Consider the following 72,089-nt stretch of genomic DNA (forward strand, 5'->3'; position numbering starts at 1 on the left):
GGGATGGTCATGAAAGAAGTCCCTCTCTACGGTGGGACTGATCTTCGCACGCCACGTCCGCAGCGATGGTATGGATACGTAAAACACATTTTCACAAAATTTATGATTTCTGCCTAAGATTAAATGCTGTATTGTAAATGGATTAGTTAATACATTTGAAATATCTGTTCGCTATATTTCCCCGAATTCATTTGTCTTGGTAGTGGTATGTTTACAGATAGTAACATTTGGTTCTAAAATTGTTAGGAGGCTTGAAATTCATGTATCATCCACACATTGATGTTGCATTTCACTCGACACTTCACGAGAGATACGCGTATGACTTATAGCACAGGTCATGGGGTGTTCTGACTCCAAACACATTTTCGCCAGATTCAGGTAATCAGAATCACTCATGCTTGCAGTATGTGGAGGCAACAGTTTAGCTGACTGTGCCGATTACCATGCTGCATTCTGCTGGTCATATCGATATGCTGCGTTATTTTGGCGCATTTCATACTGAGTTTGTTGCACTACTTTGAGTAGCATGACACTCATATAGTTCTGCGAATTATCACGAAGGAATATGAGTTTATTAGTCAAGATCAGTTCTTATGTTCCATTTCGTATGGACATCACATTTAAAATTTCCATAGGTATGTTTTTCAGCTTACACAGTTGAAAAAGTCTGCCACTCCGAAGCAAAGTTCTTTGAGCTAAAATAAAAACTATTCTTTCTACTTAATCACAACCCGAGTCGATTAAATAAGCCAAGTAAATGGTCCTTAGAAGGATTCGAAGGGAGTGCGAAGCGCTACACTTCAGTCAACGTAAATAGTTCGCGTGGACCATCTCATGAGTCTCTACACGAGATAACCACTAACAACTAATATGTTTAAACTGTTCTTCTTGTGGAGCGTTGACATTAATCAAAATCCATGATTGATAGTATCTTACTAGCGCATGTATTGAATCTAAAGAAAAACAGTTCACCTGATTGAGCCTACAAATTCTCCAGCTAATTTCCAGAGAGAATCGTTAGTTTACTACGAGAACGTACCATTAACCCTAATTAAGAGACTATTACAAATAAAATCCCTGTAACAAAAAATGTTACCTCCTTACATACGTAAAACACAATCTGGGAAAAAATTTCATGAGGACATGCCACAATATGTGAATCTATTCTATAAGCTGACATACAAAACTGACTTATCTGACATATCTCAATTTCTTTGTTCTTACAACTAAACATTTTATAACTATATACAAACGTATCTTGTTGAAACAAATGATCTTAATTCCTACACATAAAATGCACTACCATCAGTTATTAATACAACAAAATAAAATCACATTAGAACCTGTAAAGTTAAAGTCTTTGTCCATCATTTCACGAATAATACGAGGGCTATCCACAAAGTACATTACGTTTTGGAATTAAAAATAAATATGTATTGGAATTTTTTTAAATTATATACAGATGAAAGCCACACTTAAATACTACTTTTCTACATAGTTGCCATTTAAATTAAGGCACTTATCGTAGCGATGGACGAGCTTGGAAATTCCTTCGTCGTAAAATTCGGCCGCCTGTGCCTTCAACCACGTGGTTACCTCTTCTTGAAAATGTGCGTCGTCATCAAAACGCTGCATAGCCAACCACTTCTTCATTGCTGGAAATAAGTGGAAGTCGCTCGGTGCCAGGTCGGGACTGTACGGCGGATGAGGAAACAACTCCCACTTAAAAGATTCGAGAACTTCACGAGTGGCATTTGCCGTGTGGGCCCGGGCGTTGTCGTGAATCAGTAAGATCTTTGATCCCATCTTTCCCCTGCGCTTGTTTTGTATTGCTCTTCTGAGGTTGCGCAGAGTTTGGCAATACCTTTGAGAGTTTATTGTAGTACCTCTTTCCAGGAAATCACAGAAATCACACCTTTTCTGTCCCAAAAGATAGTCATTACGTGGTTGAAGGCGCAGGCGGCCGAATTTTACGACGAAAGAATTTCCAAGCTCGTCCATCGCTACGATAAGTGCCTTAATTTAAATGGCAACTATGTAGAAAAGTACACTCCTGGAAATGGAAAAAAGAACACATTGACACCGGTGTGTCAGACCCACCATACTTGCTCCGAACACTGCGAGAGGGCTATACAAGCAATGATCACACGCACGGCACAGCGGACACACCAGGAACCGCGGTGTTGGCCGTCGAATGGCGCTAGCTGCGCAGCATTTGTGCACCGCCGCCGTCAGTGTCAGCCAGTTTGCCGTGGCATACGGAGCTCCATCGCAGTCTTTAACACTGGTAGCATGCCGCGACAGCGTGGGGGTGAACCGTATGTGCAGTTGACGGACTTTGAGCGAGGGCGTATAGTGGGCATGCGGGAGGCCGGGTGGACGTACCGCCGAATTGCTCAACACGTGGGGCGTGAGGTCTCCACAGTACATCGATGTTGTCGCCAGTGGTCGGCGGAAGGTGCACGTGCCCGTCGACCTGGGACCGGACTGCAGCGACGCACGGATGCACGCCAAGGCCGTAGGATCCTACGCAGTGCCGTAGGGGACCGCACCGCCACTTCCCAGCAAATTAGGGACACTGTTGCTCCTGGGGTATCGGCGAGGACCATTCGCAACCGTCTCCATGAAGCTGGTCTACGGTCCCGCACACCGTTAGGCCGTCTTCCGCTCACGCCCCAACATCGTGCAGCCCGCCTCCAGTGGTGTCGCGACAGGCGTGAATGGAGGGACGAATGGAGGCGTGTCGTCTTCAGCGATGAGAGTCGCTTCTGCCTTGGTGCCAATGATGGTCGTATGCGTGTTTGGTGCCGTGCAGGTGAGCGCCACAATCAGGACTGCATACGACCGAGGCACACAGGGCCAACACCCGGTATCATGGTGTGGGGAGCGATCTCCTACACTGGCCATACACCACTGGTGATCGTCGAGGGGACACTGAATAGTGCACGGTACATCCAAACCGTCATCGAACCCATCGTTCTACCATTCCTAGACCGGCAAGGGAACTTGCTGTTCCAACAGGACAATGCACGTCCGCATGTATCCCGTGCCACCCAACGTGCTCTAGAAGGTGTAAGTCAACTACCCTGGCCAGCAAGATCTCCGGATGTGTCCCCCATTGAGCATGTTTGGGACTGGATGAAGCGTCGTCTCACGCGGTCTGCACGTCCAGCACGAACGCTGGTCCAACTGAGGCGCCAGGTGGAAATGGCATGGCAAGCCGTTCCACAGGACTACATCCAGCATCTCTACGATCGTCTCCATGGGAGAATAGCAGCCTGCATTGCTGCGAAAGGTGGATATACACTGTACTAGTGCCGACATTGTGCATGCTCTGTTGCCTGTGTCTATGTGCGTGTGGTTCTGTCAGTGTGATCATGTGATGTATCTGACCCCAGGAATGTGTCAATAAAGTTTCCCCTTCCTGGGGCAATGAATTCACAGTGTTCTTATTTCAATTTCCAGGAGTGTAGTATTTAAGTGTGGCTTTCATCTGTAAATAATAAAAAAAATTTCCAATACTTTATTTATTTTAAATTCCAAAACGTAATGTACTTTGTGGATAGCCCTCGTATTTTGGTAAATATTACTGAGGCACAGGCCCTTAGTTTTGATTTGGCTTTAGATCCACAGCAAATAAGTCCCTCGATAAGTTCTCCCAAGTATCGCATAGGAATCTGTATAGAAGAACTGCCTCTTGTTATTATTCTTCATGAGTAGCGAGGACTGTGGATGAGTCCGTAGAAGAACCTTTCCTCCAATACGCTTCGAATTTGCCGATCATATCATTTCTTCCGTTGCATTACTTTTTCTGTCAAATTAATTGAACTTTCCCGAACCTGTTTTCCCAATTGACATTCCTCAATGGCAACTAGGAGTAACATATTCAGCCGCTCATTACTCTCTGTAAGTCGACGCATCAATTCTGCACGATTGAATCATATGGACGTATTTTGGAGGATTACTGACGATCTCGCCGAATTTCTGTAAATAGTTCATCCAGAGGATCTGTCGATTATGGGAAAATGTCCGCATGAAACGATCGAATTCCTTAAAAATGCAGTGTTTGTGTTTAAGCACCTTCTTCCATGATCACTGTTGCATATACGGTAATTGCTGGAAATGGGTCCTGACCGAAACTAATATGATTTATTGGCATTGGCTGACAATGAAAAGTTTCTCCGCAGGGTGGAACCTGTTGGAGTCGCACATCTCTCTCTGATTATCTTGCCTAGCTCCCCGCACTTCTGCAACCTCTTACGAAACCTTCTCCACCGTGCAGTTTATATTGTTCTTCCACTGTTCAAAATTCCAATTGAGATGCTGCTTCATATTGTCTGAGAGTCAATTTCAGCAGTGTAGGTTCGCTACGGGAAACTAGATTTGTCCATCAACATGCTGGGTAACCTGTGCTTCCTTAGGAACTTCGCATACATTTATTTCGGATGAAAAATGTTGCTTATGTTCGTCAAACTATTCACAATTAACTTTCCATATCCGGTACTGTTTTCCTGCATCAAACGAACTCCAAAGTAAAAAGGTCATTCATTGGGAGAGTGTTGGTTTTTTTGAGCATTACCACTTGCGGTTAACATTATGAGTAAATAACATTCATTTTAATGTTAAATACTTGATAACAGCTTTCCTTATCGATGCGTGCACTGACACCACCTGTAATGCATAATAACAAAAATGAAAAGACAACACTGTTTGTGGCTGTTTACGTTTGGTAATCAGATTCAGTATGAAGGGCTTATTTCAATAGTGGTACAAGTCCATTTTTGTTCATTCTGATACAGTCCTGAAGTTAAATGAGCGCTGAAAAATCTGCATTTAAGATACCAGAAATATTCAAGTATATATACTTGAGTATTTCTGGTATAGCTGGCAGGAGTGGTCGAGCGGTTCTAGGCGCTACAGTCTCGAGCCGCGCGACCGCTACGGTCGCAGGTTCGAATCCTGCCTCGGGCATGGATGATTGTGATGTCCTTAGGTTAGGTAGGTTTAAGTAGTTCTAAGTTCTAGGGGACTGATGACCACAGTAGTTAAGTGACATAGTGCTCAGAGCCATTTGAACCATTTCTGGTATGTCAATTGCAGATTTTTCAGCGCCCATTTCACTTTGGGACTCTGTATCTCAGAATGAACAAAACTGGACTTGTACCACTATTGAGATAAGCCCTTCATATGTTGTGAATGCCATATTGTTTCAAACCATAAAAGTAAACCGTGTGAGGCAATGGCCTAATTAGCCACCCCGTCCCATTCAGTATAATATTGATATAAAACACACTCGAGATTATACGACTTTATTTCCCGTTTACTTTGAATTTTGTTTTCGATCAAAAGGTGAGGAGCTATGGGGACCGTACGTAACGGTTCCTCTATAATGTATGTTGGTAATTTTATCTTGCATTTGATATTCCAACACTGCATCTCTTATTCAAGGGCAGCTTTCCGGACGACAGTTTCGGTTGACTCGGCTCTGTTGTGCGAGACCAACTAGAGAGTGATTCTCGTTCCGGCAGGTGGCACGCCAAGTGACACCATCCAGGTATGCGCATAGGAGATGTGCAGTGGGACTGAGACGCAGCGTGGGCGATCGCCGAGGTCCTCGCGGGGAGCAGGGGGCAGTTTTTGTACCGAAAGTCCAGCTCTTCTTTCAGACGCAAGCATGGACAATGCTAGGGGGAGGAGTTTGGACATTAGCCTTCGGTTGCGGAGGCCAGATTAGTAGGCGCCATTTAATGCTGTTTTCGAATGAGGCCCAGGACGGGAGAATGCAAGCGGCAGAGCTTTCCGGATCTGACAGTATCTTGACCATACTCAGGCGATCAGATAAGCAACACAGAACAACGAGCTTGGTCTTTGCCTAAATTATTGTGGGGGAGAACATTTGACGCCAGACTGTCGCTGGAGGAATGGATTTTTGGTGCGCTTTCTACCCCAAGCGAGGGGAAACTGATTGACTATCTCCTCATGGACACTTAGGTAGGAGCTTAAACTTTACTGCAGATTATTCTGATTAGTAGTTGCGTCTCGTTTCTGCCCAGCGATGGGTCGAGGACTGGGCGAGGAGAGCCTGTTTGAAAAGAAGAAGCCTCGAAGTGGTTATTATTTCACGAGGAGTTTCGCTAGTGGTTGGACTGAGTGTGCATCTCAGTGCAACATCGTACGGATTAGATTAGATTAGATTAGTAATTGTTCCATAGATCATGAATACGACACTTTGTAATGATGCGGAACGTGTCAGGTTAACAAAAGGTGTCTATACAAGATATTACATTACACAAAATATTACACGACACTTAATATTTTTTAAGGTGGGGGGTAAGGAAATTACTCACTTACTATATCCAAAAATTCATCTCATGAGTAGAAGGATTTTCCATTCAGAAATTCTTTTATCTGTCAGAGTTATGATGCTCTTAGGTAAGTGACCAAAGACTTTTGTGGCAGCATAATTTACCCCCTTCTGAGCCAAAGTTAGATTTAACCTTGAGTAGTGAAGATCATCCTTTCTCCTAGTGTTGTAGCCATGCACACTGTTATTACTTTTGAATTCGTTCGGATTGTAAATAACAAATTTCATAAGTGAATATATATATATATTGTGAGGCTACAGTGAAGGTCCCTAGCTCTTTAAATAAGTGTCTGCAGGATGATCTAGGATGAGCTCCAGCAATTATTCTGATTACACGCTTTTGTGCAATGAACACTCTTTTACTCAATGATGAGTTACCCCAGAACATGATGCCATACGAAAGCAGAGAATGAAAGTAGGCGTGGTAAGCTAATTTACTGAGATGTATATCTACAAAATTTGCAATGACCGTAGTAGCATAAGTAGCTGAAGTCAAACGTTTCAGCAGATCTTCAGTGTGTTTTTTCCAGTTCAATCCCTCATCAATGCATACACCTAGAAATTTTGAATATTCTACCTTAGCTACCGATTTCTGATCGAAGTCTATATTTATTAATGGTGTCATTCCATTTACTGTGTGGAACTATATATACTGTGTTTTGTGAAAGCTTAATGAGAGCCCATTTGCAGAGAACCACTTATTGACTTTCTGAAAAACATCGTTTACAATTTCATCAGTTAATTCTTGTCTGTTGGCTGTGATAGCTATACTTGCATCATCGGCAAAAAGTACCAGCTTCGCATCTTCGTGAATATAGAATGGCAAGTCATTAATATATATTAAGAACAGCAGAGGACCCAAGACCGAACCTTGCGGCACCCCATTATTGATTTTTTTCTCGGTTTGAGGAATCACCAGTTTTTTGCATATTATGTGAATTGCTTATTTCAACTTTCTGCACTGTTCCAGTTAGGTATGATTTAAACCATCTGAGCGCTGTCCCATTCATACCACAGTACTTGAGCTAATCCTGGAGTGTTCCATGATTTACACTATCAAAAGCCTTCGAGAGATCACAAAAAATCCCAACGGGAGACTTTCTCTGGACGACAGATGCAGAATTAGCTTCCGCTATTGGCAGTTAAGGAGAAAGCGAGAGTTGCACTAGCACCTGAAACCGGCTCGTGTAATTGCGAATCAGTTACAGTAAGATCTGCGCAATTCTGACGACTGAGTGCTCATCGGAAGGGCAGAGGTGAATTTCAGCTTAGTTGGCGTCGAGCAAAATCAACTACAATATGGGTAAAGTGGGAACCGAGCCTCGTCAGTTGGTGTTTATCTTCTTCTTTTCCTCTCTTACTCTGTCAGATCTGCGTGGTCATTGATTTAATGAAATACTTTCGAGATGGTTTGCCGTTGTGTTTGATGCCACAGTTACACTTCCTTAATTCAGCCCAAGTCTTCCCTCCACTAACTGCTAATCAGTGTCAATTTTTAACTATTTTTCTTGGTTGTTATGTTTGTGTGATTCATTGTATTAAACCTCTGGCATTGATTCTTTATTCAAGCACATGTAACGCTTGTGACATCTCTGAAATTTTATACCGTTTCATAGGATAAAAGATAAATGTTCGCCGTCAGAAAAGTGTAAAACATGTCATTCTTAGGAAATACTGTTTTTCATGACGACAAGTATCGTCTGATCGCAATGACTACAACTGAACTGCTGGTGATGCTTTGTCAAGCGCCCGATGAACGAGCTTCTCACTTTTCATACAGGTTGAGTTAGACAGGAATCAGAGTACCAATAAGCGGCAAGCATAGGTGAGCATGAGGCGGATTTCTTATTCAGTATCTCGCAGTTAGCGCATTTTGCTCATAGTTTATTTCGCTTTGTTTCACGCTAACTACTTCTCTACTCTATCCCAAGATTCATATGTTAATTTCCGAGGTGTAAGTGTTAAAACAGACTGCTATCGTAAATTTGACTGAAAGTTTTGCTAGACCTTTAAGACCATTATATCCTCAGAAAGCACAAGGGATTTAAAAAAGCTGGATGATCGCCGATAGGCAGGTACTAGATGTGTTCTAGTAGAAAGAGTTTATCTAGAATTATTTTATCTACAAAAGAAGATATAAATTCGATTTCCCAGCAGCAAACTCACCATGCCTCTCAAGACCCGAATTAGCCAATGAAACAGCACAACTGCATAGTGCGCCACAGGAGAAACTTCCCTTGCAAACTGCAAACATATCTACTGAATTACAAGAAGTCAACAACAGGCGGGAAATACTGTCTTACAGAGAAGATAACAGCATCCAGCCACTTTTTTATAGTGCTGTTATTGATTTAAATAGCGTCGTTGCCGATTTCGAATCGGCAGGCTCATTATCAGATGGCTTGTTCAAGCTAAGATACATTTTATACTAACTCTTGCTGCACCTATCAGTTTGAAATCGCTAGAAGTAGGGAGATGGGGGCACGAGCACAATTTTGATATATTGATATGGAAATTAATTAACTCGATCATTTAATTACTTAAAATAGCAATACGGCTCCAAAATTCACGATGCCTTATACTGGCGTTATCCTGCTAGGAAAAAATTTCATACTACCACTCAAAACTAGTGGCAGATGCATTCAAACGCTACTCATCACCTACAAACTGGCGGGAAAAGACTGGGGTGTAAGGCACTCTCATCATTTATTTCTTATTTTTGGGGAAATGTATTCAACTGACTAGATGCTGGTGTTGGACAAAGAGGAGTTTAATAAGTGTACTACCTGTAAGCATACAGCTGAGGACTGTATCTGTCACTGTTTAACATCAGAGTTCGCTACAGACGCCTGCTTAACAATTACCTCACAGCCCAGGTAATCAGAGCCAATGCACACAACTGCAACTGATGGAAAATGCATCACTGTTCTAGTTAAACATCCGAATTGTAATGAATAAAACCAGCACTCATAATGAATGGGTTATAACGCAACACATGTACTCGGGAGAATTGTCATCTCAAAAGACAGCAAAGGTGGCTGTAGTTGAATGTGCTATCGCCTCGCTAGGCGCACATAAACGAATTAACTAGGAGGGCGTCTTACCCTCTCCACCCTCCACCTCCATCCCTCTCTCTCCTCAACATAGGTAGGGATAGAGGCCTGTTCCATCTTGTCGCTGGTGGTCCACAAAGAGATCCATCTTGTGGCATTGATATTTTGTCTGCAGTCCACAGAAGTCAGTCACAGATAGACAAGAGACAAGAACAAGAAGCTTCATGCAATCTGTTAAACATATATCTCAGAAAGGCTTGACCCCCTGGAACAATAACGAAATTCTCTCCAGATCGCTTTTCCAAACGTCTGCTAAATGGAGAACAGACTGACTCCGCTGCCTCAGCCGACCATAGACCGTGCCGTATCTCAGAGCAGAGTCCTCCCCAGCTGTAGCCAGAGAAGCCCACAGGGTGGGGCATGTGGTCGGATGCTCAGTTTGGCAGTTCTTGACTTACACAAAAGGGAAATTTAGCGGCACCACTCAGCCCTACACGACACCCCCCCCCCCTCTGGATGGGCACAGCTGCGTCAGTGATCACACACAAACTTGACTGTCCCCCACATCGCACCTCCGCAAGTGACCCCCGTTCTGTGATGGAGAACACTTTCATTTAACATCAGTTTCTTATAATCAAGCATCATTTAAAAATTTCGACGGTAATAAACGTCCTCTTTCCACGAAAATAAACACAGTCCATTGTCCTTTCGTTTATGAACCAAATCGATATAGTTTTTACGCTCAACTGCAGGATACACTTCACATCACACTATTTTGCGACTTCCAATGAAGTACACCACCTCCAAGTACAAATGATCAAACTGCAGGTGCATACATAAAACTGGAAAAAACGACCTCCACTATTTTGCTACGAAAACTCCAATCACCGCAGAATGTCCTCGTTATTTGGAAAGCATCCTTGAACTATAGCAAAAGCGACAATTGAAATTCCAAAGAAAAAACATCTATGTTAAGCAATTTCTTTCTGCTTTATGGACAAAATACTTGACCTGAGTGTGTCTCACACGTTCAAATCAGTGTCTGTAAATAAACTGTCATGCACCTGTTACAGATATTTCAAACATGCGAAATAACATTAGCTCACATGTCGGAAAAAACACAGTCATTTTACATTCGACAACAACAAGTTGTAACTCAAGAGGACGTTCCTATTTTGCACACCACAGCAGGCCCCATTTTACCAGTGTGATCATACATCACACCTGCAGTTAAGAAACAAATCTTGAGAGCCTGTCTTGTACGAGAACCTCCTATAAGAATTTAATGCAACACTCTCTCTTTCATAACATCGAAACCAATTATCGTCTGAGTACTTACATTTGACATGTTTTGCTCCATAGCTCCCATCTACGACCTTGTCTATAAAGGTTCTGTCATAAAGCAGATCCCTGAAGTCTAATTTTATAAACAATTTCATTGCCAGAGCTCGTTTTACGTCCTGTTCTCACGTCTGAATGAAACACTGTCATTTGTAGGTTCCAAAACAAGCTGTAATTCAACTGGTGTCTACTTTATTATCAGAGTTTATGATGTATTAAATAACATAGGACTTGCAGTAATACCTGTTTTTAAATGTGCAATTGTGATGATAACAATAAAAGCAGCCATGATCCCATGAGAATAGATACAGTCGATTTCTGTTAGTTTTATGGGCAAAATTGGCGTGGTTTCTAGAGAACTATCTGCATCGTAGCTTTGAACCATCATATTCCTTGTAACAGAACCTCCTATAAGATTTTACCACGTCTCTCTCTTCCGAAACAACGAAAAACAAATACCGTTTGCGTGTTGAAACCCAGAATATTACATATACATGTATCCCAGGATTGGAGCAGCTGACCAGTGGTCGAAGTTGCTTGCACAGACCAGGGTAAAGTTTTGTCGACTGTACTGGAGGAAGCCCATATCCAACAGACTATCGATAACACGAGACAGTTCCTGTATTGTACCTTCATAAACAGTTGAATACATTGCTTTATGATCTGTCACACATACAAGGAGTGTACGACTACAGCTCTGTAAACTGCCATACACTTTGCTTTTCTACCAGGTGCTAAACCGAGATTAACACTTTTTCAGCCATTGACTCTCACAGAAAGCTGAACCTCGCATGGTGTAAAACTTGCAGCTCCAACAACACTCAGGTTCATAGAAATAAAACACAGAGGCGACGTTTCTCAGTAGCTAAATTTGGAAGACATCGCAACATATGGAAACTGGAGGAGTTTGCGACATTCTAGAGCGATTCCAACAGCTCTCCGAAGACGATAACCTATACAGTCATTCTCATCTTTCACAGAGCATTGTTTCCTCATTTTGCAGCCATGTACATGAATAATGTCTCAGTGTTGGCCATTACCGGAAGATGCTGTTCACAGTAAACGTGAGGCATTAGAAACAGAGAGATATACTGTTATCTTATTTGTGAAAAACATAAAAAGAATTTAAAAATGTGGAGGGCATCGCTGCACATGGAATTAGGACGAGTCTGCAACATTGAGAAACACTTCGAAACAACTGTCTGAAGACGATGACCTCCTTATATAGTCCCAGGCTCCACAGTGACAAATAGCAGATATCCAGTGTTTCACCAAGGCTTCCTCCATCTCAACCAAGTGATGTCAGTCAGTCAGTATGCAGTAATCAACTGCGTACCTGTAGGCAGATGGGATGGAAAAGACAAAGTTGACACAGAACGATGTATGGTAATACACACCACAGTTGATAGCGCGATCAGTTCTAGCAATTTTACCAGTTGTTCTGTGATTTCAGTGCCAGCCAACTACACAGCAACTTGCTTCCCAGTTTCCGTGTCATCGCCAAATCACCCCTCCACTACTTTGCAGACACCATATACCAGATTTCGAATGCAGATAGATTACTGTACAGTATGTCTATTTGGTCACATACATCAGAGTATACCGGTTGTTCCATAATTTCAAAGCCAGTCAATGACATGGCAGAATGCTTCCCAGTTTTTATATCATCTCTAAATCACCCATCCATTACTTTTCAGATATCATTTACTAGATTGCGAATGTAGATACATGAATGTGTAGTACGTCTATTCAGCCATTTACACCAACGTATACCAGACTGCGTCCTACAACGATGTAATTAGAATATCTACATATTCGCAGCGCATGGATCATAATGCAGATTTTACGATTACGGGTGACCATCTTTCCGTGTGTGGATGGGCGTCACGGAGAATTCTCGCATTCGTAGGATCAGCTTACAGGTTGACAGATCCTTCCTATATTTTCCTGAAACACAAATCTTACTCATGGCATCCATCCAAAAGCAGAAGGTCTCCCCAGGTGCATGCATGTCGAGCAGGATAGCTTCTCTTATTGGTGTATAGTAGACGAGAGTGTTCCAGTGATACAACAGATGGTTAAGAAGAAACGTGTGGTTTATACATAATGAAGCTCCAGATGGATGGAGTTTGAAGCATTTCACACAGAGCAACCGTGCTATCAATTCTGAAACATTATTCCAACGACTGGGGTCAGTAGCATGAAGATACTGGTATGAGAGAAATGATTATAGAGGATAAACACACACCCCAATGGTTACAAGGTTCAGCACCTAAAAGGGCTGTATTGTTAAAGCCATATGGTTTCCGAAGTATTATCTGTGAAGAATGCAACGCTCTTAATGCTGTAATGCAGGATATATTCGTCCAGCATCAGACATAGAATCACCCCGCAAGTTTCCAACAGCGATCACTACAGTGACAAACTTTAAAGTGGCAAAAGTACTTCCTCCTACAATAGTCTGGTGTCCTTGGCAGGCATCGCCTGTATACATCAACCACTTGGTTATAAACCAACCAGAACGAAGTCTGGCGACTGATATTCTGTCGCCAGCCACTGTGGCCGAGCGGTTCTAGGCGCTTCACTCCGGAACCGCGCTGCTGCTACGGCCGCAGGTTCGAATCCTGCCTCGGGCATGGATATGTGTGATGTCCTTGGGTTAGTCAGGTTTAAGTAGTTCTAAGTCTAGGGGACTTCAGATGTTAAGTCCCATAGTGCTTAGAACCATTTGAACAATTCGATGTTCTGTATTTTAGAAAAATAATGGATTTTATATGTCTTTTTAAGTCGGAAACATACGTTCCCTCAATCACACTTCCTGCTTATGGTTTGTGGTAGTAGTAGTATCATCTTTGGTGGATGCGGCTGTGTCTCATTAGGAAATAGAGGAAATAAAAACCGACATGCATATTTTTCGATAGCTGATCGGTTGAAGTTTCACCCACACCCTGCTGCATGAAAATTCACACAAAGAAGCATCAACATCTTACGAGGCTGTAAGCTACTCAATCAGTAACCAGAGGAGATGTAACTGTCTTACCGCTGTTTACAGTAGCATCACCACAGCTGTGGCACAATTTCTCTTTCACAAATATGTCCTTATCTAATGATATGTGCTTTTGCTCATGTGTAGGATAATGCAGCAATTACGTCCTAACGTCGCATCTCTAGAGTACACCCCCCTCACACTGTTCAAGGTGATATATTATAACTTCCCCTTTGTATGTAAAGAATGACAGTGCTGGAAAAAACTCTTACGTTATTTGATTTTCAAACAGCTGAGCAAAACTCAACGTACTCAGTTTCCACTTTACTTATTATGATCATTACTAAACTGACACACAACATTTTTAGCACAACGTAATCTGACTTTCAATAATCCCTACAAAAGAATGGCCCTGAACAACAATAACCTACACCTTTCATGAATCACTTACCTCACAAAAATCTTCGTTACTCGAAGTACTGCAATACAGCGAGCGCCAAAACTGCCAACTAAATAAAAACTGAAGGCACTAACTACTGATAGGCATAGTTAGAAAATGAAAGCTTTTGATAGAGAACAAACAATGTATTTACCTTAATAGCGTTCAAAAGTATATATATATATATATATATATATATATATATATATATATATATATATATATATATATATATATAATTTTGTGACATCAAATTAAACGAATTTCCTTTTTCTGATTGACACATGTCCAGATCATGCTCTCATTGCAAACTCTGGCATCTCTCTCCCAACATCCCAACATCCACCACTGCTGGCGGCTCACTTCCAACTGCCCAACGCTACGCACTAATCACTTCCACATCCAACAGCCCAACGCTACCCTAGCAAATATTCCAACAACGAGTCTAACCAGCGACAGACTGCACACAGTGCAGTCACCGATTTTCATACACAGCACTACATGGCATTACCAACATAAAAACCTAAAAGCCTACTTACATAGCCCCATGCTCCCCACAAAAAAATTACAAATTGTTTTGGGCAATGGGTGATACTTATTTGCTACAACAAATATATCAAATGCACACACTTATTGATCCAATGTTGGTCAGAAGCAAAAATTGTCCTCAGAGTCCATAAAGACAGTTCTGATCATTCATCACAGTAATAATGATAGTTTTATGCACAAATTCCGAGCAGTAAAAGAAAATGCACACAGAAATAGTGGATTTCCGTGCAGTCTTGAAGAAGTAATGTTGTCTATCCAACGGAAAGACAGTGCTGACTCTTGACATGCAGACAGGTAATGGGCCACAACAGAGCAAACCCACAGCAGAGTCAGTCGAAGTTTAGAAGAATATTGGTAGGCAGGTCATCACGGAGCAGACCCACTGTAGTCCTGGTAGAGATTATGGTATTGGTGGGCCATCAAAGGTGCAGACCCACTGTAGTCCATGTAGAGATGGCCAGCAGCCATCTGTTGTGACTGTGCAGGGGCACATCATCATTGAAGAGTCTTGCAGATAATATAACAAGTCCAGGAACCAACACTTGTGCACTCACCAAAAAATTTTGAAATGTCCTTATAACCAGCAATGCTGTTAACCAGTCCCTTACTGGATTATCAACACATGTGCCAGCACTAACAGCCCCTTTTTTTTATCTTCTCACATATTGTGCACATACTATGACCAACAGAAATGCGTGCAGTGAAATGAAACCCAACTATATACTTAATTTGAAGACCTGGTGTCTAATTTTATAACATGAGAATACTATTACAAAGGTACAAAAACCATCTTTAAAAATATAATGATAACATTAGTAGTAATCCAGGCATTACAAAAGAATAGAAATAAACATATACACCAGTGTTACAGGAATTATCACGTAAATAAAAAAAAAATTGAGAATATCTTTCATAACATTAACTTCACACATGAGCATTAAAAAGAGAACAGAATAAATAATGTCTAAACATCTTTACAAAGTAATGAACATATTATTAATGCAAATTATATTTGAGGATAACAGTATTCCTCATCATAGTGAACGCAGCTCAGTTTTAGAAAATTGTCAGACAAACACATAAAGACAGGAAGAACACAAATACGCAAGAGTACACAAACACATAACACAAAAGAAAAGGACAGGTTTGTTTTCAGTGTGACATTTGGTACAGCAGTCCAACCCAAAACTTCATTCCATATGTCTTTCCTCTTATTTCAACATTTTTTCCGCAAAAGGGTTCTACCTAACCATGCTCTCTGTATTTTCCATTATCTTACCTCATCATTTGTTTCCAAGAAAATCCTACCTAGCCAGTTTCATCAAAGCGATGTAACCCACCGTTTCGAACTCAAACTCAGAATCGGAATCTGATTCTGAACTTATATCTATTAACATAGCAGAAATAGTCGCCATCTCTGCCGGAGCCAAAGTTCCTCAGCAAACTGCGTAGTGAAACTGCGATCCAACTTGCGATGATTGTCCCCGTGACTCACGCTGCCGTGAGGAATTTGGCGTGAGCCCCCCTGCGTCACCTCATGGGCCTGCGTCACATCTTGCGGCCCACCTAATCGTATGTTTTCATGTATGATCATGTCGTATTTGTAATGCTTTCTACAAAGAAATGTCAACAGCGAGGTTAATGGTCTCTTCTTCCTACACCTGTGCCTCTGAAAGTTACACACTAATGCCTTTTCTTCCAGGCGACTGTCGCACAGGTGGGTGCCCACAGTTCATTACGTCAAGGTCACTTACCTTCTTTACTGAAATATTTATGACAGCAGTTTCCGCTACAATGACAGTTTGATACAAATCAAATTTAACAGGTCGAAAATTACAGCAGAAATTTGTAGAAACGAAATCTCATGAATGGCAGTGTTTAAAAATTTCTGTCAGCATAGTGGTACTCACATTCATGCTCACACTCACCCTTCATAACGATCACAACCACATATCAACATCACAATACCCATCGTCGTCACAATAATAACATCATAACACCTCAGTCAAATCTCAAAAGCGTAGTAGCTTTCTTAAAAAATTTCAAAACCTTTAAGAATTGCTCTCTTAGTGTCACAGTGGTGTCTCAAGTAAATATGAACAGATCCCAAAATGAAGGAAAGGTACAATTTTATAAATGTGAAATAATCTGTGTAATTACGTAAATATGTGTCCCTGATGTAGAAAAAAAATGTTTGTCTTCCTCAGTTAAATGATCAGATAGCTGTATAATTCTGCTTTAGAGAAATATGGTACTGATGTGTAAAACTGAATAAGCAAATATCACAATAGCTAGGGCTCCTAGCACTTACCACGCACGTCATACACAAAGTAAACGTGTACCCATGAGGATTAATGTTATTATACCATCAGGTGTTACTGATTACAGCAATGGAATGAAATGTATCACCGAAAACATTCTTTGTATCTCTGTAATTCAAAAATCTTTCAAAAACAGATGTTCCAAGTACAAAAATTAATCAGCACCAAACTGTTCGTCTTGGTGTAAGATAATTTCTGTCATTGCTTAACGGTAAAAATGTGTCAAGTGTCGCAGTTATCGTCCTCCGTAAGCAAAGTTCTGCAGAAGTCAACGTACTTACCTCGTCATAAACAAAAATGAAATGCTATGCGTATAGATATCGTAGTTTTTACGTACGTTACCGTGACCAAGAAGTACTGTACTGTAACATATTGTTGTGTTACGAAAATTACCTATATCAATGTAGCTATGTCACAAAAGTAATTACCAAAATATGTGTTACTTTGCAGAAGAATGTAGAAAAACTGTGAAGATATAAAACAGATACAGTGAAAAAGCAACATGTAAATTGTGTCACTCATTAGTAGCGTCGTGATATAATCGTGTAGCTGTCAAACAAACCAAATACTAAGTCATCTGTAATTTCTCAGAAAGTACTTTAAATAAAGAATGTCTTTTCAAGTAAACCAAAATGATGCATTAAAGTCTCATTAGCAGTATATGTTCTAAGTATGTAAGCCTTATAGTCGTTGCGTAATCATGCAACGAACAAGCAAGAATGTAGACACAATAACAACACTGTTTCGTCTGTTCACTACAAAAATGCATTCGTAATCACTGTCTAAATAAGTTCGTCCTCGGTAGGTTGTTGTTTCTGGAACAGTGCAGAGGACAGCCGCTCTGTATTACTGTGGAGAATTCTTCTCAACTTTCTATTTAGGTATAGGCCTTGTCACTAATTTGTTGCAGCCCACGATGAATTCTCTCATACGTAAACCTCTTAATCACAGAGTAGTACTTGTACCAAAGATCCTCAGTTATTTACTCTATGTATTTCAATCTGTGTCTTTCCCAAAAGTTTTATTCTCTACAGCACGCTCTAGTACCATGTAACTAATTCACTGATGTCTTAATATGGGGGTTGTCCAGAAAGTAAGTTCCGATCGGTCGCGAAATGAAACTAGGAAAATCCGGTAAAGCTTTGCACAGATGTGTTGGGTAGTGTCTCTAATATGCCCATCGATCGTGTCAGTTTTGAGTGAATAGTGAGCACGTTAACATGTGTAGGGAATAGCATCTCCCGCCAAGTACGAGGGCCTGGTTAGAGATTTCTCCTGTGTCATGCAGCCCACATAACACAACTGTCGAGCAGTTTCTTCTTCATGCCAATTCTTGGCCGCACACTGCAGGGACAATGAAGACGCTCCTGCAGCGTTTTCAATGAGAAGTGTTTGATCACCCACAATACAGTCCGTAATTGGCCCCCGCTGATTTTCATCTCTGCTCACAAGAACCACTGGCTATGAAGACAAGATTTTTCTACAGAGAACAAGCTGCAGACCAGCGCAGATAACTGGCCGAAAGCACAGGCGGCTGCTTTCTATGACGAGGATATTGGAAACTTGATACAACACTGCGACAAAACTCGAAGTTGGATCGGCGACTACATAGAGAAGTAGGTCGAAGGTGTACCTAAGTGCTGCAAATAAAACGTTTCTGGTTTTCACTGTGGTTTCTATTTCGCGACCGATCGTAATTTACCTTATGGACAACCCTCGTATATGTCCTGTTATAATGTCTATTTTTCTTGTCAGTGGTTTCACATACTTATCTCCTCCGGGGAGGAGCGAAGTTTCTCAATTCGTATCTTATCTATCGACCGAATTTTCAACATCCTTTTATAGCATCACATATTAAACACTCCGATTCCTTTCTTTCCCGATTTTCCCACAGTCCATGTTTACTTCCACGCAGTACAATACCCCATAAGAATATTCCAAGAGATATCTTCCTCGAATTAAGGCCTATTTTTTGTACTAGCAGACTTATTTTGGACAGAAATTCACCAGAAACATTCCATCTCGTTCGCAGGTCGTTTGGAACGCGCAATGAGTTGTGCATTCAGAAAAATGCGCAATGAGCGTTTCATTTAAATCAATGTTTCCGTGACAAGAATATCCATCTGAAGTCAGTCAATTCTGATGTTACAAACGTAGAATATTTCCAGTTTCCTAAAAAAATTATATTTGATTTAAACTGATTTGAACGCGGTTGGTTTACATACGTCAGCCGTATGACAGAAAACAACAATCTTCTACTTAAAAAATTGTAACTCGTTGATGAAACTCTCTAGAAAGTAAGTAAACAATGTCTCTTCATTGCTCTCCACAAAGAGTAACGTTTCTTACATTTACCCATCTGAAAATATTCCTTTCAGTTATTATTTAGTAAGTTACAGAGAAAATTCCGTATCTGAAATATGGTGTATACAAGGTGCTTCGAAAGTATTCTTTCAAATTCATACAGGAGGTAGAGGACGTAAAAACAAATATATTTAGTTATGGTATATATTTTCCGTGACGGCAATTTCCGAATCCAGGGACGATGTACAGAGAAGATCGTTTATAAAGCTAATTACGTTAGTGGCATTCACAGAAACTACTCGAATGTGTGAACATTCACCTGTATGGATGCAGTACATCGTCGGTCCATTAACTGTCTTGTCCGTTCTAAGATATCTAACATGACCGCAATGGTACCACCAGCAGTGGCAATTCTAGGCGAGGAGGTCTTCTTATGTTCCCGCAACGGATTCATACACCAGCTGATTCATATGCCTGCAGAGGAAGAAATCTAGACACGAGAGATTTGGTGACCTAGGTGGCCGAGAGACCAGGCCACTTCGGCCGATCGAACGATTCCTCAAAATGGCTCTCAGATGATTCCTCACAGCAATGATGAAATGACTTAGAGCCCTATCATGCTTGAAATGAATCATTTTCCTAACACTCAGAGATACATCCACAATCAGTTCTGGCAACACATGTTACATGAAGATGCAATAATTTGTCTGTTGAGGTGGAATGGAAGAATGCATGGTCCAATCATTGCATCACCGAGAATAATGGCCCACACACTAACACAGGATCGCTGTTGACGAGTACAAGGCCAAGGGTTTCCTGTATTCTCATGTGCCAAAACATGCGCATTGTGAATATGAAATAACATTAACGAGTAAACCTTGTCGGTGTACAGGGCCTCGTCCGGAAATAAGGGGTGCAGGGCAGCATGTTGTAAAAATCATTGTTGGCGAATGTCAATACCCTGAAGATGTAAAGGATGAAGCTGCTGATCATGTACCACATTCCACATAAGGCTATGTCTAAGGTCAAGGGTGCGTTCAATACGTCGTGTACTTGTAGGTGGAGTGTCTTCAAAATGTCACAGAATCTCGTCTTCCGTTGTGGGAGTTCGCACTGCTCGATTACGACCTGTATAATGCATACTTGCACGGAGACTGCCTTTTTCACGTAGTGGATAATACAAACGTCCGAATGTTTGATGATGTGGAATCCATAGGTTGTGGACGCGCTGTCGCTGCAGTTCGTCGGTTTCCATTTACAGACCCGTATACGAGACACAAGTCAGCCATTTCATCATGCGTAAACCGCTGCATGTTCACTGTTGTTGTCACAAGGCACTAATGATTGCGACGGAATAGGTGTGTTTTCAGGGAAGCCACAATTGTTGTCACAAGACGTTGATTCTTGCTAATGAACCGGTGTGTTTTCAAGCAGACCTCTGAGCGAACTATTCGTTCACAGAACAGCTTTGTATCTCAGTGCACATTCCGCCAGCGACATCCACATAACAGCCTACATCGGCAGCATTAGCAAAATGTTCCCTAACATTACAAGCTGACTTCAGAGATCATATACTCTTATCGAAATACATTTGTTTTTTATATCATGGATCTCTTGTGTTTGTATTAATCTGAACGAATACTTTCGTAACACCCTGCATGTGCGGTTAGTTCACTAATTTTTTAACTCATGTTATTTTTGAGCCCTTGAAGACATTTTTAATGGCTTTCACACAGACGAACAGTGACCAAGAGCTCATTAAACAAACAGTCATGCATTCTAGCAACTTCATTAATACCGAGATGTATGGAATAACTTCCGGGCGTCAGACGATTCTGCGATCACAACAAAGGCGCAGAAATCCCAAAATTCATTGTAGTTTCACTCAGGAGTTTCTTATTAGTTCTAGAAAAAAGTTATATTACTGTATTTGACTAGTGAGATCAATTATTAAGACAGCAAGGGCCACCATAAATCTGCTAATGTGACAGTGAAGCGTGGATCCATGTGAGATTTCCTCCTTCCATTTAATCTGGAATTAAATTCGAATCACGCATTTCCTGTACTGATTTTGATACCAAGTTGTTTTATTAATCCCTCAACGAGTGTCTCAGAGTTTCGAGAAGTGGAATATTAATTTAGCTTTCGTTTCTTTTTTCCTTTTTACTTTTTGAATTTACCAAAATGAAAGAGTTCTTGGCATTCTGAGCAGAAGGTATATTCTTCTGCTGAGCTGGAGTAAATGGGGAGGGTTGCAAGCCATTCGTAGGTGGCTGACCAGAGGATAGCCCTGTGGAAAGAGGCAGTCACGATTTGTTTCCTTTATGTGTACTGGGACCTCATCGGCGATCCGATCGCCTGAAGCGCATGCGTTTGGGAGGTAGCCTCAGTACGATACGGCTCTGACCTCGAGTTAAACACACGGGGCTCCTACATGTGGTAAGGCCGACAGCCTGGCACCCCTTCTAAAAAGATTTAATGACCTAAGAATTCATGAAACGTAACACTTGGCCGAAAAAAAATCATTCCGAGCCTCGTGGAAATAGGACGCCGTATAGGGCAACATGTTCTGCTTTATCTCGCATTTTTGTGAGGGATAAAAAAGCTTTGTGTCTTCGTGTGTAGATAGGGGAGAGGAAAATTTTCTGTCCACATTTTCTTTTTTGTAGGAGTGTGTTAAACTGACCTCCATACAGTAGCGCAGCGATGGGAAATCAAATACTGTTGCGCAGATTTTGACTGGGACGTACATTTCCCGGGTCCTAACTAACGGTTATTGGGACACGAACGACGTGGTGCTCCGATACTACGAAGAGAGTCAGATGGTTCAAATGGCTCTGAGCACTATGGGACTCAACTGCTGAGGTCATTAGTCCCCTAGAACTTAGAACTAGTTAAACCTAACTAACCTAAGGACATCACAAACATCCATGCCCGAGGCAGGATTCGAACCTGCGACCGTAGCGGTCTTGCGGTTCCAGACTGCAGCGCCTTTAACCGCACGGCCACTTCGGCCGGCAAGAGAGTCAGAGTTTCTATTTAGATGACCTCATACGCGGGCTCCGTGAGGTAAACGATTGGGACTCGATCTTTTAGTTGTGAACATCTTTATTTCGATCCGTCTCTCAACTCAGGATTCTAAAAGTTAACACTTGGCACAACCACTTCGCGTTGAAGCATTTCTTGCAAGACAATTTTCGGTGACCCGTGGCTTACCAATTTTAAGGGAATAGTTTGTTATTTTCGTGGGGAAGAATTTCCGATTTAATCCCACCATGCTTATGGCGCGTGGAAGCAGACATCTTTAGCAATAAACTACCACATGTTGCCTGCTGACCAGCCACGGATGCAGCTCACAATCGCAGTTTGTCGTCTGCTGCCACAGCCGCCGATTCAGACGTGTTAAGGAAGCCGTGCTCTGCAAAGCATCAAGTGCAGGTTTATGAGAAATAATTACATTTCAGTAATAGTCAACGTGAGGCTCGGTAAGCAGTCAGTTGACCAGTGGAAAGCAGCACCGGGCGTGTAGGGGTAAACTTCTCTTGATTTTTCTAAATCTGTTTAAATTCAAATATTCACTCATTGTTTGTGGGAACTAAAGTACTTACCGCTATCACGTGAAGAGAGAGTAACTTGTTCCCTTTGTTTGAATTCGACTGTAGGCTTCCCTCCTCCTTTGGAATCATATTTCGTAGCTTATTTCTGTACTAATGTAATCTTATTTTGTCTTGCACCGAAAATCGACGAAGACAAAACCTACAAAATGACAATGACTCACACCGTTGGCAGCCACAAAACGTACTTATGAAGCTGACGACATAGCTACTGTGGCTATTAATTATGTAAAAATGGAAGACATTAAGGACATCTTACTCCAGGAACAGCGATAAGAAGTGCAATAGTATCGAAGGAAATTGACGGAGATCCGAAATGTGAAATGATTTGGGTGAAGGTCACGGTTAAAGCAGGCTCAGACATGGTAATTGGATGTCTCTATAGGCCCCCTTGCTCAGCAGCTGTTGTGGCTGAGCACCTGAAGGATAATTTGGAAAATATTTCGAGTAGATTTCCCCATCATGTTATAGTTCTGGGTGGAGATTTTAATTTGCCGGATATAGACTGGGAGACTCAAACGTTTACAACGGGTGGCAGGGAGAAAGAATCCAGTGAAATTTTTTTAAGTGCTTTATCTGAAAACTACCTTGAGCAGTTAAACAGAGAACCGACTCGTGGCGATAACATATTAGACCTTCTGGTGACAAACAGACCCGAACTATTTGAAAAAGTTAACGCAGAACAGGGAATCAGCGATCATAAAGCGGTTACGGCATCGATGATTTCAGCCGTAAATAGGAATATTAAAAAGGGTAGGAAGTTTTTCTGTTTAGAAAAAGTGACAAAAAGCAGATTTCAGAGTACCTGACGGCTCAACACAAAAGTTTTGTCTCAAGTACAGATAGTGTTGAGGATCAGTGGACAAAGTTCAATACCGTCGTACATTATGCGTTAGATGAGTATGTGCCCAGCAAGATCGTAAGAGATGGAAAAGAGCCACCGTGGTACAACAACCGAGTTAGAAAACTGCTGCGGAAGCAAAGGGAACTTCACAGCAAACATAAACATAGCCAAAGCCTTGCAGACAAACAAAAATTACGAGAAGCGAAATGTAGTGTGAGGAGGGCTATGCGAGGGGCGTTCAATGAATTCGAAAGTAAAGTTCTATGTATTGACTTCGCAGAAAATCCTAAGAAATTTTGGTCTTATGTCATAGTGGTAGGTGGATCAAAACAAAATGTCCAGACACTCTGTGACCAAAATGGTACTGAAACAGAGGATGACAGACTAAAGGCCGAAATACTAAATGTCTTTTTGCAAAGTTGTTTCACAGAGGAAGATTGCACTGTAGTTCCTTCTCTAGATTGTCGCACAGATGACAAAATGGTAGATATCGAAATAGACGACAGAGGGATAGAGAAACAATTGAAATCGCTCAAAAGAGGAAAGGCCTCTGGACCTGATGGGATACCAGTTCAATTTTACACAGAGTACGCGAAGGAACTTGCCCCCCTTCTTGCAGCGGTGTACCGTAGATCTCTAGAAGAGCGTAGCATTCCAAAGGATTGGAAAAGGGCACAGGTCATCCCCGTTTTCAAGAAGGGACGTCGAACAGATGTGCAGAACTATAGACCTATATCTCTAACGTCGATCAGTTGTAGAATTTTGGAATACATATTGTGTTCGAGTATAATGACTTTTCTGGAGACTAGAAATCTTCTCTGTAGGAATCAGCATGGGTTTCGAAAAAGACGGTCATGTGAAACCCAGCTCGCGCCATTCGTCCACGAGACTCAGAGGGCCATAGACACGGGTTCACAGGTAGATGCCGTGTTCCTTGACTTCCGCAAGGCGTTCGATACAGTTCCCCACAGTCGTTTAATGAACAAAGTAAGAGCATATGGACTATCAGACCAATTATGTGATTCGATTGAGGAGTTCCTAGATAACAGGACGCAGCATGTTATTCTCAATGGGGAGAAGTCTTCCGAAGTAAGGGTGATTTCAGGTGTGCCGCAGGGGAGTGTCGTAGGACCGTTGCTATTCACAATATACATAAATGACCTGGTGGATGACATCGGAAGTTCACTGAGGCTTTTTTGCAGATGATGCTGTGGTGTATCGAGAGGTTGTAACAATGGAAAATTGTACTGAAATGCAGGAGGATCTGCAGCGAATTGACGCATGGTGCAGGGAATGGCAATTGAATCTCAATGTAGACAAGTGTAATGTGCTGCGAATACAAAGAAAGATAGATCCTCTATCATTTAGCTACAAAATAGCAGGTCAGCAACTGGAAGCAGTTAATACCACAAATTATCTGGAAGTATGCATTAGGAGTGATTTAAAATAGAATGATCATATAATGTTGATCGTCGGGAAAGCAGATGCCAGACTGAGATTCCTAAGGAAATGCAATCCGAAAACAAAGGAAGTAGGTTACAGTACACATGTTCGCCCACTGCTTGAATACTGCTCAGCAGTGTGGGATCCGTACCAGATAGGGTTGATACAAGACATAGAGAAGATCCAACGGAGAGCAGCGCGCTTCGTTACAGGATCATTTAGTAATCGCGAAAGCGTTACGGAGATGATAGATAAACTCCAGTGGAAGACTCTGCAGGAGAGACGCTCAGTAGCTCGGTACGGGTTGTTGTCAAAGTTTCGAGAACATAGCTTCACCGAACAGTCAAGCAGTATATTGCTCCCTCCTACGTATACCTCGCGAAGAGACCATGAGGATAAAATCAGAGAGATTAGAGCCCACACAGAAGCATACCGACAATCCTTCTTTCCACGAACAATACGAGAATGGAATAGAAGGGAGAACCGATAGAGGTACTGAAGGTACCCTCCGCCACACACCGTCAGGTGGCTTGCGGAGTATGGATGTAGATGTAGATGTAGACGTAAAACATAACAACATTGCATACCCTCTAGGTCACATTACAGTAAATGACGTAAAATTTACGGCACTACTCGACTCTGGCAGGCCCATTTCAGTAATTAGTGAAACAGCTCTTAGCAAATGCAACAAATCGAACAATTGCCCCACACTTCCGTTACGTAAAATTAAATTACAAGGTGCAATCTTTGGAATATGTGTTACGTACGCCAACAAACCAACTTAGTATTCTTTTGTCAAAACTATGGATTCTCTATGAACTTTCTTATTGTTCCATTATTGTCTACGGAAATTATATTGGGAGTAGACTTTTTGAATGAATACAAAACAATCTTAAACTTTCATGATGCTGAAATAAGTTTAGAGAAAGAAGGTAAGTCATATCTTTGAAATTTGAAGATTGACTCTCAAACCATGATAGGGAAATTAATCGGCTTTACCTCTTGTTAGACTACAGTTCGGAATTTTCTACCGAACTTGACACTAAAAATCAATCTGCAAGTATTGACAGGGATGATATCGACGGCGTATTTGATATAATGACTTAATTCAGAATAAAATTCAAACAGTTGAGAACTGTAATGACTGATAGGCAGGACCTGTTGAGATTTTACAAGCACATTCCACAGTTTTAATCACAAAACAGGAACAATCAAGCCATCTCAATATCAGTTTCGTGTTCGTGAGCACACTGAATTTTGTGTTAGGCCATACATAATTCCGGCACATTATAGGGGCCGTGTTAGAACAGAAATACAATATTTGCTTGACGAGGGCATTATTGAGCCTGCAGTAAGCTCACACAACAATCCATTACATGTTGTTGAGAAGAAAAATGGATCGATCAGGCTTGTCTTAGATTCGAGACAAATCAATACTATCATCATTCCTGAAACAGACAGACCGCAAACGTTGCAAGAACTTCTTCAAAATTTTAATGGTTAAGTCTTCTGTTGATCTCAGATCCAGCTTTTATCACATAGAAATTCATCAAGAATGTAGAAAATTTTCTTTGTTTCGGCGTTCGTTATAAATTTCGGAAATTTTCTTTTGGTTTGAACATTTCTTCGACAGCATTCATTCGTGGGCTAAATTCCATATCACTTGAGATCTTCCAACGTCACGTCACCTTATATGTGGACGATATTCTAATAGCAAAAGTCTCATGGGAACAACATAATCGCATCCTCAACAGTGTGTTACGTATTTTTGCAGAATCTGGTATTAACAGTTAACTTGGAAAAGTCTGAATTCGATAGGACAAATGTGAAGTTTTTGGGACACATTATTTCTTCTGAAGGCATTCAGCCGGATCCTGGAAAGTTAAAAGCAATCAGAGCCATTCCAGTTCCATCTCCAAAAATCAAGTCCGCAGTTTTCTGGGCTTTCTAAATTTTTACCGTCCTTTTTTGAATATGCAAATTCTAGTTACATCAAAACTTTGTTGGCTCTGAGCACTATGCGACTTAACTTCTGAGGTCATGAGTCGCCTAGAACTTAGAACTAATTAAACCTAACTAACCTAAGGACATCACACACATCCATGCCCGAGGCAGGATTCGAACCTGCGACCGTAGCGGTCGCTCGGCTCCAGACTGTAGCGCCTAGAACCGCACGGCCACTTCGGCCGGCAAAACTTTGTTCTCTCACTCGAAAAAATACTATTTGGAACTGGGTATCTGGTTAGAAACAACATGTTCTTCAAACGTTGCACTGTTGATGACAATCTATGGGTACATTGCATTCCTGGCGATTTTGTTAATAAGCTCATCTGGTACATTCATTTCAGCTACGCACATTTTGGTCCACGAAAATGTTATATTCTTCGGACGACTCGTTATTTTAACAATATGGAAAAGAGAATTCGGAGAGTCTTGTCTATTTGTAAACTTTGTCAAACAGCTAAACCACCTACCATCTCACAACGTGCTCCATTGTTTCCTATTATTCCTTCTAAATTAAAAGTATTTGCTGCTGTTGATCTCTTGGGAGGCCTTGCCAGAACATCGAATGGATTTTCGTACGTTCTAGTCGCTGTTGAACTTACTTCAAAATTTGTTTCTTTCACTCTGTTTCATAAAGACAATGGAAGGTCGGTATACAACGCCTTTATTAAAAATTTCTTACGTTAAGTTGGACACGTTGCTAAAGTTATTTCAGATAACGAACCACGACTCAGATCTGCTGTTTGGTCACGCATGTTTCGGAATCGTTAAATGAAACATATTTTTATTTCATTGTACTCACCATATTGTAACCTGTCTGAACGGATTATGAAAGAAATCAATAAGCTTTGCAGACTTTATTGTCACAGAAAGCATCAATATTTGGACAGATATTTACACTTGTTTCAAAATGTGCTCAATGAAATGCCTCAAGACTCCACTGCTTTACCACCTATTCTTGTACTGAAGAATGAAGAACCCTCCAAACAGAATCAGAGAGCTTGTACCTTTTCCGAATACACGTAAAGTTAGAAACAAAGACATAATAGATTTGGCTATTAAAAATATCAATTCCGCTGCAGACAAAAGGAGAAAACTACACAGTAAAGCAAATGTAAAGAAATTATATATTGGTCAGAAAGTTCTCATTAAAGCGCATTCATTGTCACATAAGAAGAAACACTTGAGTCACAAATTCTTTCTGATTTACAATGGACGTTACAGAATGCGATGCGTACCACATGATAATTGCATCGAAGCTGAAATTCTGCGTACTAGGAAAACTAATGGATTACACCACATTTCTCATGTAAAACCGATTATTGAGAGATAATTTGCTTTTAAACAGTCTTTGCCATAAAATTTTTCACTTCACGTTACTAGTACGCTTTGTCACACACCATGTCGAATTAAAACAACTGAAATTCGACATGGTACCACGGTAGGATAGGTTTTAATTTTTAATGTTGACTGTGCATTAGTCTGGCATGTCATAGTAATTTTATGCTTCTGAAGAAGGCTAGATTATCCTAGCCAAAACCTGGGTAAAGACCAGAAAATTGTCGCAACTGAGGCGGATCTTGCAATATCTTAGTCCATCACAGTTGCTGACGGGGCTGCAATATGCTAAAAATTGTAGCTGATAGTGTGTTGGCCCACCTTTGAATCGCAAGTAAAACCGTTAATCTGCGTGACATGGATTCGATGAGTCCTTGGCAGGTTGCTGCAGGTATGCGGCAGCAGATGTGTAGCCACAGCTCACGCAAATCCTATGGATTACGGGCCGGCGGTTTGTGGGATCGAACCCACATGTGTTCCATCAATTTTAGATCAGCGAATATGGTGGCCAAAATATCTATGGTAACCTACGCGCTCGCAGCGCGGTTCGGTCCTAGTAATACAATTATGCTGCTGGGAAATCTCATCGCCATCTGGGAAGTCACCAAGCATTAAGGCATGCAGGTGATCCGCTACAGTGTTCAAATGGATGACAGCTGTCGTTGTGTCTTCGATTACTACCGCAGATCCCTTGGATGCTCATGTGAATGTCCCTCATAGCACAGTACTGTCCCCACCAGCCGAGGTCCGTGGCGTCTTGCATGTTTAGAGAAGCAGTTCGGCTGGATGACGAAGTATAAGGCCACGACATGTTTCCATTGATCCACTGTCCAATCTCGACGATCCTGCGTCAACTGCAGTCGTAATTGATGACGACGTTGTATTGAGAAGGATTTTCTAGTGCTCGTTTGCGGCGAAATCTTCATGATCAACTCTGTTCGCTGAACAGTGTGGTCTCAAAAAGTTGTGCCCCAGTATAGTAACCTATCGTCAGATTTGCCACAGACAGCCCTCTATCCTGGCTTACGTAGCAGGTACCTCATGCTTCCACATCCTATATCTTGGTTCAAATGGCTCTGAGCACTATGGAACTTAACATCTATGGTCATCAGTCCCCTAGAACTTAGAACTACTTAAACTTAACTAACCTAAGGACAGCACACAACACCCAGTCATCACGAGGCAGAGAAAATTCCTGACCCCGCCGGGAATCGAATCCGGGAACCCGGGCGCGGAAAGCGAGAACGCTGCCGCACGACCACGAGCTGCGGTCCTACGTCTTGGCGTGGACTTCAATAACTTGTTACCTACGCGTGGTATCGACATCGTTGAACCACTTTCCATAGACGCTCACGACAGTAGCACTCGAAGAGCCCAGTAGCTTCGCTGTTTCGGAGTTGATCGTTGCCAGGCTCCGGGACATTACAATCTGCCCCATGTTAAAGTTGATTGTCAGTGTATTTCCCCATTTGCCACGCGTATCGTCGCTACGATGATTCTCCATTCACCTTCGCTTAAATAAAGCCACTACAATTAAACTAAGCAAGTTCCTACGAGACAGGGAACTGTCAGTGCCAAACAAAATAAAAGCGGCTGAATCTGTTGTGCATCAGGTTGTGAAGATATCTAAAGGCATTAGTAAATGTCCGACTCGTCGAAAATGTGCAGACGTTGCAGAAGAATGTGACCAAAATAGGTGAGGCAGTCAAAGTGCTACCACATACACTACTGGCCATTAAAATTGCTGCACCAAGAAGAAATGCAGATGATAAACGGATATTCATTGGATAAATATATTATACTAGAACTGATATGTGATTACATTTTCACGCAATTTGAGTGCATAGATCCTGAGAAATCAGTACCCAGAATAACCACCTCTGGTCGTAATAACGGCCTTGATATGCCTGGGCATTGAGTCAAACAGTGCTTGGATGGCGTGTACAGGTACAGCTGCCCATGCAGTTTCAACACGATACCACAGTTCATCAAGAGTAGTGACTGGCGTACTGTGACGAGCCAGTGGCTCTGCCACCATTGACCAGACGTTTTCAATTGGTGAGAGACCTGGAGAATGTGCTGGCCAGGGCAGCAGTCGAACATTTTCTGTATCTAGAAAGGCCCGTCCAAGACCTGCAACTTGCGGTCGTGCATTATCCTGCTGAAATGTAGGGTTTCGCAGGGATCGAATGTAGAGGCACGGGTCGTAACACACCTGAAATGTAACGTCCACTGTTGAAAGTGCCGTCAGTGCGAACAAGAGGTGACCGTGACGTGTAACCAATGGCACCACATACCATCACGCTGGGCGATACGCCAGTATGGCGATGACGAATACAAGCTTCCAATGTGCGTTCACCGCTATGTCGCCAAACACGGATGCGTCCATCATGATGCTGTAAACAGAACCTGGATTCATCCGAAAAAATGACGTTTTGCTATTCGTGCACCCAGGTTCGTCGACGAGTGCACCATCGCAGGCGCTCCTATCTGTGATGCAGCGTCAAGGGTAACCGCAGCCATGGTCTCCGAGCTGATAGTCCATGCTGCTGCAAACGTCGTCGAACTGTTCGTGCAGATGGTCGTTTCTTGCAAACGTCCCCATCTGTTGACTCAGGAATCGAGACGTGGCGGCACAATCCGCTACAGCCATGCGGATAAGATACCTGTCATCTCGACTGCTAGTGATACGAGGCCGTTGGGATCCAGCACAGCGTTCCGTATCACCCTCCTGAACCCACCGATTCCGTATTCTACTAACAGTCATTGGATCTCGACCAACGCGAGGAGCAATGCCGCGATACGTTAAACCGCAATCGCGATAGGCTACAATCCGACCTTTATCAAAGTCGGAAACGTTATGGTACGCATTTCTCCTCCTTACACGAGGCATCACCACAGCGTTTCACCAGGCAACGACGGTCAACTGCTGTTAGTGTATGAGAAATCGGTTGGCAACTTTCCTCATGTCAGCACGTTGTAGGTGTCGCCACGAGCGCCAACCATGTGTGAATGCTCTGAAAAGCTAATCATTTCCGTACCACAGCATCTTCTACCTGTCGATTAAATTTCGCGTCTGTAGCACGTCATATTCTTGGAGTAGTAATTTTAATGGCTAGTAGTGTATATTCGAAGAGGAGATGATTCACTGCGAAGAATTGCGGAAGGATGTGTCAACATGCGTGGTTACCACATAGTGTCTACTTCCGCGTAACAGGTGGGAATGAGAGGACAGATTGGCTCATTTAGATATCATTATGGGAATTTTGCTTCAAGTATTGACCAACAGTACCTCCTGTGCAAATGGAGTGCGGTAGGGTAGAATACGGAAGAGGAGACAGAGTTAATGGAACAGAGTAGCGTGGACAGCTGCATCAGTCGAGTCTTCAGACTGAAGAATACAACAACAGGTGTGGATTAAGAGGTACAGGGCGCTTTTAGTAAATTGTGGAAGTCATGTCCTTTGCTTAGTGCGTGCGGTTTCTGTGTCAGCGTAGGTTCGGAGGTTTGTGCGAAGTATTTTAGTGTGTTGATTAGTTGAATAGGGCGGATGTAACCATATGTCATATAGGAGGCAACCGTGTTCTAAATTAGCCTTGTACCAACATTGGGCCACACGGGACTTAAACGTTCCTTGGTCCTGATTCCCTCTTATCTGAACTCATGTATTAACTACATCTGCAACATCTCCAAAAAAAGAATTTCTATTCATGTCCACTTCATAAAAGATGTTCCGAATTGGTATTGTACTGGTCTGTATTACAAAATGAGATGCTTCCTTTCCAACTATTGCACCATACTGGAGTCTTCCTTATGACAAAAAAATCGAATTCCACCCGTGTGCACAATGTATCGCATGTTCTCACAAAATAACACTCTTCACTCGCTTTTCCATGTTGTTGTCAGCTAATTCAGTGATAAATATCTTCTTTCTAATGCAGTCTCGACCTCTGTGACGTCTCGATCTTTGCGACGTCTCGATCGTAGCATGAGTGTGCACCTAGCTTGGAACGTAGACCTGCCCGGTTAATAAGTCCAAAACGGCCTAGGATTGACAGTAATCTGGATAGACTTACACTGTACGTATAACCACAGTCTGTCTTACTTGTTGTTGTTATTGTTGTTGTTGTGATCTTCAGTCCAGAGACTGGTTTGTTGCAGCTCTCCATGCTACTCTCTCCTGTGCAAGCTTCTTCATCTCCCAATACCTACTGCAACCTAAATCCTTCTGAATCTGTTTAGTGTATTCATCTCTTTGTCTCCCCCTACGATTTTTACCCTCCACACTGCCCTCCAATACTAAATTGGTGATTCCTTGATGCCTCAGAATATGCCCTACCAACCGATCCCTTCTTCTAGTCGAGTTGTGCCACAAATTTCTCTTCTCTCCAGTTCTATTCAATACTACCTCATTAGTTATGTGATGTACCCATCTAATCTTCAGCATTCTTCTGTAGCAGCACATTTCGGAAGCTTCTATTCTTTTCTTGTGTAAACTATTTATCGTCCATGTTTCACTTCCATACATGGCTACACTCCACACAAATACTTTCAGAAACGACTTCCTGACACTTAAATCTATACTCGATGTTATCAAATTTCTCTGCTTCAGAAACGCTTTCCTTGCCATAGCCAGTCTACATTTTACTTTTACATTTTAAATTTACTGACTTATATACTAACAATTAAGTAATTTAGTGGACAATATATCACTTAATATTCAACGTTCACTTCACAGAACGACACGTTATACAAACACATTGTAGAACCACTGAATGAACAAGTTTTCTGTTTGTTGACGTAAAACATTCTGGCAGGGTCACCAATTTACTTGGCACAGTTCACCATACAAGCATGTACGATTACTGTAACTGTTACTGTCTAGTCGGTGCTTTATCTGTCTGATAGTCATACCCTATAAATGATCTTTATCGCGAACGCATATGAACCTAGGTCTTCCAGTATAAAATTGTTGGTATACATACAGTTGCAGTTTGTCTGACTTATTACACTCCCCAAGACATTCTTTAGTTCTTAAATGATAACATGTATGAGTATGTATTAGTGTGTTCTTTGAAAGTGATTTTAGTATTCGGTAATAAGCACAGCCAACTCTCTCTCTCTCTGCGTAATTTCGGCTGGAAGAAATTATCTGCCTGTACAGTCTTTCAAACGTCTGACAAGATTTCTTTTACTGTGAAAAGTTTCTTAAATGATTTTACAGTTAAGGCACAGTGTGAAGTGTAAAACACAGCCTTGTCATAGTTTATTATCGAAAAATCTATTGTCTCTACACCTGTTCAGAATTTTTTAAAAAAAGATATTAACAGTAACACCTTCCTCTCTGTGATATTAAATAAAGCATCTGATCACCCACTAGGTGCCACTGTCCTGGGCGGAATGTCCTGGCAGCCGCGGGCCGGGAAATTAATACGTGCCCATCGTGGCAGGCTGCCCGATCCAGGCGTACAGGCAAGAGCGGACACCTGCTCCAGGACAGGATCCGCCCCCAGCTCTCCCACTGGGCGGCCCCTCCGCAGCTCTTACATCTCCCTCATTTTATCCACTCGTTTCTTCTACTTCTTCTTTTGCTGCTGCTGCGTAGCGTTTTTCATGCTTGCCGGCCTAATTTCGTGTAAGTACTAGACCATTTGTTATACCATCTCTTGGGTCGTCGCCCGCGCTGTCGTTTCCTTTGGCGTTCGTCTACGTTTACTACTGTTTTCTTAACTTGTGGTATTCATCTTTCCCACATGATATTTCCAATTCCTTTTTTGTATTGTAATTAACACTGATCCCTTATCGATGCACCTGTTCCCTTGTCGCACGTGATTACTCATTGGATCTGTCTTAATGCATTCATTTCCATTACTACTAACTTTCGTTTTACCTTTTCCATTTCCTCTCTAGTTTCCATTGCATGTATCATAACACAGCGCAACACTGTTTTATACAACATCTTTATCTTCCCCCAACTTGTCATAAATTGGGTTCTTTATACAGAATGTTGTAGGCATATGACTACCCTTCCTGTCTTTACCACTTCGTTCTTGACTTCCATTGTCAAGTCTTTATAGATGATGATAACAATCCCTAGAAAATTAGAGCTCATCACTTGTTAAATTGAGACGCCATCTCTTCTATGTTAAATCTTACATGTTTCTCCGATATTATTATACTCTTTGGGATTTCAAGGTCATGTTTCTGAACAGCTCTATTGAATTGTTGAATTAACCTTCGTAAATTTTTCTCATTACATGCTATCAGCGCAGCTTCGTCGGCGTAATATATAACATTTAACATCTTATTTCCCATTTCATATTCTGGTTTCTTTCTTACAGAACAATGAAATGGTCCATTATTTAGCTGAACAGGATTGGACTAATTAGTTTATCTATTACAATTTCGTCAGAACACCATTCGTGTGTTTTAATTATCGTTTTACTACATGTATATACAGGGTGAACATTAATAAAACCGAAAAACTGCAGGGACAGATTCCAACTGAAAACAAAGGAAAAAAGATCCTATAAAGATGTGTCCGGAAATGGACGGTGCGCGTGCACCGTCAACAAATCGTCCCAGAGCACACTACAGAGTTGTATCGCATCCCCGTCACAGCATATGTTCAAAGTGGCCTCCATGGTAGTGGTTGCCATACAAGATACATACAATCGTACTTTGTCTTATGCCGCGTTGACAGGCCACTTGCTTCGACCTTGTATTAGGATTCGTCTCAATATCCTTTAGAACTCGTTCCTTCAAACCTGGTGTACATACAGTCCTTTTCGAACTCCAGACTTATGCCCTTCCTATCAACTTTATACATGTCATTGCCTCCTCCCTCTCTCACTGTTCCTCCTGTGTCACTATCCATAATACCAATACCTGTACCTTCTACCCTACCAGAAGTGTGCCACAGGGCTCCATTCTTTCTCCTCTCCCTTATCTCCTATAGACCGCTGATATGTCAAAACCACCCCCACCCATATATATCCTTCAGTATGACGATGATACCTCCTTCCTTACTCTCAACAGTCCCAGCACTCCCTCCAAACCCAGCTAGACAAGTTTACCACTTGCTGCAACCAGTGGCTCCTTCAAATCGATTCTTCCAAAACCCTGGCAATCATTATAGGACATACCACCCCATCCTTCTGGCTACATGATTTCTACCTCATCATCCATGACTGTCCTATCTAACTTACTCCAACTTTGAAATACCTTGGCCTCACCCTTGAACATCACCTCACCTAGACTCTCCATCTCCTTACCATCCAATGCAGAGCCCACAATAGACTCTACCTCCTGAAAGTCCAGTCTGGCCAGACCAGACATACGGATTGCATCCTTCCACCATCCAACATATCTGAAAATCTGTGATGCATACCATCCGTTGTTACGCTGGTGTTGCCTGGACCTCCAGCTCTCTTAAGTTCTATGAAGGCCTCGAAATCCTCGAACACCATGTGCTCCACCTCACTTTCTGTATCTGTCTCCTGTCTGCCATGAGGACCCTGTATGGCCTCAGCCCTTTCCCACATCTTCTTTTCCTTGAACACATCCATATCCTTTACACAAACTGCCACCTCTATCCCCCCTCACCTCCTGGTGTCTCCTTACTTCTCCACTCCCTGCTGCTGCAACACCTCTATCGATGTGTCCCACCCTCTCCCCAGCTCCACAGCCTCCACCTCCTATCCCAAAGAAATTTTCAGTGTCTCCCCACCCCACATGATGTCCTTCCTTCCTTCCAACCTTGACCATTCTCTTCCTCTTCCCTCCTTCCTACGGTTCCCTCTCCTTCCCTCCCCACTCTGCTGTTTCCTGCCTCCTACCCCTCTGTCCCTCCCTCTTCTCCTTTCCCAGTCCTTGTGCTCCTTCTTGGGTTGCTCCCTCCCCACCCTATCTCCTACCCCTTTCTGTGTCACCGGCTGACCCACTTCCACCCCTTCCTGCCCCTCGTCGTCCGCCAATCCCCCTTTTCTCTTTCCTCTCTGCCTCCTCTATGACCTCCCCTCCATTAGTAGGTCCTTCCAGTTTTAATACAGTCACTCTGTAGTGTTTTGGTGCTCACCATATATGTCACAAAAGTACAGTGTGTGTTGATTGTCATCGTACCATACTGTGAACGACCTTTTTAATCGTGCTATCCGCCAGTATTTATGTGCTACGTCTTCGTAGAGTGTCATTTTAATTACACATGGATTTTATGTTAACGTGCCTCGTCAAACTACTACTTCTTTGTATATTTTAACCCCAATTGTTTCCCCTTCTTATGTGCAAACTTCATCTTTCATCCTCATGTTTCATGTAAGTACCATTCTCCAGTAATATTTTATGTACCGTAGTCTCTTGGCTGAAGAGGGGCGAATTGTGTCGCTGTCAACACACTCCTGCCCACATGGGGCAGGAGTATGAGATAACAATAAAGGAAAGGAGAAAGAGCAGGTCTCTGCCCAGTTTAGTCGCAGACTTCGAGAGCTTCAGTACAGAGTAATAGGAAGTCGATACTTACGCTGCTTTCTGTAATAGAGTAATAGAGACTAAGGTACTTGAAAGTAGGAGGAACAGGCAGTCACTTCAATAAGAGTAATTACGTTTACTTTCTTTTTAGAAATAAAGTGTCCTTCTAATTAGAAAGTATTTTGTATAGACGATTTTATACTGCTGCGGCCAATCATCGTAAATTCTCTTCTCCTCTTTGTGTCGATGCTGACTCCCACAGTAGCCAACACAACATTTGACGTCGAGGATTCCAGAACCAACACTGCCCTTACTCTTCGCCGCCCGCATCACAGCGCGTCATTAATGTTTGCCTCATTTCTTTCAGAAGCGAATTGCTACTAATTGTTCTTCCTTTTGCCTCGCTTCTACCTATAATTTGTTGCGGTCCTCCTCCCACTAAGATGGCCTCTAATCTGCCCCCTACACCACCTGCGCCTACGCCTCTGGTTGCTGCTGGCTTTGATCTAATGCAGTTTATTCAATTTCAGAACCAACAAACGTCGCAGTTGATGACGTCAGTTCAGCGGCTCATTCATGCACAAGCCACTGCTGCATCAACTCCGCCACAACAGCCACCCACATCTACGGCATGGCCTCTGTGCATTCCATCGTTCCGACCATTCAATGAAGAACAAGAGGAATGGAACGAATAATATGCTCAGCTCCTCACTCATTGTGCTACACATGGAGTGCAAGGTACTTTAAACTTTCTTATTTCTTGTAAGCAGCTGTCGTAGGAATTTACCGCCTCGCTCAGAAGATATTCCCGACTAGTAGGACGGAACTGGTAGTTTTTGAAGATTTAGTTTCCGCCCTCACAACGCATTACGAGGATCAGGTGCAGGTTGCTGCAGCTCACTACAGGTTCTTTCGATTGCGGAAAAAACCGTAACAGGGGGTCACTGAACTTCAGAGCTTGACATGACAGAGTCGTTTTCAATGTAGCTGCGGCAGTACTACAATGAGGTATGATTCGATGGTATTACATAAAATGTGTCAGTCAGTACGATTCGTGAACAAATTCTCAAACATTCTGATCCTACTTTAAAACGAATGCTACAACTTATTGATCATCAGGAAAACTTTGAGGCAGCTCCCACTTACTGTGTAACACGGAGTGTCAAACAGTTACGTCCTTGCAACTAGCCACTGCGCTCAAATAGGCCACTGCGCCATGGTCAGATTAAACAAGTGTCAACACGTGTGTCTGCTGTGAAATCATGTCCCCGCTGCTTTTCCACGCATAAAAGACATAATTATTCCTCGCTGGAAGTGAATTTCTTTGCTTGTGGAAAATCAGATCATGTATAGCCTGTGTGATTGCAACAGAAAAGGAACTCTAACCTTGCTCGCTCTCGTTATTGCGGAGCACCTTCTCATTTAGCGACTGTTATGTCTTCTAAGCCAGCTACCGGTAGTAATAATGACCAAATTCAGGATGTGTGCCGGCCGGGGTGGCCGAGCGGTTCTAGGCGCTACAGTCTGGAACCGCGCGACCGCTACGGTCGCAGGTTCGAATCCTGCCTCGGGCATGGATGTGTGTGATGTCCGTAGGTTAGTTAGGTTTAAGTAGTTCTAAGTTCTAGGGGACTGATGACCTCCGATGTTAAGTCCCATAGTGCTCAGAGCCATTTGAACCATTTTTTTCAGGATGTGCCTTCGCCCCACCCAAGTGCTGTTCAACGACAGTCAGACAAACTGTTTGGAAACTTAGTCACTGCCGGACGCTGTGTACGAGATCAGTTAGACACTGCAGTTTTCCCAAGCTGAGACATCGTCGCGAAAAAAAGAAAAAACAGTGACCTGTATATATAATACGTTTCCTTTAATTTACGTCTATGGTCACAAACTTTTTGTTGACAGATTAACGGTTTCGGTTCTTTAATGACCATCATCGTATCTGTTTCATAAAAACAAAGTACTAATGTACTGCAGATGACGATGAAACTATGGCTGCAGTACATAGGACTTTGTTTTTATGAAACAGATATGATGATGGTCATTAAAGAACCGAAACCGTTAATCTGTTAACAAAAAGTTGGTGACCATAGACGTAAATTAAAGGAAACTGCCGCTTTCGTTACATTGCTTAATTGTGCTACTTACGAACAGTTGGGCTCGCCGCAGTCGGCAAAATCTTGCAGGCAACTTACTGTATATAACGATCAGGACATTCCACTACTTGGTACTTATAGTCAGTCTACCGCAATCCTGTCTCACCCCGGAACAGTGACATTTACAACTGCGTTCGCGAGACTGTGAAAATATTTTTGGGTTAGATTCGTTTGGTTTGTTTGGTCTTCGTACTCAGGAGAATGTACTTTCTGATTCTGCATTCAACAAAAAAGACTGTTTACTCAATTGATTGCAGAGTTTCTTGATTCATTTTCTGAAGGACTTGGCCGAACAAGTAATTCTGTGGGCATGTTACAATGAAGGACAATGCGCAACTTTAGTTTTTTCGGGCGCGTCCCGTCCCTTATGCACCATTAGACAAAGCGATAAAGGAACTTAACAATTGCACGACAATGGTGTTGTTGCTCCCATCCTGGTTATTCGATGGACTTCTCCCACAGTAATCTCAACAAAATACTCTGGTGTTGACTTTAAATCCATTGCGAAACACTAACAATAATTGACACTTATCCTTTGCCTCGCACTGAGGAATTGATGGACAGGCTTGTTGCAGGCAGCTATTTTTTAAAAACTAACTTACGCATTGCGCATTTACAAATTCTGCTAGATGAGGAGCCTCAAAGTAATTGTGGTCAATACACATCTAGCGCTGTTCAAATTTTTGTGCTCACCCTTTAACCCTAGGACTCACTCTGCTAAAATTTCCCTAGTACTCCATCTGGGGTCATACATGACCCCAATCAATATATATTTGACTGTGTGTACTAATCATTCAGAGAACAACGTACTGTCGTTTAATACTGTTTGTTTACATTTTATTTATTATTTAGACACATTTCACAGCTTTTTTAACAGGTATGTACATAGTAGAATTAAATTACATATGGCAGAGTAATTACATATCAGAAGTTACAATATTAATCTAAGTCATAATTCGTTTCACTCATAAATGTTTCACAATGGCTTCAGATTGACAGAAAATGTGATGAACAACTCAACAGGAAACATAATTCTAACGGGAATCCGCACCATAGTCATCTGCACATATTTTGCAAGTAGCAACTATTTCAGAATGTTCCTTGTAAACAAATTTGTTATACTTTTTGCATGTTGAACTGTATTTTGTGTCCTTTGATCGAGGGCAAATGGAGCATCTGCCTCGCTCTCTCTTCTGATTGTCGGGTATTACGTCTGGATGTCCATTGTCTAACAGATCATCAAATCCACACCGTTTGATACTGCTAATAATATACTTGTTCCTTGCTTGTGGTAAACTCAAACGACGTTCCACTTGGGGCTTTGCCATTTCTTTGGCCAACTTCATTAGAAAAAGACGTCTCTCTGTTTTTTTCAACAGCAACACAGAAGAGTCTGTAGGCATTGAGTGCAGCTAGATCGACAAGATCATAAAACACTGCTAATGGCCAACGTTTTGTACCCTTTTTCACAGAATAGTAAGAGCTCATTTGATCTAGCGTATCAACACCTGATTTTGTTGAGTTGTAATACAACACTACTTCTGGTTTTCGTTTCAAGTTATTTTCTTTGGGCACTTCAAATGATTGATGTTGTGTTGTCAGGAGCAGCACAGCCTTATTTCTTTTTGGAACATAGGAAACTAATAGGGTTTTACCACTGTATGCAAATATGGTAGTGCATTCTTCCCTAGTTTTCGAAGGCAAAAACTCTTTTGGGACTTCTTTTCTTGTAGAACGTAGAGTACCTACAAGTGTCAACTTCATTTTCAACAATTCTTGGCCAAGGTCATAGCTCGTGAAAAAATTGTCAGTGGTAATATTCCTACCACTGCCAGCCAGATGACGCACTAAATCTAAGACCACTCTCTTGCCTTGATTCACTTCTCTCACATCACCACTCCTTCCAGTGTACATTTGAAGATTTGTCAGATAACCATGTTCACAGTCTACTGCGCACCATATCTTGATGCCATACTTTCCTGGCTTTGAAGGAATGTAGACCTTGAAACAGCACCGACCTCTGTATACGCAAAGATGTTCATCAACAGTAATGTTGCTGGAAGGTATAAATGATGTTTGACATAGCACGGCAAACAAATCAAATATTTCCTGTACAGCTTCAGCCTTATTTCCAGTTCTCCCTTTCCTTTCAAGTCTTGTGGTGCGGTCGTCAAAACGAAGTGAATGCAAAATGTCCTGATATCGCCTCCTCGACATAGTAGCACGGAATAGCGGAGTGCCATATTCAGAGTCCCAAAATTCGTCAATAGGTTTCCCCCGGCTCTTCTGTACGCCATACAGAATCAGCAAGCCTAAAAATGAAAGAAGCTCGCATGTGTCTGTATCACGCCAGTCAACTAATTTTCCAGACACTTTCAATTCATTTCCTCGTTGATTTGTGAACTGAACTATTATATCCAGCAATTCATTAGTAATAAACTGCCTGAAACAGTCAACAGCTGAGCTAACACTAACTGTACTAGGAATACCTGCTGAAAATCGTTGTATGTTGCGGATTGGAAATCTACGAATTGATGGTTCTTTTGTACTCCATGCAATATCCCGACTCCTGCTTACCAGTACTGCACTTTCATCTTCTCCACTGTCACAATTTTCAGCAAGAATATCATTTTCTTCTAATTCATGTAAACAAATTTCATCACTTTGGTCTACTTGTGTCTCTGTTCCATCATCTTCGGCGTCACTACCTTCTGAATCACTACTGCTACGAAATAAGTCTTCCATAGCTTGTTCTACACTATAGCCAGGAGCAAAACGTATTCCATCCATGCTGAAATTACACTGCAACAGCAAACGTACAACAAACGCACAAACGAACTTCCAGTTTGAGGTTAGTTCTGAGTAACACCTGAATAACACCTGAATTCAGTGTTACCAACTCAAAATACCTAAGAAAGAGATTGATAGTTGATAATCTATACATTCTATGAATGTTACATATAATCTATCTGGGGTCATAATTGACCCCAACAGTAGTTTTTGTTAATTATTGATTTAAATGTTGCGTCAAGCGCTCTAAAAATTTTTGTGAGAGAACTACAATACTGTGTGGTAAAAGTCATAAAATTCTGGATTTTTACAAGAAATAGAAATATTATTTTATCCATAGTAAAGATGATTGGCGTCACCTATGACCCCAGAGTGAGTCCTAGGGTTAACGGTGCTTCCGCGCCTGCCATATTCCATCGCTACTTAGAACAGCTTGCTGAAAAAGTTTCGCCGGCCGGGATGGACGAGCGGTTCTAGGCGCTACAGTCTGGAACCGCGCGATCGCCAGTCGCAGGTTCGAATCCTGCCTCAGGCATGGATGTGTGTGATGTCGTTAGGTTTAAGTAGTTCTAAGTTCAAGGGGACTGATGACCTCAGAAGTGAAGTCCCATAGTGCTCAGAGCCATTTGAACCATTTGAAAAAGTTTCATTCTGTTCAAATTACTTGGATAATATTGTGATGTCAGGACGTAAATCAGAGTAACGTATCAGTAATCTTCGTCCGCTTTTTCAAGTACTTTCAGCTGCAGGTTTGAATTGTCTCCTGGACAAATGTGCCTTTTTTTCAGACTGAAATTCAGTACTTAGGTCATGTTCTTAATAGCCAAGGCGGTCATCCTCTTTAGTGATATTTTCTCGCCCTACAGGACATCCCTGCCCCGGGGAACTCCAGTCAGTTCTCGGGAAGACGACATATTATATCCAGTTTACACCCATCGCATCCCAGATCGCGGATCTGTTGCATCGTTTGCCCCGGAAGCAAGTGCCTTTTGTTTGGATCAAAAGTGGTTCAAATGGCTCTGAGCACTATAGGACTTAACTTCTGAGGTCATCAGTCCCCTAGAACTTAGAACTACTTAAACCTAACTAACCTAAGGACATCACACACACCCATTCCCGTGGGAGGACTAGAACCTCCGCCCGGACCAGCCGTAGGATCAAAGAGCATCAAAATGCACTCCAGAAACTTAAAAATGCCCGACTGAGTGACAGATACCATTTTCATTTCGATTATGCTAAGCCTGTGGTTTTGGCAGTGTTTGCTCCTTAGTGTGGAGTCAGAGCTTCGGTCTCGTACCGATCTGGTTCACAGGACGGACCGGTTGCTGTCCCTTCCAAGTTATTGACCAAGAGCCGGTGTATCTATTCACAAATCGAGAATGAAGCACTCGCTATCATCTACGACGAGACAAAATTTCACCATTATCTGTTTGGTCGGAGGTTTTACCTAGTGACGGACCAAAAGCCACTTCAATCTTCGTTTCATCTGTCCAAATCTGTTCCCTGACGCGCGACTCAGAAGCTGTGACGTTTGGCTTGTTGTCACATTATCAGTATGTCGAAGCGTGCAAATGCTGACTCCCTTTCTGGCCTTCCTGTGTGTCTTGATCCTGAATTCGATGCTACTGCTGCATCTTGACATCAGGTCGATGCTCAGGGCATGAACTTTTAAGAATTTTCCACTGCACTGTAGGAAAATTTCACAGAACACAGAAGCAGACCCTTACTTGAAACTTTTGTTGCACTACATCCGTACTGCTTAGCCTTGTTCAGTGAAAAACATTCAGAATTAATTTATGCGCCGTTAGTTTGCTCGTCGGCATAGGCTCTCCATCCAGCACGGAGTGATTTTTAACTGAAAAATGACGCTGGACAGTGACGTGTGCTTATTCCTAGTGTTCCAAAAATATCGGCTGCCATCGCCCCACCAAGGACATCCGGGAATTGTACGCAAAAAACATTTAGCCGTCGGAACTCTGCTTGGCCTTGCATGAACGCCCACTTTGAACAGATGACGTCACGGAGTCGCGCTTGTGCTGAGAATCTGTTGGCCCCGCTGCAAATGTTTTCAGCTTGGCCAAAGTCTCAACGAGTACATATTGACTTTGTTGGTGCCTTTTGCTCGTGGCTGTTGACTCTTTTAGCATATATCCGTTTCCAGTGCCCATAAACTCGACAACATCGCATATTACCATTCAGGACTGGTTACAGACAACACTCCACAGTTTGTGGCTCGCGACTTTGAACAGTTCTGTACAGCCAATGGTATCACCCACCTTATCAGTGCTCCGTTTCATCCGCAGTCTAACGAAGAAGGCGGACGATTTACGCTTACTTTCAGACAACAGATGAACAAACTACGTACCTCCCACCCATGGGAACAAACGCTGCTGCTCCTCCTTTCATAGCATCGCTCACAACCCCACGACGGTCCGTCGTCGGCGGAACTTCTACACGACGGGCGCCACCGGACGCTTCTCCAGTTGCTGCACTCTCCGCAGCGCACACCTACCACGTTCCGCCGTATCGCTCTTCAATTCCTTTCAGAGTTTTTTGTTGCGCCTGGCGCTGGGAGAGGCGAATGATTCTTAATTTGGACGATTGCATGCTGGAATGCTGTGCCGTCATCAGAACCAGATTCGTGCTTGTGAGCTGCGAGATTCTTCCGCAGATTTTCTGCCGTCAGATTCGTATTCTCCCGGGATCTTGCGGCCGGCGCGGACGCCGCTGTGTGCCAATAATAAGGAGCCTCTTAGACCATGAACTGCAGTTCCTTTTGCTAAATGATAAGGATATAAAATCTGCTAAGCCTGCGTTCAAGAGTGTTATCAGTCAGCCACAAATGGATTGCCTTAGCGAACTTCTCAATCACATCGAGTGATGTGTACAATGCTAATAGCGTGAATGTGAAATACAACACCTTTATTAATAAATGCCTTAAGATATTTGAAAATTTTTTTTCCTCAATGGTAACCTAAATTAGACCAAGGTCTATAGAAATACATGGGTTATGCAAGGAATAAAGTTATTCTGTAAGACAAAAACGGAACTATATTTATCTGGCAGAAATGGGTCTGATGTAAATGCTTTAAATCATTACAAAACATACTGAAAAATATTGAAGCTAATAATATGGACATCAAAGCAAATGCATTATCAAGAAAGGACAACCACATCAGATAACAAAATGAAGGCAGAATGTGACATAGTGAAGGGAGAGACTGAGAGAACTCGAGATGAAGAGGACCACATAGTATTAAGAGTAAATGATGCACAGCTCACAGATGTGTGCAGTGTTGCTGAATTTTTCAAAAGCCCTTCATAACGTTTACTGAAAAGATAGTGTTGTTAAGTTCAGTAGATGCTACCATAAAATATCTCTGACCAGTCACTGCAAACAACTACAAATATGAGTATCATCTCACAACACGAGCAGAAGTAATGTTTACCATAAAATCCTTAAAACCAATAAAATTTTAATGGTTTAACAATATGCTTATCAGTTTAGTGACATTTTAAGTTATTTGTTTAATTAGTCTTTCATCAGAGGAACATTTCCTGAGTGGTTGAATTATGATGAAGTTAAGCCTTAGTATAGCAAAGTAGATAAAGAAATGACATCAAATTTCTAGCTACTTTCACTTTTGCACCCATTCTCAAAAATTTTAGGAAAGATAATATACAGTTGTCTTCATAAGTATCAGACCACAAATAAAGTATTATCCAAGTCACAAATCGGATTTCTAAGGGATTCCAATACTGAGGAGGCTGTCTACAGATACATCTAGAATGTACTTAAAGGTTACTGCTACATTTTGTGATCTGTCAATGGCATTTCACTTTGTAAGTCTCAATATCATTTGAAGTAAATTATAATATTACGATGTAACAGGAAATTCTGCAAAATGGTTAAAATCCTGTATCTCTGACAGAAAACTAAGGGTTTTAATAGGAAAGAGATTTGTATTAAAATATCAGGCATCATCCAGCTGGAAACGAGTAACATGTGTAGTTTCCCGAAGCTCCATCTTAAGGCCCTTACTTTTTCTTGTGTACTTCACTGACGTTTCATCAGTAAGATTATCAGATGTGAAGTGTGTTTTGTTTGCAGATGACACGTACATAGTAATAAATAGTAAATCAGGTATAGCCTTAGAAAGATAGGCTAATGAAATTTTCACAGACATTAGCAAATCGTTCCAATACAATTCTCTGTCACTAAAGCTTGAAAAAGCATGCTACATGTAGTTCAGAACTGGTAAAAGGTTTCCTTCCAGTATGAGCCTAAAATATGACGACAAGCAGATAGAAGAAGTTAACAGTGCTAGGTTCTTTTAGATTATAGTTTGATAATAAATTTAACTGGGAGGAGCATACCACAGAATTGCTGAAGCACCTAAACAAATCTCTGTTTGGTACGCGAATGTCGTCGGAAATAGGTGATATAAAAATTAAAAAACCGGCGTAATATCCTATCATTCCATAATGTCATATGGCATTATTTTCTGGGGTAACTCATCAAGCCAATTTTAAGTTTTCCAAGCGCAGAAAGGCGCAAAAAGAATTGTTTGTGGTGTGAACTCAAGAATGTCCTGCAGAGGACAGTTTAAGGAACTGGAGATTCTAATTACTGCTTCCAAATATATTTATTCCTTAATGAAATTTGTCATTAAAAATGTAACTTCTTTCAAACCAATTCACGGAATCAACACTAGAAACAACAATAACTTTCACAATGATTTAAAATCACTTACTTTGATTCAGAAAGGTGTCCACTATTGAGCAATACATATTTCCAATAACATGACAGCTGCTATAAAAAGTATGACTAATAATAAAGTTCAGTTGAGAAGAAACTAAAGTATTTATCGGTGGTCAACTCCTTCTACTCCATTGACGAATTTCTCAGCAGAACCAATTGATGCACTATGTTATTAATGTGAATATTGCATACCATCTGACTTCTGTACAAACTATGTTCACTAATGCGATCATTGTAAATATGTGCTGTAAAATATTTTTTTAGTTTTATCTTCTTTATTGATTATGCATGGCTCTAAAAGCCTAATAATTACCGTATGCATCAAAGTGTATTGAAGATTCAATATTTTGTGAGAAGTTTTATATCTCTTAAATGTAAATAAGCTAAATATTTTTTTGACCAATTGCACATCCACAAGGGCATATTCATTGGGAATCTGTAGAATGCAGATTAGCATGTCCCTTCTCATTTTGTACATATTTATTGTGAGCTCTTATTTCTGCCATGTTCCACATCCCAGAGCATCTCCTCACTATGGATTAACTGGAACAAAGGTACATCTAATGTAATCTAATATGATCTAGGACTATTTGTAACATTAGTAAGTATAGGACTTTCATGCTGCTTTTATTAACCTAGAAAGTGAGACCTTAGAAACGTGACTGTGTGGGCCATGATTTCTTTAGGTTACTTACAAACCAACTGAAAACATGGTTTAAAACAATTTTCATAGTTTCAGACAAAAAACTGAATAATCAAGTTGCGTCGCTCTAGACGTCGGACGCCATCACATGAAGATGAATGTGGGTAGATGTGAAGTACATCATTTCCTTGTCACATCTTGAATATAAATCGAGTTATTAAGTTTCATAACTGTAGAGATTCTAATTCAGGACTGCAAGTGATTATAATCCATCAGCCCTATGCCCCCATGTGTGCTTTCCTCTAGCAATCTGCTAGACATTTATTTTCTGTGTGTGTGTGTGTGTGTGTGTGTGTGTGTGTGCGTGAGAGGGAGAGAGAGAGAGAGAGAGAGAGAGAGAGAGAGAGAGAGAGAGAGAGAGAGAGAGACAGAGAGATAAAGAGAGAGACAAAGGTTGAATGGTTCAAATGGCTCTGAACACTGTGGGACTTAACTTCTGAGGTCATCAGTCCCCTAGAACTTGGAACTACTTAAACTTAACTAACCTAAGGACATCATACACATCTATGCCAGATGCCGGATTCGAACTTGCGACCATAGCGGTCGCGCGCTTCCAGACTGTATCGCCTAGAGCCGTTCGGCCACCCGGGCCGGCAGAAAGAAAGAGAGATTGTGAGTAGCTTGTGTTCCATTCTATTGTTGTGTTCTTAGCCATGACGCTAGTGCACCATACGGTTTAAGTTCGGACTTCAAACGCTAATGCTTTGTGTTTGTCTGTTTCCACCAACTATCTCGCTTCCATTTTATTGACTAGTGAGACATGTATGAACAAAGTCGGTTTATGGCATTGTAACATGTAACAAACGGTGAAAACCAAGTAGTCTGTCCTAGGTAAGAGTTAAAAAGCATATTTGAAAATCCTATGAAGATGAGCCCCCCCCCCCCCCCCCGCATGAACCACGGACCTTGGCGTTGGTGGGGAGGCTTACGTGCCTCAACGATACAGATAGCCGTACCGTAGGTGCAACCACAGCGGAGGGGTATCTGTTGAGAGGCCTGACAAACGTGTGGTTCCTGAAGAGGGGCAAAAGTCTGGATGATTGACTGATCTGGCCTTGTAACACTAACCAAAATTGCCTTGCTGTTCTGGTACTGCGAACGGCTGAAACCAAGGGGAAACTGCAGCCGTAATTTCTCCGAAGGGCATGCAGCTTTACTGTATGATAAATGATGATGGCGTCCTCTAGGGTAAAATATTCAGGAGGTAAAATAGTCCCCCAATCGGATATCCGGGCGGGGACTATTCAGGAGGACGTTGTTATCATGAGAAAGAAAACTGGCGTTCTACGGATCGGAGCGTGGAATGTCAGATCCCTTAATCTGGCAGGTAGGTTAGAAAATTTAAAAAGGGAAATGGATAGGTTAAAGTTAGATATAGTGGGAATTAGTGAAGTTCGGTGGCAGAAGGAACAAAACTTTTGGTCGGGTGAATACAGGGCTATAAATACAAAATCAAATAGGGGTAATGCAGGAGTAGGTGTAATAATGAATAAAAAAACAGGAGTACGGGTAAGCTACTACAAACAGCATAGTGGACGCATTATTGTTGCCAAGATAGACACGAAGCCCACGCCTACTACAGTAGTACAAGTTTATATGCCTATTAGCTCTGCAGATGACGAAGAAATTGAAGAAATGTATGATGAGATAAAGGAAATTATTCAGGTAGTGAAGGGAGACGAAAATTTAATAGTTATGGGTGGCTGGAATTCAAACGTAGGAAAAGGGAGAGAAGGAAACATAGTAGATGAATATGGATTGGGGCTAAGAAATGAAAGAGGAAGCCGCCTGGTAGAATTTTGCGCAGAGCATAACTCAATCATAGCTAACACTTGGTTTAAGAATCATGAAAGAAGGTTGTATACATGGAAGAACCCTGGAGATACTAAAAGGTATCAGATAGATTATATAATGGTAAGACAGAGATTTAGGAACCAGGTTTTAAACTGTAAGACATTTCCAGGGGCAGATGTGGACTCTGACCACAATCTGTTGGTTATGAACTGTAGATTAAAACTGAAGAAACTGCAAAAAGGTGGGAATTTAAGGAGATGGGACCTGGATAAACTGAAAGAACCAGAGGTTGTATAGAGTTTCAGGGAGAGCATAAGGGAACAATTGACAGGAATCAGGGAACGAAATACAGTAGAAGAAGAATGGGTAACTTTGAGGGATGAAATAGTGAAGGCTGCAGAGGATCAAATAGGTAAAAAGATGAGGGCTAGTAGAAACCCTTGGGTAACAAAAGAAATATTGAATTTAATTGATGAAAGAAGAAAATATAAAAATGCAGTAAATGAAGCAGGCAAAATGGAATACAAACGTTTCAAAAAAGATATCGACAGGAAGTGCAAAATGGCTAAGCAGGGTTCGCTAGAGGACAAATGTAAGGATGTAGAGGCTTATCTCACTAGGGGTAAGATAGATACCGCCTACAGGAAAATTAAAGAGATCTTTGGAGAAAGGAGAACCACTTGCATGAATATCAAGAGCTCAAAAGGAATCCCAGTTCTAAGCAAAGAAGTGAAAGCAGAAAGGTGGGAGGAGTATATAGAGGGTCTATACAAGGGTGATGTACTTGAGGACAATATTATGGAAATGGAAGAGGATGTAGGTGAAGATGAAATGGGAGATATGATACTGCGTGAAGAGTTTGACAGAGCACTGAAAGACCTGAGTCGAAACAAGGCCCCCGGAGTAGACAACATTCCATTAGAACTACTGACAGCCTTGGGAGAGCCACTCCTGACAAAACTCTACCACCTGGCGAGCAAGATGTATGAGACAGGCGAAATACCCTCAGATTTCAAGAAGAATATAATAGTTCCAATCCCAAAGAAAGCAGGTGTTGACAGATGTGAAAATTACCAAACTATCAGTTTAATAAGTCACAGCTGCAAAATACTAACGCGAGTTCTTTACAGACGAATGGAAAAACTGTTAGAAGCCGACCTCGGGGAAGATCAGTTTGGATTCCGTAGAGATGTAGGAACACGTGAGGCAATACTGACCCTACGACTTATCTTAGAAGAAAGATTAAGGAAAGGCAAACCTACGTTTCTAGCATTTGTAGACTTAGAGAAAGCTTTTGACAATGTTGATTGGAATACTCTCGTTCAAATTCTAAAGGTGGCGGGGGTAAAATACAGGGAGTAGGTATTAAAATCCATGGAGAAGAAATAAAAACTTTGAGGTTCGCCGATGTCATTGTAATTCTGTCAGAGACAGCAAAGGACTTGGAAGAGCAGTTGAACGGAATGGACAGTGTCTTGAAAGGAGGGTAATAGATGAACATCAACAAAAGCAAAACGAGGATAATGGAATGTAGTCGAATTAAGTAGGGTGATGCTGAGGGAATTAGATTAGGAAATGAGACACTTAAAGTAGTAAAGGAGTTTTGCTATTTGGGGAGCAAAATAACCGATGATGGTCGAAGTAGAGAGGATATAAAATGTAGACTGGCAATGGCAAGGAAAGCGTTTCTGAAGAAGAGAAATTTGTTAACATCGAGTATTGATTTAAGTGTTAGGAATTCGTTGCTGAAACATTAGACAGCTGGACTTTAACTTGGGGTGAACTGTGAGTTACTTCAGGGGGACAACCCAGAGAACATCTTGATATCCACACACAGATTTTAAAATTTTTTGACAATTTGTTTTTAGGGCAACAGCCCTACTTTCAAATTGACACTATAGGAGTGTGGTGGGGGTTGGCGGATCCTGTGGTATAACTGCTCTCTTCTTTAACTTCTCACCAATTTTAGAATTTCAATCAATGTATGAAATTCCTGCCAATTTTGAATTTCCTGCAATTTTCTACATGGGGCAATGGGTCAATAAGGAGAAAACTGGCTACACTGCTTGATGACATCAATGAGATCTTGTATAAGGGACAGGATGTGTGTAGGACAGGTTTTGTCTGTCGATATGTAACCAAATTAACGATGCAGGCAACTACATCCTGTCACCAAGCACACTTATTAACACTGATAATGACAGTGTGATGCACCGGACCATTGTTGTCATTCACAGAACTACCAAAGAGACTGGCGATATCTGATAGAGGATGGGCATTAAAATAACGACAATGCCATCTAAATGTCGATGGTTCAGGTGGATAGGTAGTTGATACATGTGTCAACAGTCAGGATTCAGATCGTGACATCACATACAGGTGAAGCTGACGCAGAGGCAACAATCTGGCTGTAGGAGAGGTTGGCAGTTTGTCTCTCATGATGATCCTGATAGTGGTGTATGCAGTACTGATATACCTGGTGGTTTGGGTGGGATGATGACTTGGGTGGGAGACTGAAGTGCAGCATTTCTGAAACAGTACAGTAACCTTTAAGTTTCGTGCGAAAAAATTTATATGCACACATGCAGGGGGACAAGGAGAGCAAGAGTGATACGTAAAAACTCATCAGTGAACACGTGACTCCAGGTCTTGTCAAATATGTGTCCTGAATCCAGCTTCTTATAAGCTATGTGCTCGCACGGATCATGTGTGTTATTGTAGCGCCAACCCTAAGTTGTTGTGACCAAATCATTGTCTAAGCATCACTGATCCAAATTTGGCCACCAACCCTGTGATTCTAATGGAATGAATTACTCTACCGTCAGATTGCCAAACTTTGTCTTCATGAAACAGTCACCATTATCCAGCACACAAACACACACACACACACACACACACACACACACACACACACACACACACACACGTATGTGTATGTGTGTGTGTGTGTGTCTGTGTGTGTGTGTGTGTGTGTGTGTGTGTGTGTGTGTGTGTGTTTGTGTGCTGGATAATGGTGACTGTTTCATGAAGACAAAGTTTGGCAATCTGACTGTAAAGTAATTCACTCTATCATCAGTATGACAGGGTTCGTGAGAGAAAGAGAGAGAGAGTAAGAGAGACAGAGAAAGAGGTCACGGACTTCCCGTTTTACAGTTAAAATGCAACATTCCATGTAAACATTGAGATCTGCATCTAATTAATCTGCATCTTATATCACCGCCTACACCCTGAATATCGAATCTGTAGCCAGCCGTAGTGCCCTTGCGGTTCTAGGCGCTTCAATATGGAACCGCGCGACCGCTCGGTCGCAGGTTCGAATCCTGCCTCGGGCATGGATGTGATTGATGTCCTTAGGTTAGTTATGTTTAAGTAGTTCTAAGTTCTAGGGGACTGATGACCTCCGCTGTTAAGTCCCATAATGCTCAGAGGCATCGAACCTGTATCAGTCACGCCTGCACCTAGACCATCAGCATCAAGGTGGCTTATCAAGGCTTCAGTGCCTATCGTCTACAAGGCAGCAGCAGCCTTCCTACACATTCAGTGAGTGACGACAATGGCCAGGTATGTCACTCTACAGCATTTTTATGCTAACCGTTTTTAGGGGCAATCGGGCACAAGATATCATTTCTTTCCATCGATAATTTGATCAGATGTCGAAATAGAATCCTTTTCCTAAATAGGCATCTCCCTAGTTTGGAAAGGAAACTTACAAGATTGTATATGATCTGTAGTATCCTCCATTATATATTGTGTTATTATATGCACTGAATTCGCCCTCCCTTCAAAGAAGGGTCTTTCTGAAATCTTCATCATATATACGTTGAGTGATAATGGTTTGTTGTAAAGGAGCATCTGAATTGCTGAGTGGTTTGAGAAATGTACGTCGAATCTAATACAGACCTGATTCTCTACATTCCAAAATAGATATTCTAGGAAAGCCCTTAATAGAGTCTGTATTAGCATTTCATGTGAATGTGATAGATCCAGTACATGAGCGTCTGGACGATACTCCTCTTCTAGAGGGTGTAATTAAAAAACAGGGCGTTACTAGTGTCCAAAACTGCGACAGGCACTATTAATTTATGTGATCATTGCTGATTTGTGAGCGAAATTTAAGAAACGGTTCAGTGTACGAGTGAATACGAAGTGGATAATATTCTTGGGTATTATAAACAAAAATGGTTCTGAATCCCCTATAAGGAAATTTGAGGGGCAGATCTTCATATATCTCTTCGTGTGTGAAACTTGTGGGAATGCAAGACAGATGAGCACAATGACCAGAATAACTTTAAGCTTAAAGGTTTTGGTCCTAATTACTTTTATGTCTGTATCATACTCCGCAAGCTACCTAAAGGTTTGTGATGGAGGATACCTCTGATATCATTAACTGATCTCCGATGACCTCTTCCACTGGCGACTGGCACGCTAGTAGAATGGTTGTCGGTAAGCATGTATATTAGCCCTAATTTCTCGAATTTTCTCGTCGTGGTTGTTTCGCGAGATTCCTGTAGAAGGAAAAGATATATTGTTCAGCTCTTCCCCGGAAAGGGCTCTCTCTAAATTTCAATAGCAATCCTCTCTGTGTTGCACAACGCCTCTCTTGCAACGTTTGCCACTGGAGTTTGTTCAGTTTGTCATACTCTGGCGTCGACTAAAGCTCCCGTGACAAAACGCAATGTAGCACTCTTTGTTGGATCTTCTCTACCTCTTCTATCAGTCCTAATTGTTAAGGCTTCATATTCATTATAAGCATTCAAGTATTGGTCGAACAAGCATCTTATAAGCCACTTCCTTCATAGATGAGCTTCATTTCCTTAAGATCCTTCGCATGAGTCTCAGTCTGCAATCTGCTTCTCCTGCTATATGCTTTATGTGGTCGTTCCACTTGTGGTCGATTTGGATATGACTCCTAAATGTTTTACGATAGATACGCTTTCCAGAAGTTTGCAGTCAATAGTGTAATTACACAGTAGCGGATTTGTTTCCTTATTTGTGTATAATAAGTTACATTTATTTACTTTCAGGGTCAAGCGCCTAAGCCTCACCATTCGTCAATCCTCTGCAGATCAATCTGGAAATCCACGATGTCTTTTGGCACTGTTATTGACTTACAGAGAACTGCATCATCTGTGAACAGTCTAACAGGCCTTGGGACGCTTTCTGTTATATAGCTAGAATATACTGTAAACAGTAACGCTCCTATCAGACTTCCTTTGGCTACTACATAAATTACGTTTATAACTCTCTATTTTGTTCTGTTAAGAGCGACGTGCGAGTTCTGTCTGCAAGGCAGTCTTGAATCATCTGCTCCGATACTCGATGAGATCGTATTTTTTTTCATTAGCTGGCAGTGCGCGTTGGTGTCAAATGACTTACTAAAGTGAAGGAACTTGGCATCAACCGGACGAGAGCCGTTGCCTGCAGTGCTATAGATCTCATGGGGGAACAGAGTGAGCTGAGTTTCACAAGATCTCCGTTTGTGGAACACATGTTGATTTTTATAGAGAAGATTTCCTTACCCCAAAAAGCAACAATTCTCGAGCATAGAAAATGTGTCCTAATTCTACAACAGATTGAAGTCAACGACATAGGCCTACAATTATGTACATCACTGCCTCGGCCCTTCTGGAAAACGGGAATTACTGATTTTTTATCCAATCGTTAGGTACCCTTGGTTGCTCCAGCTATTGAGCATAAATTGCTAGCAGAAGGGGACTAAGTTCTTTAGCATAATCGTTGTTGAATCTTACAGATGTCTCATCTTGTTCTGATCCCTTTCCAAGATTAAGCGACTGTAGTTGCGTTTATTTTCCGCGATTGGTTACCTCAGTATCTGCCATTTCAACACTCACACGATGACAAAAGAGGGACCATGTCTTCAGCGGTGAAACAATATCTGGAGAACGAATTCGGTATTTTGGGCCTCTCTCTGACATCTTCCGTTCCGCTGTCCTCTCGAACTGAACCTGTCCTTCCAAGCGATAGCTGTTTGTAACCGAGTCCGTACCGCTGCCACTGTCCTCTTCTCCATTCCACAGTGTGAACAGGTACTCACAAAGTCGTTTTGTGCCCACCCTATACAGTATGTCGTCAAAAGCAACCGGGGACCTATTACTCGAAACTGGTATGGGGTGTGTCCATCCATCGTCTCTGTGACGGACTGGACTCTACTGAGGACTCACTGATGTTTCTGAATATCCATAAAAGAATGACAGCGCATTTTTCCTCGGGAGCAGAAACCAGAGATGTTAGTGAAGATGTTGAGTGCTAGGTTCTGAAGTTAAGTAGACGTTCTAACTCATCCAAACGGCATTCAGCTGAGTTGAGGTCGGGATTCTAGGTAGGCCAATCCACTTGAGGGATATTATCGTCCACATACCATTGCTTCTCTATTCCTGCTGTATGACATAGTGCTTTGTCATACTGATACAAAGAGTAATAGCCTCCGAACTGTCACCCTCTACTGTATACGGTAAACAATGTTGTAAAATATATTCATATCCTTCCGCACTTCACATTTCTGAAGGATAATGAGGGGCCCACCATAATTACATAAAACACGACGTATCATAACACCAGGCAGCCGCTGTGGTCGAGCGGTTCTAGGCGCTTCAGTCTGGAAACAAACTGCTGCTAAGGTCGCAGGTTCGAATGCTGCCTCGGGCATGGATGTGTATGATGTCCTTAGGTTTGTTAGGTTTAAGTAGTTCTAAGTCTAGGGGATTGATGACCTCTGATGTACAGTCCCATAGTGCTTAGAGCCATCATAACACCACCTTCTCCGCATTCCACTGTTGGTACTACAAGTGAGTGCGGATAACGTTCTACAGGAATTCTCCAAACCCAAATCGTTCCATCCAATTGCCACAACGTACAGCATGATTTATCTCACCATATCACTTGTTTCTAGTCACCCAGCGTCCAGCAGCGTCCCTCCTGTAGCGTCGCTTAGTACTGTCGTCAGTAATGTGTGGCGTACGAAAAAGTGCTCGCCTACTGAACCCCATTCCTGTGAACTCCCTACACACAGTCAGCTGTGCTGGCTGGGACGCTGGTAGCATTTTGAAACTCAGGGGTGATTCCTTCGTTTGATTTCTGCGACTTTACTCTCTGCCTCCATTTACACTGTCGAGTACGCTTCTCGTGACATTTGTCATTCAATTACGCATTACACAGGACTCACCGGATATATTTTATGAGATTGCGTAGGCGGTTATAAATCGGCTCGTTGTTGCAGAAGTTTTGGAAGTGCATTACTGTTCGAACAGTTTAGCGTCTATTACAGAAATAATTTTGAAATGCATTTCGCTACAGTGTTGTTGGTATGTAATTCTACATGTTTCGTGAGTCTTTTTCTGCTTACTACGTGAAGAGACACCTGACAGTCTTGATGCCAAGTCCAGCGGCGTCGTCAGACGTGGCAGCTCAAGACAAGCTGAACGTTAGCAGTCGTGACAGAGCGGGCAGTCGTATTTCATTGTGTACACCCAGACTGCGTCGTCTTGACGGAAAAAGAAGAAGAAAAATATAGCTGCCTGACGGCGCTGTGCCTGAGTGAACCGAACCGTGTTATGCACTCGGACTTCATAAGCAGAGCCGCCCGTCGTGTCGTATCTAGATCGAGGCGAGAACAAACACAGCCTCTGCGAGTCTTACGGTCGTCTCTTGTATCCGACGGCATACTGGCGCTCTAGTCGTTAATGAGGAGTCTTCAGATGCGGTCCGTCGCGAACACACGGTCCGAGGAAGCGTTTAAATGAAAGCAGAGTGCGTTAAGGAATATTAATTCCCATCGATAGTGAGAGGCCATACTCACGTCGCAAACCTTTTCACACGCATCACGTGAGTACAAATGACTGCTCCGCCAGTGCACTGCCCTTTTATAATTTGTGTACGTAATACTACCGCCATCTACGAGGGTCACCCCAAAAGAAACGCACATTGTTTTTTTCTTAGTCCATCTCTTATTGTACATGTTTGAAAGTTTTGCAGTGTGTAGATACATCCTTTAGGAGCAATATTTTCATTTCTCCACATAATTTCCATCCCTCTCAATTGCCTTACGCCATCTTGGAACCAGCGCCTGTATACCCGCACGGCAAAATTCTGGACCAACCTGTTGGAGCTACTGTTCGGCAGCGTGCACAAGGGAGTTATCATCTTCAAACCTTCTTCCACGAAGAAGTTCAGTTTCCCAAAGAGATGATCGTCACATGGAGCCAGGTCAGGACTGTAAGGCGGGTGTTTCAGTGTTGTCCATCCGAGTTTTGTGATCGTTTCCAGGGTTTTTTGACTGGCATGTGGTCGTGCATTGTCATGCAACAGCAACACATCCTGATTTTGCCGATGTGGTCGAACACGACTAAGTCGAGCTTGAAGTTCCTTCAGTGTCGTAACATATGCATCAGAATATATGGTGGTAGCACTTGGCATGATCTCCACAAGAAAGAGTGCTTCGGAATCGAAAAACACTGTAGCCATAACTTTTCCAGCAGAAGGTGTGGTTTTTAATTTGTTTTTCTTTGGTGAATTTGCATGATGACACTCCATTGATTGCCTCTTCGTCTCCGGTGAAAAGTGATAGAGCAATCTTTCGTCACCTATCACAATTCTTCCAAGAAATTCATCTCCACCATTCTCGTACTGTTCCAAAAGTTCGCTGCCTACCGTTTTTCTTGTTTCTTTGTGAGTCAATGTCATCATACTGGGAACCCACCTGGCACAAACCTTTTATAACGCCAACACTTTCAGTACTCTGTAAACACTTCCTTCCCGTATCCCTACGTAGAGTAACAATTCGTTCACTGTGATGCGTCTGTCAGCAGTCACCAATTCGTTAACTCTCTGCACATTGTCCGGAGTGTGTGCAGTAAGAGGCCTGCCGCTGCGAGGACAATCCTCAATATTGCCGTACCAGCTTTCATCACGTAACCTGCTAGCCCACCGACTAACTGCACTGCAATCGACAGCAGAATCTCCATACACTTTTTTCAACCTCTTGTGGATGTTTCCCACTGTCTCGTTTTCACAGCACAGGAATTCTATGACAGCACGTTGCTTCTGACGAACGTCAAGTGTAACAGCCATCTTGAAGACATGCTGTGACGGCGCCTCTCACGGGAACATGTTGAACTATGTTTGAAAACAAGCGGGAAGAATGTATCTACACACAGTAAAACTTTCACACATGCGGAATGAAAACTGTATTTTTACAAAAATAGAGTGCATTTCTTTTGGAGTGACTCTCGTACGTATGTGCGTATCGTAATCGCATGACTTTTGTCTGCTCATTGTAATCAAATAATCCATTTCGAGAAAGGGTATAATAAACTGACTGCGATACTTCAGTCCACTTCGAACAACGAACCCCGCCCAACCAATCATCATATACTAATGCTAATGATTAAACAATGGATGACTGATAAAGAGACGACTAATTATTTACGATGTGAGAAACGACAAGGAACCTGAAACAGTCTATAAGAAATTCAAGTTGGAGCGACGAACAAATCGCTAAGGAACATTAGTGATGCGCCGGCGTCTGCCGGCGCTGGCGCAGCACGCGCCTCACATCAGATACGGCGCTGCTCAGAGAGGCCGCCCAGCTGATGAATGGGGCGCTCCGTCGGTTGCTAGGCCAGTGTGATGGCCGCAGCGTCGTGACACCGCGGACACTACTCCAAGCTCGAGCCACAAATACTCAGACGCCTCTATCGGATCCGGAATGCCCTGACAGACGGCTTGAAAGCCTGATCTGATGGCGACACCACCGTAAGGGCTCTCTGTGACGTATCCATGGCATGATATTTCAAAGTAGCCTACGCAGTTATGTTGGCACCCGCTGTGTTTGGTGCTGCATAATTTAGTATCGACAGTTGCTGTGGGTAGGACTACTCACATGCCCAAATCACTTAAATACACTGGCGAAAAAAGCCTCCACTCCAAAAAGTAATTTGAGTAATGCAACTGCGGGGATACATATTTACGGGATTAACGTTACAAGATCACTGGCTAATGTAAGGGCGAGATAAGGCATTCCAAATGTCAAATGCTGGTACATTAATAACCGATGTAATAGCTATAATGTTAAATGCAGGTGTGTAAACTTGAGTGCATTGTGTTGCGCACGTTCCGGGTATCAGTCTGTCGGATGGAATTCCACGCCTTTTGCACTTGTTCGGTCAGACAGATTGTCTCCGTGCAAGGAGCTGATTCAGGTGAGAAGCTACAGCATGGTGTGCCGCAGGGATCGGTAATAGTGCCCCTGCTCTTCCTTATTTTCGTAAATGACATAGGCTCGAATGGGCACACCTTGCAGTTTGCGGATGATACAACCTTGTTCTCAAAAAGAGAGAATGTTGAACAGGCAGTCCAACAAGCAGAAGTCTTGTTCAATGAAGCTAAGGCCTGGTTTATCATGAACAAAATGGAAATTAATGAAGAAAAAACTCAGAGGATGATATGCAGCCTCAGCAATACTGGAGCACTGTGTAACGCAGCAGATGTTAAACTTCTGGGCTTTCTCATTGATGCCAAATTAACCTGGCAACAGCGCAACAATCATGTATGCTCCAAACTTTCACGGGTCCTGTACCTCTTGAGGAAACTGAAAAGTATAGTACCAGAACAGTACCTTCTAACTGTGTACAATGCAATGTTCCACAGCCACATCAGTTATGGGCTGTATTGTGGAGCCATTCTGCAGGCTGCAAAAATGTGCTTTTACTGCAAAAGAAAGCAATGAGGATCATTAATTCGAGCAAAAAAAACAGACCACTGTAAGCGAATTTTTACCAGGCGTTCTGACTGTTGACAGCCAGTATGTATTGAACTGCCTCTTCGGCATAAAGAGAAACCATGATATTTACAGAAAGAGAAATGAAGTTCACAAATACAGCACTTGGAACAAAAACAGTATCGACATGCCAAGGTGTCGATTAGCAAAGACACAACAAAACAGCTTCCCAAGGGTGGCCCTCAAATTGTTTAATGCTCTACCTGATCGAAATCAGTCTTTACCATGAGAGCAGTTTAAATCTACTATTTTGTGTAAGCTAAAAGCGTAACCCTTCTACAATATTGAAGAATCCTTCTCTAATAATAGCATAGTGTTTACCTGAGCTGCAGCTCAGTTCCATGACTCCAACAGCAATCGTTATATTTAATTTCATTATATACTTGTATCTATTTTATAGTTGTGGTATTCTTGTAATCTAATTTATAACTTAAATATGTCTTGCGGTATTAAATTACTATCGTAGTAGAGTTGTATTCATGTATTTTGATAATGTTGTATCTTTATGCTGCCTGTCCAGCTGTGGCTGGTGAATCACATAGCACTGGTAATAATAATAAAGGTGAAGGTAATACAGGGACGATTGTGCTGGCTGTGCATGACGCTGGAGTTGATGTCCGATTATGACCCACATGTACTCGAATAGAGGAGGCCAAGGCAACATGTTAGCACACAGTGCAGAATGTTAGATTACAACAACGGTAGGTAGGGGAGCGTTATCTTGTTGGAAAACAGCCCCTGGAATGCTGTTCATGAATGAATCCACTGTTATGATGACGACGAACGAATCGTCGCCAATGTTGAATGACTATTGGCCAATGCTAAAATAGAAACATATAAATCTCTTCTTTGCATATACGGCAGGTTTGTCAGTGAAGTCGATAAGGTGCTTGCTGCATGGTTTTGATCTGCAACGACTAAAATAATTAGTAGTCGTTGGTAACAAATAATATATTGTACTTAACTGGTGGTACAGGACTCTTCATAGACAGGAGGAATATAATTACAAATAGATAGCTTTTGAAGCCTCACTTGTGTTCAAAATGTTCAAATGTGTGTGAAATCTTATGGGACTTAACTGCTAAGGTCAACAGTCCCTAAGCTTATACACTACCTAACCTAAATTATCCTAAGGACAAACACACACACCCATGCCCGAGGGAGGACTCGAACCTCCACCGGGACCAGCCGCACAATCCATGACTGCAGCGCCGAGACCGCTCGGCTAATCCCGCGTGGCGAAGCCTCACTTAGGCAATATTTTAACTAAACGCCTTGTTAGAGGTTGCTTCCCATCAGCTGAAGGCTATACTTTCCTATTGGACGTCCCGAGCAAGAGTGGACGAGCGCTCGCTAGAGACTTGTTACAAACCGCGGAGCCGCACTAGCGGCGCTAGTCGAGACTCGCGGGTCCAGCGATATTAGTACGGACCGCGGTCGATAAATGCAACCCCTAACAAGTGTGGTATCGAACGTTGATACCACATGCACAACAGGTCGAATCACCAGATCGGCGCACAAATTTGCACTCAGTGAGAGTGGGATAACAAAGAGAGTGCTCCTGCTGCCGCAGAAAAACGACTCCAGACCATAACTCAAAGTGTAGGTCCACTGTGTGTAGCACGCAGACAGGTCGCTTGCAGGATCTCAAGTGGCCTCCTCGTAACCATCACACGGCCATCACTGGCACTGAGGCAGAACCAGCTTCCATGAGAAAACATAACAGACCTCCACCCGGCCCTTCAGTGAGCTCTCGCTTGACACCATTGACAAATGGCGGTAGTTCCGGATCAGAGAAACGCATGCAACAGGGCGTCTGGCTCGGAGTTGTGCTTCAAGTAACCGATTTGTAATAACTCTTTGTGTCACTGTGGTACCAACTACTGCTTATATTGCTGCGGCAGAAGCAGTACGATATGCCAGAGCCACACGCTGATTACGATGGTCTTCACTCACGGTCATACCACGTGGCCGTTCGGACCCGGTCCTCTTGTCTCCGTACATTCCCGTGACCACCGCTGCCAGCAATCTTATACAGTAGCTACATTCCTGCCACACCTTACTGAATTACTCCAGAAGGAACATCTAGCTTCTCGTAGCCCTATTACACGATCCCGGTCATACTCAATAACATGTTGATAACGGTACCTGTAGTGTTGGCAGAAGAGCCAACACCGTGTTGATAGAGGAGGCCGAAATACACGCGTTTAAGCTCACGCAGTCTGGCGTGAGGTGTGGAACAGGTCAGAGAAATAAGACTAGCAAAACAGGAGGTAACTGGTAGAATACTTAACTTTAATCCGTAAGTGGTGTACATCGGTCTGACGGTACAGGCATCACAAGTTAAATATCTATTGATAATGGCGCCTTGCTAGGTCGTAGCAAATGACGTAGCTGAAGGCTATGCTAACTATCGTCTCGGCAAATGAGAGCGTAGTTGTCAGTGTAGCATCGCTAGCAAAGTCGTCTGTACAAATGGGGCGAGTGCTAGTAAGTCTCTCTAGACCTGCCGTGTGGCGGCGCTCGGTCTGCAATCACTGACAGTGGCGACACGCGCGTCCGACGTATACTAATGGACCGCGGCCGATTTAAAGGCTACCACCTAGCAAGTGTGGTGTCTGTCGGTGACACCACAGCATCTTTCTCGCCTTAAAGGCATTCTTGACCAACATAAAGTCACCACGGCCAATCTCAAAGGTAACAAACGCTCAGGACCGTTACAGTGTGTATTTAAAGCAAACCTGATTCCCGTTCCCATAATGACGCTACTAGGGCCACTCTTGTGCCACGTTCGTGAAATTTTAATACCCATCGTCTTCTAGATGTACAAACAAACACACCTACCAACTTTCGTTTATATCGCACAACTCCTTCTTCGTGTTGCAATTTTTTTCATCAGTGTACAATTGGAACAGAAAAATTGTCTTGTCTGCCAGACTTTTAATTTGAAGAGGTAGATCGTAAAGGAGTTTTGTTGGAAGATATTTTACCGTTTTCATTCCGAAAATTACGTGCATTAAATGGTTTTACCAGTCTGCTTTCCTACTAGTAAGGTACTTACATCTCTGTTCCTCACCTATTCAAACAGATTTTGGATAACAGATTTCAGAAGTGGAATACTATGATGCTGTCCTTAATATTCCCATCTGCTTAAAGAGATGCCTGCAAGATCTACGTGTCTCAGACCCATACACGTTTCTAACTACTTTATTTCCTGCAATGAATAATGTTCACCTATGGAGGATTTACTCAGAATATTATACCGTAAGACCTGACTGAATGAAAATATGCTACATACATAAACTTAATGACTTCCATACCGATAAAGACAGAGGGTTATTCTTGTGACCAAAATAGCGAAACCTAAACGTTTCAGCAAGTCTATTGTTAGGTTTCCATTGTTTAAGTTTTCATCGAAATACACTCTTAAGAACTTACAACTTTCTACCTTTTTATTACGTTTTGCTATTGGTATACTAGGTTAACAGGAGGTGGGCTACTTTTAACAGTACAACACTGGATGAGCTCTTTTATCCAAACTTCAAACGTAGCACATTTGTGCAACAGCAGTCACTAATTTTTACTGAAACACTATTTACCATAGTCTTTGTTAATACATCTTTGCTCACAGTCACAACAATGCAAGGAGGACCAATACTGCCTCCACAAGCACAAATAATGACACATCATTAACATGAAGCAAGAACATTAGTGGCTCAATAATCGAACCCATTGGGACTTCACTGTAATTTGCCTCCAACGTGATAATTGGCATCCCTCTTAGTTTTAGAATAGGCAGAAAGAAGTGCTGAACTAAGTATCCCACAAATATTAAAGTTCTTCAGTAGGCTGTTATGAGTGACATAACTAAAAGCCTTCAATAAGACACAGAAAACTTCAACTGGTAATACTATATGACAAAAATTTCATTGGGTCCCGAAAATATGTATCAATAACTGACTCTCCACAGACAGGGTGATTATAATTACAGCTGAACATTCAAACCGCTGTAGAAGTAACACCACTGGTCAGATTAACGTGAAATTGCAGCGGAACACTATCGGAGAAGGGAGAGAACGTTTGGCAGAAGGTAAATAAATAGTTACAAAACGTAGCACTAGAGGGCGCTGTAATCATCATAATTTAATAGTGGTCGACTGCGAATGAAAAAAGAATCGCACACCAATGCCTAAGGTGTACTTCTGTAGTTAAACAAACTGTACTACTCAGTGTGAATGGGTGTACAAGTGTAATACTGATAGTTACATAAGCCCATCCACCACTGCAAGGTCATATCACATTGGGTCGGAAAAATCGGTTTTTAATTGTCCTGGGGCCATAAATAGCATAAAAAGCATCAATCAAAATCAAATCGGACTATTAATTTCCGTGTGAATGCCCTTAAATATGTTCAATGTGCTGTCCACCGTTATCTGCAACATGTTTAAATCGGGAAATAGCATGTTCCACAACTGATCGAAGTGTTTCCTGGGTCACGTTCAGAATGTGTCGCGCAATGTGTGTCTTCAAAAGTTGCAAGCTTGCTACTCTCTTTTAGAATCTGGACTTAAATAAAAATGGCAAGGTACTGTTAATCAGAACACAGGGAGAAGTTGCGATCTAAATGACAATAGACTTATTCATATGTAACGCTACAAGGCGAAAAACATGACTAAAGAAACGTCACACAAAGGCCAGCCGATGTGGTCGGGCGGTTCTAGGCGCTTCAGTCCGGACCGCTCGACGGCTACGGTCGCAGGTTCGAATCCTGCCTTGGGCATGGATGTGTGTGATGTCCTTAGCTTAGTTAGGTTTAAGTAGTTCTACGTTCTAGGGGACTAATTACCTCAGATGTTAAGTCCCATAGTTCTCAGAGCCATTTGAACCATTTCAACCGTCACACAAACATTTTTATTTGACAAACGCTTTCATCACTAACATGGGGTCTATGGTGGACTAAGTGATCAGCTGGGGATCGACACACGACACTAACCGGAACACTAATCGCTTTATCCGACTTCATACACCGTTTATACGGCCTCGCATTCAAATAGTTCAAATAGCTCTGAGCACTATGGGACTTAACTTCTGTGGTCATCAGTCCCCTAGAACTTAGAACTACTTAAACCTAACTAACCTAAGGACATCACATACATCCATGCCCGAGGCAGGATTCGAACCTGCGACCACAGCGGTCACGCGGTTCCAGACTGTAGCGCCTAGAACCGCACGGCCACTCCGGCCGGCTCCTCGCATTCAGTTAATTCAGAACGCAGGTACTTCCCTATGAGCCTCTGAAACCCCGGTGGATTCCAGTGTGCAGCTGGACCCGTTTGCTGGTCTGCCAAACCAATTTGATTCCGTGCCACGACTATGCATGACAGAATATGTCAAATGTTTAGACGGCCGACTCAAGGCAAATAAGTACACCCACACATCACTCGTTGTGTGCGAGATGCTGGAAGTAGTACCTCTGACGGTTCAGAAGGTGGCTGGACCAGGGTCTAAGTGGCACACTAGCAAAGGACACAAGTCTCACCATTTAGGTAGAGACCTGCAGTTCTTTAGTAGCGAAGCACTAGTACAAGGGTGAACTCTTCCCTTTCTGTCCACTTTCCTCGTCAGATCGGTAGCAAAGCACATATACATCTTAGATTTCCCCCACTTTAGCACAAGCCAATCACGAGCTGGAGCACGGCATTCGAAGCTGAGAGAGCACCCCTTGCTCTGCATATATCAATTTGTCCAATCAGAGACTTTAAAGTTAACTGAAAAAAAAAAAAATCAGCTCCATGGTCTCTCTCTCTCACGCATTTATGCCATTTCTTTTGTTAACAACATGACCATGATGGAACCACAGCCCTCCATAAAAGGATTGTTATCTCCCCTGTTACATCCAGTTCGAAGTTTCCAAAGAACAGCAATAAACTTGCTAAAAGCCTCGTGCTTTCACAAATATGTCTTGTAACAGTCTGGACGTCTGGGCACCAGCGACCTGTCCCATGGAAATTCGCAGAACGCTGACAGTTGTCCTGCCGGTTTTCTGCCTAACAAGGGCCCATCCTCTGCTTTATTGCCAGTCTACAATGCGATGGCCATTGCAGTGGCGACTCCTTGGCGCTAGTCCATCTACCTAGACTGACGCTAAATAACGTGTCTGCACAATGACACCGTGGAACCCGGCTGTCAGGAAATGTTTCCACCAAGGTTCCACAGAAAAAAGGCGCTTTCTTCGGCCCTCGTATGCTTTTACTGTAGTCGTTTCAATCAGCACCCTATTCCTTTTAATGCAGGTAAATCTTACCACTATTCCTTCACTAGCACACAAGCAGGAGCGTTAACTACTGCCCACCATTTCATCATGATGTATGAAGTCAGATTATAATAAACATCATCTTCCCTAAGAACATGAAGCAGCATGACACCGAATCAGAAGTAAGAGTGCCCCACAATCTCTCACAACCTCCCCATTCATGGGGAGTGTCACACTTTAAATGGTTAATGTGACACGGAACAGAAAAAATTGTCACACTGACAGAATACATTGTGACACTGAATACCTGAACATGTTCTTACCATATTATCTCCTGCTAGAATGTATAATACTACCAGCTACTCCTAAATAAACAATACATTCTTAATGTTACTCTTGTGAAAGGAGTTAGATTTGACCGTGATCTGTACTAATGGTTAAGGATCACATAATTAGGTGAAGTTGTACCAAGTGCTACGATTGACCATTTGACCACAAACAAAGTTAACGTTGGTATTTACTTTACTCGATACTGAAATACTATTTTTCTGTAGAAGACGCGAGATAGTAGTACTCTTTAGTCAGCACAATACCTGTGGTATGTCATGAATAACACAGAAGGTTTAGTAAAACCGTTTGACAACAACTAGCTCTCAGTACAGTATCTCTATATAGCAAACAGCTAATAATCATTGCAGGCAAATGATTATTAATGGCAGAGCACTCCTAACTAGAAAATGAGAATCTTTTATCAGCTTAAATATTGGGAAATTTATTTAAATGATATGCAAATATTTGTTATTTAGTCATGTTGCTGTTTGTTTTATCAGTGTGCATTTGTTTCTGTATACTAAATAGAGCATACTCAAGACATGTTGTGCCTGAATCTTGATTTAGCACACAAACGTTATGAAAGTGGTAGCTATACTTCATTAGTACTCTAATTGTAATTTGGAAAGCAAAGCTTGGTCAAAAGTTAATGTTGGCGATGGGAGGGGTGAGGGGGAGGTGTGGAGGAGAAGAAGGGTGCGGTTGTAGGCGCTACAGTCTGGAGCCGAGCGACAGCTACGGTCGCAGGTTCGAATCCTGCCTCGGGCATGGTTGTTTCTGATGTCCTTGGGTTAGTTAGGTTTAATTAGTTCTTAGTTCTAGGCGGATAGTGTTCAGAGCCATTTGAACCATTTGAAAAAGGGTGCAAGGATGAGGAACCAGTCTATTAGCGATTAAGATCAATGCTGACTAGTTTATTTATAACACATTATGATAAACCACTATTACCTCCAAGCACGCGAAATATAAATATTATTACATTAACTATATGTGCTTGCAAAACAGGTGGAGTGCATTTGAAACAAAACTTACTGAGCAGTAAATAAATCTACTACTCAACTTTCTTCTCTCTAGTTGATCTATATATAAAAAGTCCGGGAACACTCTCAATTATTTATTGCACAAGAACTAAAAGTTGTACTGATGTCATACATATTGCATTTTGAGGAGAAACTCTGAAAGTTTTTTTACAAACATGCGAAATTCTGACCAACGAGGCGTCAATATGTTAATCGAATTCTTGCCATACCCTTCCCAGCACGGAATTGTCGACAGTGGCAGTCACTTCTATCTATCACCTATCTTGTTTCACCAGTCTGTCCATCCTACGAAGTCCAGAATCTCTAATGAGTGGTGGTCGCCCAACCCCACAACGTCTGGACGTGGTTTCACCCTGGTTTCGCCACTTGTTGAAGATACTCACATAGTAGTTTCCGAAATGCTCGTGCCGACCCTCTTGGCCATTGCAGTATGTCAGGCAGATAGTGCACCTTCTCCATGGATATCATGGACATCATGCTGACTGATACTAAATGCACAGTGTGCGTGCTGACTAGCAGTTATTCCCCACAGGTGACACTGCTATCATCTGGACGGGTTTATATCGATAGTAGGAAGGTAGTCATAATGTTCTGACTGATCAGTGTAATTGGTTGTGTTGGACACAGTAGCTATAGGACGGACACGTACTTGATACAGCCAGATTAGGTTTGTATTAGAGTCACAGATGTCGCTGGGTATGTGTGCATTCATTTGTGGACATACAGCATCGCATTCTAACAGATATTTTAAGCTCTGGAGATGCGTTGGTGGGTGAGCCTGAGACAGTGACTCAGGCCTGCAGTTACACAACTACTGGCACCTGTGCTACAGCGGCAATCCCTGGGGTGGCAGGACAAACAGCTGTTACTGGAGCTGTGTCCTTGCAATATGCTGGTGTCTCGCACTGTGGACGGGGGTCGCAGCCGATGGAAAGTCTTGCCTTCTAGCGCTAAGTTATATATAAATGCGTTGTAGTTATTCGCAAATGTCATCCCAATACCCTCCCTTCCTACTTAGCATCTACTGTGGTCTCCTGTGTGAGTGTAGAAAGGTATACGGCTCCATTGTCTGTCTGAAGTTTATTATTGTTCGTATTGTAATACAATATGATGCGGCATTCCCTCACCCTGTGCCGGAAGGATCGATATAGTAGCACATGGCCAGATGCTGGTCAGGATGGGAGACGGTGACTGTCGTGACTACGTCCTTTCCTAGACAAGCACAGAGTGCAAGTGGGCTAGTTCAGGAGGAGGAGATTAGTATTTAACGTCCCATCGACAACGAGGTCATTAGAGACGGAGCACAAGCTTGGGTTAGGGAAGGATGGGGAAGGAAATCGGCCGTGCCCTTTCAAAGGAACCATCCCGGCATTTGCCTGAAGTGATATAGGGAAATCACGGAAAACCTAAATCAGGATGGCCGGACGCGGGATTGAACCGTCGTCCTGCCGAATGCGAGTCCAGTGGGCTAGTTCAGCTAGCCTGGCAGGCTTACATGAAAATATGCTTACCTGACACTAACTGGAATTTTGGTAGCTTCCTAATGGCACAATTACTAACCCTATTCTATCCCATTGTGTAAATAATTATTTTATGAAATTATAATTAGTTGGGAGTGGGGGACAGAATTAGGGTCATAAATCAATCTCCATCAACCAATAAGAAAATTGCCCAACAAGTGCTCTGGAATACCGACCGGTGCAGCTGTGATTAATTGGGAGTGAGGATAACTGAGTGGGCCATGAATCATTCTTTCGTAATCTCTATCGCCCAGACCCCCACGCGCTTGTAGACATTTCTCCTTCTTACAGAATGAATTACACGAAGGTCTCACAAATAAACAACATTCAAATGCGATTTGTGAATGAGAAAACCTTTGGTTAACCTTTACAGTAAGTACATGGTATTTCCTGTCTACTTTGTACCACATTGCTAATCGTTTGCATATCGCAGTAGAGTTTTTATACTCACCACATTCTTGTCTAGCGCAGCAGTTATTTGAAAAGAGGGTATACAATTCCAATTGTTTCACAGTAACGTAGGAACTGGTTTCACTAATCTTCCTATTCTACTTGTAATCCTTGAACCATTTCAAATGACGATTGGAGAGGGGAGATAGCGAAAGGTGGGGCGAGTCATCAGGTAGATCACTTCCACTAGACATGGCTGATTCATGTTGTAATTATGAGGTGGGAAGCTTGCTGTCCCTTAGATCGTATAAGAAGGATGCTAGAATGGTCTCACTTTACGACTATGAACGAACAGTGCTCGAGATTCTACCTTCAAGGCCTCAGGCCAAAGTTTATACTCTTATCTCAGTATTCGGCACCCTTAATTTTTTACTGTCACGTTTTCTGTTACATTATTTATCTGTCCAGTTCTCTGAGAAAGCTAATATTTAGCGTTTGGTTCACGTGAATTAATTACCTGTTTCTGTCCTACATGAGACAGTATTTGGTTTATCACTTACGTATTTCACAAAGCATGTTATAAGTATGTTTATGTATCCATCATTTAAACTACATACTTGATGGAAGGTCAATTCATGAGCCCGACCAAGCTGCATTTAAATACCTGTTAGGGCCGTGCCAGTAGATGCCAATTCTACATAACGAGTGCACTCCTACTGATGCACAGCAACTATTTACTAATGTATCTCAGTTACTCATTAAAGCATCTCACATATAGAAATAAACTATTACTTATTTCATGAAAACAGAGTAATGGCTGATTGGTTTTACTTTATTTTGGTTCAGTTATAATCTGAAGTTCTCATTGGTACATTACTGTACAAGTAATAATTATGACATCACATAAATAATTATGGTTCCTGAGCGTAATTACTCGAAAGCACTAGTGAAAGAATTTTTAATGTGCTCTGGGAATACAGTCTTTTAATTTTCTTATCGGGTAGATATGCCAGTAAGTAACTGCTCTCATGAAGAATGCTTGATATTTGGAAGGGACCCATATACATCGACAGCCATAATTTTCTTTATTGTTGCTTCCATTCTTATCCTAAATCTCTTCAGACGGATTCTGGAATCGTTTATTCAACATATCAAGACTAACTTGTGGCCTTTCTCCCTCTCCAGAGTGAGATGGCGAGTCGATAGTCAAGCGCTGTCGAGGAAACGTTGAACTCTTATTTCTCAGTCATCGCCAGAGGACGATTTCCATTCGCGTGGCGTAGATTGTTTTGAGCCTCATGTCGCTGTGTTCTCGTAGGCCTCACGGCAAGCACGTTCTATGGGGTGAGCCAGGGTCACACGGCAGACTAAATACGACTGGGGAATTTCGAGAAGACAATTAACTTCCTTGTATGAAAATGTGTGTCATGTGCTTTGTATACTCTTTGAACAGGTTATACTGAAGATACAACAAGTTTCGCTCGTTAATTCAGATTAGATAATACTTGCTACTTGGACACTGGGTTTGTTCGCTCTCTCTATCTGGTGGCTGCAACAAATCACAATTTCAGTGAACATGACAGTTTCTTTGGTTAGAACTATACATTTGAGCATCCAGCAAATTACTGAACAGACGAAGAGGACTGTAATCCGTGTGTAATAAGAAAGATTAACATTTTCTAGATTTTTGACGTCCGTGTTTGACACTGCAATAAGAAAAACAGTAACTACAGCATCATCGTCAGCAGCAACGGCACAACAGCTGTTACAACAACATTTGCAACAAATGAAATTAACGCAACTTATGAACTGCAATCTGGTAATTATTTGAAGATATCTTTTTGGTATAAATATTTATAATAAGTAATGACTAATATTACAATTCATTATCTAACTAGTGCTTCCATGTATTATCTAATTTGGTAAAACGTAAATTATAACATAGGAAATAACAATCAACGTACCTTAGTCGCTGTGATCACTGAAAATGAGCTGTCCTCCACTCAATGGAAGGAAACTGTAAGGAAGTAGTAGGAACCTAAAATGACAAAATATTAACTGAAAAACAAAGCCCTGAAATGATCTGGTAGAGTATTACTTTCACTGACTGACTCATATAGCATATAATCCGGTAAATTATAACTAACTGGGATTTTACTCATTAATGTTAATTAGTAAATGTAAACGTTATTCCTGATGCGCTAAGGACTTTCCATTAGCTGGAATTTTTGGAACTCAAGTTATAAACTAAGTCATGATGATATTGATAAAAATTTTAACCTCTGACTGGGCTGTACTCGCGCTGCTCCCCTGTAATTATTCAGGTGCCTCGTGCCGCTTTCTTGCACGGTGGCGTAATCTGTCAGGTTTCGCTGTACTTTTCTCAAATCACGTGACTGTTGCGATTGTAAGTTGTCAACAATTCGAAGCTTTTGGCAGCAGGAATGTATACTACGAAAATAAGCCCTTTACAATTAATACACTTTGACA

This window comes from Schistocerca serialis, chromosome 7 (genome assembly GCF_023864345.2).
Source record: "Schistocerca serialis cubense isolate TAMUIC-IGC-003099 chromosome 7, iqSchSeri2.2, whole genome shotgun sequence".
Taxonomy (NCBI): Eukaryota; Metazoa; Arthropoda; class Insecta; order Orthoptera; family Acrididae; genus Schistocerca; species Schistocerca serialis.